The sequence below is a fragment of the Strongylocentrotus purpuratus genome, unplaced genomic scaffold (genome assembly GCF_000002235.5).
Source record: "Strongylocentrotus purpuratus isolate Spur 01 unplaced genomic scaffold, Spur_5.0 spur5_scaffold_11, whole genome shotgun sequence".
Classification (NCBI taxonomy): Eukaryota; Metazoa; Echinodermata; class Echinoidea; order Camarodonta; family Strongylocentrotidae; genus Strongylocentrotus; species Strongylocentrotus purpuratus.
This window is the reverse complement of record NW_022145596.1, coordinates 28,119,566-28,178,355: the sequence shown is the minus strand read 5'-3', so window position 1 is coordinate 28,178,355 and position 58,790 is coordinate 28,119,566. Positions and strand designations below refer to the sequence as shown.

The 58,790-nt window shown below is 37.7% G+C and overlaps 4 protein-coding genes and 1 non-coding gene across 8 annotated transcripts; 2 read left to right on the top strand and 3 right to left on the bottom strand.

Annotated features, from left to right (window-relative positions):
- Positions 1–1,503: 1,503 nt before the first annotated feature.
- LOC590876 (sterol regulatory element-binding protein 1) lies at positions 1,504–17,535 on the bottom strand. Of its 2 annotated transcripts, none has more exons than XM_790463.5 (17): positions 17,318–17,535; positions 15,594–16,030; positions 14,049–14,318; positions 13,517–13,696; positions 13,013–13,297; positions 12,155–12,284; positions 11,289–11,654; positions 10,667–10,875; positions 9,832–10,102; positions 9,317–9,483; positions 7,396–7,561; positions 5,852–5,969; positions 5,342–5,454; positions 4,767–4,899; positions 4,196–4,355; positions 2,334–2,622; positions 1,504–1,903 (listed from the first exon to the last, which is right to left on the bottom strand). In XM_790463.5, the coding sequence occupies exons 1-17, from the start codon at positions 17,439–17,441 to the stop codon at positions 1,653–1,655; spliced, it is 3,669 nt and encodes a 1,222-aa protein (XP_795556.3). In that variant the 5' UTR covers positions 17,442–17,535; the 3' UTR covers positions 1,504–1,652. The 2 variants fall into 2 exon arrangements, with proteins under 2 accessions (XP_795556.3, XP_011664188.2); XM_011665886.2 differs by having other exon boundaries at positions 14,049–14,321; positions 15,600–16,030.
- On the bottom strand, positions 3,174–3,274 carry Mir33 (microRNA mir-33). The gene has a single exon (NR_036397.1). It is a non-coding gene; the product is annotated as a microRNA mir-33 (primary transcript).
- Positions 17,536–19,213: 1,678 nt separating the features above from the next.
- LOC590854 (sequestosome-1) lies at positions 19,214–28,278 on the top strand. 3 transcript variants are annotated; one of them, XM_030981089.1, is made up of 9 exons: positions 19,215–19,462; positions 20,951–21,142; positions 21,775–21,870; positions 22,505–22,764; positions 23,104–23,292; positions 23,323–23,416; positions 23,860–24,179; positions 24,887–25,016; positions 25,740–28,278. In XM_030981089.1, exons 2-9 carry the CDS (start codon positions 20,971–20,973, stop codon positions 25,907–25,909), a joined length of 1,431 nt encoding a protein of 476 aa, XP_030836949.1. In that variant the 5' UTR covers positions 19,215–19,462; positions 20,951–20,970; the 3' UTR covers positions 25,910–28,278. The 3 variants fall into 3 exon arrangements, with proteins under 3 accessions (XP_030836948.1, XP_030836949.1, XP_003725043.2); XM_030981088.1 differs by having other exon boundaries at positions 19,214–19,483; positions 23,104–23,416; XM_003724995.3 differs by having other exon boundaries at positions 23,104–23,416.
- Positions 28,279–28,744: 466 nt separating this feature from the next.
- LOC590830 (tetratricopeptide repeat protein 29) lies at positions 28,745–37,448 on the bottom strand. Its single transcript, XM_790418.5, has 10 exons — positions 37,289–37,448; positions 36,328–36,604; positions 35,590–35,813; positions 34,948–35,133; positions 33,978–34,196; positions 33,246–33,331; positions 32,421–32,512; positions 31,736–31,859; positions 31,002–31,242; positions 28,745–30,472 (listed from the first exon to the last, which is right to left on the bottom strand). The coding sequence occupies exons 2-10, from the start codon at positions 36,552–36,554 to the stop codon at positions 30,459–30,461; spliced, it is 1,413 nt and encodes a 470-aa protein (XP_795511.2). The 5' UTR covers positions 36,555–36,604; positions 37,289–37,448; the 3' UTR covers positions 28,745–30,458.
- Positions 37,449–44,400: 6,952 nt separating this feature from the next.
- On the top strand, positions 44,401–53,843 carry LOC587948 (4-hydroxybenzoate polyprenyltransferase, mitochondrial). Its single transcript, XM_030981087.1, has 8 exons — positions 44,401–44,499; positions 47,342–47,980; positions 48,419–48,585; positions 49,250–49,371; positions 50,439–50,524; positions 51,661–51,794; positions 52,386–52,574; positions 53,204–53,843. The coding sequence occupies exons 2-8, from the start codon at positions 47,353–47,355 to the stop codon at positions 53,375–53,377; spliced, it is 1,500 nt and encodes a 499-aa protein (XP_030836947.1). The 5' UTR covers positions 44,401–44,499; positions 47,342–47,352; the 3' UTR covers positions 53,378–53,843.
- The last annotated feature ends 4,947 nt before the right edge of the window (positions 53,844–58,790 follow it).

Sequence of the window (58,790 nt, the reverse complement as noted above, 5' to 3'; positions counted from 1 at the left end):
AACTTCCCCTAGAAAAATCTGGAAATTGTAAAGACATGAAAGAGAGACGTTTATTGATTTTCATCTTTTTACAGATTATTTTATTCATAAGAAGAAAATCATAGTTATGGGAGACATTCACCCAAATAGAACTTGATTAAATAATACAAATCACTTTTTACACAGCAATGACAAAATATGAACTCCTATATGAAGGACACCTTCTCCTATGTGGTTTATCTGAATCTCATTCTGGACCATGAACATGAATGCTTTATGAATATACAGCTGAAAAGAATGTAACTGTGAAGCAACTTCAATTGTAACATTGCGACAACGGTAGAATGTGACCCCCCACACCACGGTGTACATGGGCCTACTATTTATTATAAGGTTATCTTCCTTGCTCCTGAATATGTATCTATTTACATTCTCCTACCCAGAATCTTGCATCACTTTTCATTGGCAAGATTCATTTTCTTTTAAAGTGAAAATACACTTCTTCTCTTTCTGTCATGTCTAATTGCTTACATAAACATTTCAATTTAGCCACAAGAAATGCACATTGTTTAAGGCAAATGAACTTCTTGATGCTCTTCCAAAAAGAAGAAAAAATAATGTTATCAGTCAAACCGTAACTTGTGAACATTTTTAAATTTCAGATGAGTATATAAGTCAAATTAGACTTAAAGAAATAAAATCTACTATTTACAATTAAATATTGTACATTAGGCTTTCTTAATGAAAATGTCACATTTCATATTTTGGTGGATAAACATACTGACTAATGAATACCATAACAACTCCAGGAAATCACTTGACGTTGAATGTCACAAAATAAATCACTCTACGAACTTCATGTATCCATTTTTTGGTCAAATTATGCTTTATTTCCAATCAAAGCATATTAAAAGCATGCTCGTCATTCCAGATTAAACCATTTATCTTTGAATGTCTCATGATCTCACATTTAGGGTTGCCTTGCAATCTCCTCCCCATGTAATTAATCTCATGATCATTCAAACCATTAGGTGACGATTTAGAGGAACATTTGACCCCTCCCCAAAAATTGAAACAGATTAAATCTACTTTATCAATAAATATGTACATCAATCATTTTTGAGGATTTAGAGAAACATCTGACCCCTCCAAAAAAATTGAAACGGATTAACTTTACTTGATCAATAAATATCTACATCAATCATTGCTGAGAGATAATTTTTGTACGATAGCGCACCACCCCTACCGGAAGAAATATATGTACAAAGTAACCAGTCAAACCTGTCTACAGTGGTCACTTAAATTGTCTTCCTAAATGAAGAAATGTGTGCTGAAGTATCTCTGTCTAAAGACCACCTGTCTACTACAGTGGTCAACCATGTTTTCTTCCTGATGGGAAGAAATGTGTGAGATAGAACCTGTCTAGAAAGGCCATCTGTCTATAAAAGTCCCCTGTATTACCCCCCCCCCCCCCCCTCTCTTTCTCCTCTCTCTCCCTCTCTATTCTTTTCTGCTTCTCTCTTTCTCTCTCTCTCTCTCTCTCTCTGATGTGTGAAATGAAGAACTTGTTTAGAAAGACCACTTCTCTACAGTGATCACTATTCCGTTTCCTTTGAGTAGACATAGACAAGTTTGACTGTATATGTCAATACACCCTCCTCCTCCTCCTTAAACTAACAACATGCTGTTGTGACGGTAGTGTTGGTGGACTGCGTTGATCCGGACTTCTGTAATGACTGCAGCATCTGTTGACAGCTCTGCATGCCGCGACGATCGCCCACCTTCTCCAGCGAGCGGACCGCATCGTTGAGGAGGTTCTTACGCTCAAGCGTATCAGAGGGCATGGTGGAGTAGAGGTAGCAGCTCTTCACGAGAAGGGACTGGGCGCGGTCATGCTCCGCGGTGCTGCTCTCAATCTCGGAATCTGGAAAGAAAGGGGGGAAAACGATAAGATCAAAGAAAGGTTGACTTCAGCTCAGAGGTGAGATGCAAAATAGGAAAGCCTCATACATTTATTTTTGATTCATACATTTTTACATTTATAAATTGTTTATTAGCGGACACAAAAAAATAACAGAAAATCTTCGTCTATTTTCTCCTAGTACAAATGTAATAAATTGGGACTTTACAAACATTAAGTACCCTATAACTTTTCCTATTGGGCTAAAAAGCCTTCTCGAACACTGTTTTGCTTTTGGGCAATAACCAGAATCATATAAATTTGGATTTCACATTTGCGACATTTCATTGAAGAACACAACATAGAAAATGGGAATTGGAATCAATCAATCAATTTTTTAAAATTTAGACTAGTACAGGAAACTTTACCAAGCCAACAAGTCAGTTTTTCTCACCTTTTTGTTTGGGATCAGCGTTTCTCTTTCTGAGGTTACGATCCAGGAGGACCTGCGTTCGGACGGGGTTCGCACCGGCCATCAGACGACCCACGGCCTCGTAGAGCGTGACCTTTGACCCGACATGGGGAAGCTCACTGGCCAGCTTTCTGAGGGTGGTGAGATCCTGATGGAAGGCAGAGAGTTCGTTCTTGGTAGCTGGTACGGTGGATGGGGAACCCTGTTGACGGCGCTGCCAGACGGCTGAGCGGGTCGACAAGAGCCAATCAACAACCAGGAGCTGGACAAGCTACATAGGAGAGAGATTCAAGAGCTTTGTTACACATACCATCAAAAATGTAATTAAAGCTAAATACTTGGAAATTCTTGGAGATAACTGCTCCAGGTTTGTTTTTTTATCTACGATTTCTTTCCTTTTTGTTCAAACGACTTGATTATACATCTATCTTTTCTTACATTCAAAGAGAGATTTTTTTTTTAAATCCAAGCTTTCAAGAGTATTTCAGAAGGCTGATTTAGAACCTTAAAGGCCGGCTGTCTTAGTTCAGCCAGAAGGGATTAGACCACACAGCGAGGTCACTGACAGGTGGCTATCTCATTAACTCAGCTCTCAATTAACATAAGAAAAAGAGGATCATGGGGAACAACAGGCACTGATTGGGGAAGTTTTCTATACAGAGGGAGCAAGTAGCTACAAGTAGGACAGTGTGGCTTTAAAACATGTCGTAAAACTGCCTTTCCTACAAATTTTATATGATGTATAAAGGGGGAAAAAGAGCAGCGAGCTTGTCATTATTGTTGCAGGGTCGCTATTGTTGATGCAATCATTTCACTTCAGGCGCTGCTTATCTTGCCTCCATATTGCACTGTTCTTGCACTACATAGGGGTATAGAGACACATGCAATGCAACGACAATGCACCATGGCTACAAGAAAGAGATCCTTGTTCAGGGGGTTGCCTCCACTGGATGACTCCCTAATCCTAACCTTTCTCTTAATCCTAACCCTAACCACAATACTAATCCTAACCGTGGCTAAAAGAAAGAGATCCTCGTCCAGTCATTTGCCTTGGAGCCTTCATGGTGGCTTATTGACGAATCAAGGCTCTCTTGATGACTCCCTAACCCTGACCTTAAACCTAATCCTAATCCAAACCTAATCTGTATCCTAATTTTAACACTACTCCTAATTTTAATCCTTATCCTAACTATTCATATTCCTATTCTAATAGAGTTTAAATTTCCCAGATCATAATTAGAATACACTTGGTCATGTGGAATTCACAATGCACACTGTTGACCCTTTTAAAAAGAAGTAAAATCCTGATTGGTTAGTGTAAATAAATATTAACAACATTATTTTGAATCTGTCCTGTCTACCCCATGCATTAGTGTTAAAGGTAAAGACCAGTTATGGTCATGCGATTGCATTGTGAAAGAAACGTTGTGGAATTGATCAGAAAAGGTTGATCATCTAGCATCTAGCATCTGCAAGATTTTGGAATCATCAAAATGATAAGAAATTTGGCCCATTCTTTGTAAAGTTACAAGCACTATACACAGAAAGATGTATATGGGACTACCCTATATCTCTCACAGACCATGAGAGAAACAAATTTACCAAACATATAAATTAGTAGGCGGTTTCCCGGCAAATTTTTTATCATGTATTAGTCAAAACATATTCTTTCACATGATTGGTAATGAGAGCTTCCATTTCATTTTTTGAAATTGGGGCGTTTCCAATACTGGTCTTTACCTTTAACTTTCTGTTTAAAGAAAATCAACCACTATTGTTGAAAATGTGATATCCTGGATCAACCAGAAAAAAAAAATTCCCATTTGTGATTGAATGATTCTTACCATGATAGAGTTTTCCCCAGAGTAGCCGGCTTCCATACTGCGCACCAGATTGTTGCTTGCTAGGTCAGACATCCTGAGGCAATCATCCGGGATGTCATTCTGAGCAGCTGACAGAAGGGCAAGCCGGGCCTTGCAGGCTTGGAGGGCTGCTAGAGGGAAGCTGTATGACACAACCACAAAACATTCTCATGAAAACACAAGTTTTACCAAACAAATATTCAGAAGGCTACTGATTTTGTACACCACATTCTAAACATTTAAAAGTTTCCACTTATTTCAAATTGCAAAATCCCTTGGTATATAACATTGTTAACACAATTACAGATATTTGTATAGTTGAATTATCTTTTAAAATCATGTTGCTCAGAATTGTACTTGTCAATTTTTATTTTTCTATTCCGAATTGTCACTGTAAAGTGAAAATCAGATCGAAATAAGAACTCTAAAGGAATAATTAGAAAAATAAGTGGAATGTATTTTCAGCTTATTTCATTCTAATTTAAGCAGTGATATTACAAATGATGTTTTTTTCCTAGAAAAACTAAACAAGGATCTTGCAACAAGTATTTACCTTTCTTTCTGGAGCTCAGCTGGCAATGAATCAATGCAGCTGATGTATGCCTCAGCCTTCTCTTCCTCTCCAATCTGCCAGTATGCAGCCACAAAGAGAAGATTGACCCACCAAAGTGCAACAGGATCATACTCTGTTAAAGGGAGATGAAGACGAATACAGTGAAGACTCCAAATGCTTGTAGTTTGCAACATCAAAAATATTCATCTTTTCCAACAGCTCTTCCTAATTTTGTATTTCTTGAAGAGCTCTTCACTGCCATATTTCAGGAGAGAGAGATTGCCAGATGTTTTCATGTGTTATGCTAACACAAAGAAGTGCAGCATATCTTGAATGAAGCAGAAGAAGTCTTCAAAATGCCCCCCAATCATCACACTAACATACACATTTGGGAGGGGACGAACACTAAAGAAATACTGCTAGATCCCTGTGTTAGTGTACATACCATTCATGTACAAAACGGGAAATGACATTTCAAAACCATGGCTGATGATTATAACCTGTTCACTATCTTGCAAATTACTACTTTCAAGTTGTCTGCATTCACAAAAACCTTGGCAACAGTATATACTTACCATTCCTGGCTTGGAAGTTTGAAGTGACATCCATATTTTGCTGATAGAAGGTAGATGCTTCATCCAGAGAGATGCTCAGTCCATTGAGCTGCATCATGAAATCTTGATCCACACTGTCAACAAAACAAAAGGTTATTAGGTTGATGTCTTACCCATCTGGTGATATAAATTGCTGTAAACGTGGTAATCTTCGCGGATTTCGCGCTATAAGTCCGTGAAATTTTTTAACGATCATTGGTTGCATATGCATGATTTCGTCATGAGTGGTGTGTCCGATGAACTAATGAACATCCCCAAATTGCCTATGTGAGATGCTTGTAGGATACTTTACAGGACAGAATTGCCATTTTACTATTGAAAATGACAATAACACACACAAAATATCATATATATTTAAAAATCGTATTGGAAATTGTATTTTCTTGAGAAAAATCATACTGTCGTATTTGCTTCTAAAAATCATACGAAATACGACTAATTAATACTGGTTGGCAGGTCTGATGAACATACCTTCTCTTGCTCTTCTGTGAGTCCTGGTTATCATCTGGTCGTAGGGTCAGGATACCTTTGAGGACGTTGTGGATCATATGCTCTCTCAGATGCTGGGATACTACCACCAATGGGTTGCCTGGAGGAAGGACAAATATTGGCTTTAATAATGCACTTTTACAAATGGAAATGCCATCAATATTCATATCACATTAAAACAAGATATAGAGCGGCATAAAATTTGGTTTAAAACTAGATGGAACTTCGACTGCGCGCAGTCGAAATGATGCCTCCGTCATAGAGCAATTTTACAAACCAAAACAGAAGAAATTGTTCAAATTCAAGTTCAATTGTAATCCATTAACAGGTTCTCAGAATATCGTGATTACAAGTAATTTCTCATATACATATATGACCCTTTGATCTTTGACCACATGACCCTAACATCTACTCAGTTCATTGGCTCTGCAAGATGTCCCGAGTTAAATAGTAATCCATCTGTCAGTTCTAATGAGAATGCGTTCACAAGCTATTTTTGCATACATAATGAGCCCATGACCTATGACCTTCGACCTTTGACCTCATGACCCAAGAATCTACTCAGTTCATTGGCTCTGCAAGATACATACATGATCTAAGTTTGGGAGGAATCCATCAATCTGTTCTAATGATAATGCGATCACAAGCTATTTTTGCATGCATAATGAGCCGCATGACCTTTGACCTTGACCTCATGACCCCAAAATTTAATCAGTTCATCGGCTCTGCAAGTAACATACATGACCTAAGTTTGGCAGGAATCCATCAATCGGTTCTTGAGATAACGCGATCACGAGCTGTTTCAGCATACATAATGAGCCCTGTGACCTTTGACCTTTGACCTCGTGACCCCAAAATCTAATCAGTTCATCGTCTCTGCAAGATACATACATGACCTAAGTTTGGCAGGAATCCATCAATCGGTTCTTCAGATAACGCGATCACGAGCTGTTTTTGCATACATAATGAGCCCTGTGACCTTTGACCTTTGACCTCGTGACCCCAAAATCTAATCAGTTCATCGGCTCTGCAAGATACATACATGACCAAAGTTTGGCAGGAATCCATCAATCGGTTCTTCAGATAACGCGATCACGAGAACGGGACGTACGGACGGACGGACAACCCGAAAACATAATGCCTCCGGCTACTTCGTAACGGAGGCATAAAAATAGAGTAATACATTATTGAAAACTGAAAAAAAGAAGATAAGGGAACATTAAAACCAAAAATATGGTGTATATGTACTTACACAATTTATGAAATAGCTTCTTCTGAAAGCCGTCAACCCGCTTGAGTTAAATAGAATGAATTTATTCCTTTCTTGCTCTCACTGATGATACATTAAAAAAAAAAAAAATCTCACTTAACTGTTTATATGTCAATTTACAAATTCTGCCCTATATACAGAATTAAGGTGACTGGTAGATAGGCAAGCACATTTTTTCTACATTACGAGTTTTTCCGCCTCTGGTTCACTTGTTCATTTGTTTATATTTCTTGTGGTTATGTCTGAATTCTCTTACGTTTCTCTGTGATGGAGGTGAAATAGCTTGGTCCCTGCCAGGAGGTGGGGACGATGTCATTCTGCCTGAAGTAGTGAGAGAAGGCAGCCAGCGTCCAACTCAGAATAGGAGGTGTGGGACTCTTGGATCGGTTCAGGATGTACCTCACTCGATAGAACACCAGGCTCTGTCACGGTAAGAAAGAGTGTGGAATACATTGATGAACTTACTGATTATTAAATAAAATTGGTAATTGTCAGAATTAATAATGTCCATAAGTGCAGAGTGGACCTTTTTGTATCTATAATATCTTACTCAATATTATTACTGTCAGGCCTAAAAAAAAAGATGTTTGAATGCCCTTTACAGAGATGCTAACCCTATAGGATGGCTGTCAGTAACATTTACCACATTTGTCCGTAACAAATGGGGGTCTTTCCGTAACGCAAGACACCGCAGCATAATTTTCGCGCAAAACGTACACAAACACCCAATCACTCTTACTGCATTTCGAACCTACCATTTTTAAGTCCAAAATAAAGATGTGCATAAAAACGCTTTTAAAAATCTGTTTGCAGTCAAAGGATCTCCACCTCTGGTACTCGCTCTTTTGAGGGAATCCATGATAATATTCAGGAAGAAAACACCTTGTTCAAGCGTCGAACGGCAAATTCGAATCCACACTCAAATTGCAGAACTCGTATCCTACACACGCACATGTACATGTACACTCACCAGTACCACAGACACACCAGCCCAGGCCGCTAGGCCCGGCGTTCATGAACAACAACACACCGTATACCGCACTTGCAATGCGCCCGCTGAATCACCAAAGTCTTCCCTACTATACTTTGAATGGGTATTGCGCGCACGATCATTCACCACCATGCTCCCTCCAAAATGCACGACCGCACGTAGTATACTAGTATCAAAACAGTAATGACGGCGGCCATGTTGTTTCGGAATTAAACAAGATAGCGGCGGACGGACCATGTGCGTGAAAGTGCCTATCCAGTGTAGTCAAATTCAGTGAACTTATGAGTAAATGCGTGCGACATGCAGCGCTGTGTACGGAGGCTATGTGATAATATAAGGCGGCATTCGCTATAATGTACTCTTATTTATTGTTTACCCGTAACCTTTTGATTGTTTACCGTAACGCCGTAATAAGAGCATTAAAACCGTAACAAATACAGCAAAAACGTAACGGTTGGCATCTTTGCCTTTAGGTGCTAAAACATGGGTCGGTCGGTCAGAAATCTTCTTTTTTTCCTTCTTTCTTTGGGCTGATATGTCTCAGTTCTGAATGCTTTTTAAAAAGCCCACCGTAGATTTCAAGATTTTGGGGTCGGTCGCAAAGGGCAATACAACATCTTTCTTTTTTTACGCCTCACTGCTAACAACTCATAAACTTTGAACTGCTTTCTGATACTGAATCTGGATTAAGTTGCAATATCTGGGGTCAAATTCCTTATCACTCTTTCTGTTTGCATACTTAGCTCAATCAGAAACACCTTTTATTTTTATAGGCTTTGGCATTTGTTGTCCAAGTACACTTCAAAGCCAAATAAATGCTGTTCCAACATGGAAACATGGGTCCTATGGTTTGAATTCTCTTGAGGATTTCTGCCTCAACCTAGTGCAATGGTACATTTACTTGGATACTCTGGATGTGTCCATCCACTTTCTTTTTTAGACTGAGGCAACAGAATCTTTAATAAAATTATGAATATGTACATAAATAAAATAAACCTAGTACACACATAAAAAGGTGAATACATGTTATCAGGGCCACGCTACAAGAGTCCTATCTCGCACCCCGGGGCAATGTGTCTGACACGGCCGGTTGTAGCAACTACTCTGAAGATCTAAGGAGACACAAACGAATGATCTGAAACATAAAACTAAATGACCAATGGGAATGAAGGTTTGGGACACCTACCGCAAGCCACTGGAGTGATTTTGAGAACCTAGTCCTGATGAGTACCCCTACAGTCGCGTAGATCTCTGCTCGTTCAGTTGGACTCATGGCGTCTCTAGCTCTCTCAGCGTGGTTGATGCTGCATATACCCATGTAGAAGGCTCGCGGTACACCAAGAGAGAAATTGGCTGCATATGGGGAGAAAATGACAATCTTTTAAAGAAAATCAAGGTCATTCGTACCCAAATTGTAAAACCATGGAGACAAATACTCGGATCGTGCTCCTGAAAGTTATTATTAAAGTGATTATTCTAAAATGCAGACGTGGGAAGTATCCATCGTGTCTACGACCTGTGGATATTTTGGGGTCATGCGTTCCAGAGCTATTTACGAGCTCACTTATTTGATTTGATAATAGGAAAACATGTTCCAAGGTTGAATGACTTTAAGAAGAGTAAGAGAGGACTGCTTTCCACTGGCTGAGTTGGCCTTTTGAGGATGCCAATGCTTACATCATCACAGGGGTTCATACACACCTGTCAAGAAGAGCTGCACAATGTGGTGATAGGTCTTGGCGATATCCCTTGCAGTGGTCTGAGCAACGGGGTACTTGCCATCCTTCTGCTTGTCCCCTTTGGGTCGGGATAGCCACGCTCCTATGCCACGCCCCTTGAAGAAGACGTTGAGGGGGAGGCAGAAGAGGTTCCAGAAGAAGGAGGCATAGTATTCCAGGTTACCCAGAGGATGGTTGCGACCGAGAGCAGCGAAGCAATGGAACAGCTGATTGAGGGCCTGAGCAATGTTACCCTGAGGTCAAAACAAAGTAAACATCTGAAATGACTCATTTCTCAAAAATAATATCATACGCTGTTATCGACCTGAAGAAGAATTTGAATTCAGATCCAGCTGTGTAGTAGTGGAACCATGTATCTGGTTGTGTTTTTCTTTTTAGATTTCTTTTAAAGACTATCTGGGATTATATGACCTATCCTCATAATGTGCACTGTTGAAGTCGGTAGGTGACTGTATCAACACTTCGGCTGCTACACCATAAGCTACATTATGCAGTGCCTTGTTCAGTTGTTTCCCCTCTAAACAAACAACACCCATCTCTCCATAACAACCTCAATCCTATACAATTTTCTAATGGTTGTACCATGTGAGAGAGAGAGGGGGAGGATTGGGGAGTCCTAAAAGGGACTGTCTGTAAACTTTCTTTCTCGGTGCAACCGTAAGCTTACTGTATATCTACATCACCATGCAAACCGATACTTATAAGTAGCATCTAATCTCAATCTTAGTCTCCTCTGAATTGAGCTAGTCATTGTGGCTCCATCAAGGAGAGGCCAAAGTCCTACGCTCGATTCCTACCTTCATGATCTCCTGCTCAGCCTGAGTCCTGTAACGCCAGTAGGCCGTCACATTGATGGCGGAACTCTTTCCTGTCTTGTCTCCATACAGCATCGTCACCAGGACCGTAGCTATGATGGTTCCATTCATCAACCAGACAAGGAGGGTTGGTATGACCTGCCAAATCAGTGAAAGGACCGTCGTCTCCATGCCTCCTTCTCCTCCTACTTCTGCAAACATCAAAGGTCAAAGCAATTGTTAGGTAGGATGATGGAAGGGAGTTTATAAGTAGTTTAAAAAGGGTCAATATGGTGCCAACGATGAAAATTGGACTGCAAATTTTAACCAGCTCTACAGAAAATATAAGAGGTGGGATGAAAAGACAAGTGGTCACTTCCATGCCTTCATGTCGGTCATGGGGTATTCATCAATTAGAAAAGTAAAAGATTTTTTAACTGGCCTTGCTACGCTATATGTCAGCCTAATAAAAGAGTTATAATTGAATCAACATTCTTTGAAGTGTAACTTGTTGTACAGCAGATTGAAAATGTTATTTATTAATGATTAGAATGCATATAAAGTGTCTTAATGTACATATTTCATATTACACTGATATCAATTAAAGAGGGATAAATGATCGTACCTCCCATGAGCTTCCTGCCTCCAGCACTCATGGTCTCCGAGTCACCGCTGAATCCAGTCCCTGAGCCCACCATAAAGCTCTCAAAGCCCTTATTGATGAGGAACCCAAACGGATTGAAGGCCAGGATAGAGAACATGAAGACACACAGGACCAGTCTGGTCCTATCAAGTAGACCCCCGGATAGACCAGCATTGGTCCGGACTGGGCTGGGTGGTGCTGACATCTCCATGTCGTCGTCCAGGGGAGAGTCTGGGCAGGAATCAGGACCGGAGTATGGAGAGTCTGGCTCACTGCCTAGTTCGTAGCAGCGGTCAGGGGAGCCGGTGAAGGAAGAGGGCGGTGTCATAGGGTCTTTCACATCAGGTACTGCTCGTTTTAAGATGACAATGAGAGATTTAGAGAGATAGAAAGATAACATATAATTTGAGTTACAAATACAGGACTTAAGGTTATTCTGAACAGACTGAACTCATCTCATTTCACTCTGAAACATGTCCTTTTTCTCTGCAACACATTTTGCTACATTCACTTCTCTTACTGATTACCAAGGTTAATCAATTACCAAAAAGAATATTCGTTGTTTCTGCACACAAAATGCTTCATACTGTAATATTTCTAATGTCCACAGTTTGAGTTACCAGACAGAGACATTCTTATTGTAATTTCTCACCAAAAGAATTATCATTTTCTACTCAAACAATCCAAATATTTAGTTCTAGTTTTATAATAAATGGGTGCTGTTGCTTTGGTCTTTTAAAACAACCCTTTTAACCCATTGCAGTTAATCACTACAGTCTCTAAATTGGCAATGTGGTGTAAAATTTATATTCATTATTTTGTGTACAAATTGGAAATCTTTGTGTTACCTGTTGTAGTTCCTTTGTACTTGTCGAGCTCAGCTTTAAGACCGAGGTTCTCCTGCTTGAGAGTTTGACACATCTTCCTCAGACCAACCAGATGATCTATGCACTTCTGCAGTGTATGAGACTTAGATACCTAAGAGCAGAAAGACACAAGTCATGTCAATGAGAAATGCAAAACTGGTCAGATTGCATTATCTTTAACATATGGACTAATGAGAGTCAGAGGGCTTTTAATGTATATCCTTTAACACAGACATCATAGAGTTAATGCTTTTCTAGTTTTTAACAGATAATATATGATGCCAAAGATAGGACCTTTTGCAAAATCAAATAGCTTTGTTTCAAATTCAAATGAAGCAGTAATTGAAGAAAAAAAAAATTTGTAATATCCTGCATCATTTCGTTTTGTACCAGTTTTCAAACTATGATTATCATCTTAATTAGAAAGTGATATGTCACTTTATTTTCTTGTTAATAATAATAATAATAATAATAATATTGGGCGCTTGCATAGCGCTCATATCTGTCAGACTTGACACTCCTGGTGCTCCCGATTATTAACCTGGCTTTAGCATGGCTTCCGTAGGGGGCTCTAGCATTTCAAGGAATTAAATCCTACCAGGTACCCATTTACATCACCTGGGTTGAGTGTGGCAAATATCTTGCCAAAGGACATAAGTGCCGCAGCGGGACTCGAACCACGGACCTTATGATCCACAGTCCGATGACGTACCCACTTGACCACAACAACTCTACATACTCCTAACTAATCTGATACAAAATCTACATACTACAAACTCTTGTACTTAATGTTGAAATTCAATACCCATTATATCTGGTTTGTTACTACAGTTGTCTCACCTTTTTGTTCTCTTTGAAGAGCATGATCTTGAGGTCTTCGATCCTGCCGTTGATGCTCTTCCGGTAGCGTTGCTCAATGGCATTGTGGGATTTGCGTTTCTCTGGCTTCTTGCCCATGTGCATGCCGACCCCGTTGGGAGAAGAGGAGAGGGGTGGTATAGCTATCTTGGACATGGAGGAGGTGGTGGTAGTAGACACAGGGGATTTCACCATGGGACTGGAGACGGTTGCCATGGTGGATCCAACGATTGCCACGTTGCCATTTTGAGAAGACTGGATCACCAGCTGAAGAAAAAAAATTAAGAAAGAGGAGCTGTTAAGGGGGATGAATTTATTCTGTATAACATAGAGGTACATGTACAGCATACACCAGTGTAAAATCACTTACTAATTTTTAAAGAACCAACTTGAGAACTGTTATGACCATTCTCCCATGTATTATAATCATAGTGTTAACATGTATTTTCATTCTTGGGTGTTGACGCATCTGACATATTTCCTTACCTGTGGGACTGTAGTGACAACTGGTTTAGAAGTCTCTTGCTTGATGACCTGGACACGTGGGAGAGAAGTCTTCTGAACTGACAGTGGAATGACCTTCTGCTGCACAGGTTGTTGCTGCTGTTGCACAGTTGTGACCTTCTGTGGTTGCAGTTGGGTTGTGATCTGTGGTTGTGCTGTGGCCTGCATTAGACATGACATAAAAGGGTATAATTTCATAATGGCAAAAGTTTATTCAAATGAATATTTGCTGATTTTAACAAACTGTTTAACTTGATAATTTGGAGTTTCGCACATCACTCAAACTCACTTGAAAGAACAAATAGTACAATCACATTCTCTGTTGAAAATCAAAGGGTTTTGTCTTTCTTTTTTTTCCCCTTTTTTTCATGGAAACAAAATGTATCTTTCATATTTCACTAGTCTCTTCTACAATATATCATTCATGGTTTAACCGATAGATCAGGTCTTTCATTCAATCAGGTTGCAATGTTACTTATGAGATCTTTCTTAAGGCTGATGAATGAAAAAGTACCTGAAGAGTTGACATCAACAGAGGCTGCTGCTGAACCTGCTGCTGCTGCTGCTGCTGTTGTTGCTGCAACTGTAAGATGAGTGCCAGCTGAGCAATGGTCTTGTTCTGCATCTGTTTCTGTTGTTCCTTCTGGACCAGCTGTTGAATGACCTCACTGGCCGTAGCTGGCCGGACAGTGGTGGCCGCTGAGGCCACTGTGACTGGTGCACTGACCAGCTGAGGGACCGAAACTTGGGCTGGAGCCGGAGTCGCAACAGTGTTGACAGTAGTCTGCCACAAAATAACAAAAATAACAAATTTGTAAAAGAACAAGTCACTGTCATGATGCCATCATCAGATTCTTTAACTAGGAACTTTGTCATTTAGTCCTGATGCAGCAATAATGTCCTTGGGCGAGACATTAATCTACATTTGCCACTCTCCACCAAGGTGGTAAATGGGTAGGCTTACCTGTAGAAAGTAAATCATTGTATGCTGTGAGCACTGAAATCTGAAGCCTAAAAGAGTCGGGATAATATTGGAGCACCTTGTGTGCGGGTAGAAAATGTGTGCTGTAAAAATATCAAATTTCTATTTTAGTTCCAAAAAAATCCCAGAAGTAGGTTTCTGGATTCTCTTTTTATTTCATATAGCCTGAAACTTGAAAATTTTCAGCAATAAAAAAATCTGATACTGATCAAAGCCCAAACTTACAGGATTATATGGAGACGTAAAGAGTGAACAAACCGAACTGAACCATTCCTTCCACACAGACTGGTGTAGCCTTGTTCGACCAGCTAGCAAAGACCAAATGATCTAACTAGCCCAGGTACCAGACCTAGACTCTTGTGATATTTCATGCATTCCCATTGGCCCGAATTCACAAAGGAGGTTTGTCGACAAACCAAGGTTTATGTTCGTCATACGACGCGTTTTGACGCGTTTTTACAAACCTTGGTTTGTAAAAAACAAAAGGAGGTTTGTCGACAAACCATGGTTGACAAACCTCCTTTGTGAATTCGGGCCAATGAGTGTGACGCTGACAGGAAAGGAAACAACCATGGGACTGCCCCTAAGCAGTCATGTGATTCACATGTGAGATCCCAGATGAACCAACCCATAACTTACAGAGGCCCTTCATATTGTTTCTTATGCACCACACTAAGCCAAGAAGCATGTGCACACGCACCACTGAACATGCAACATATTTTGTATGTAAACATGCACATCTGTTAGTCTTAACTTTCACACCCTGAAATGACCCACATTATGTAATCGTTTTTATTAAAGTGGTTAAAGTGTTTTAAATACCAGTCTAGATTCCGTCTGTGCAATTCACGAAAATGTTGAAAAAGGGTACGCATGGTACAGAAGGTACTTAGCTATGAATAACCAATCTTGCTCAATCGTTTATTTTTAGTCTCTATTGTAAAATGTATTAGCATAAGTCTACAGGTACAATCAAATTATAATTTATAATTTCATATCAAGAGCAGTACATATAATTTAATTAGGGCTTATAGATTGATTTTTTATTGTCATCGTTTGTTTTTTATATGAGCTTACCTGTTGTTGTTGTTGTTGTTGGTTGTTGAGAAGTAAGGCAACCAGATTGGTCAGCTCGGAAGACACATTCACACTACCAGTGTTGACTGTTTCCATTGACTTGGGTGCCACAATAACCTGTTGCGGTTGCTCCTGCTGAACAATGTGCAAATCGGGTACTTGCTGCAGAGTCTGTTGCTGCTGCTGCTGCTGCTGTTGCAAGAGCTGCTGCTGTTGTTGCGCTTGCAGTAACTGTTGCGCCTGCTGCTGTTGTTGTTGCTGTAGTACCTTGAGTTGCAGGGTTTGTTGCGCTTGTGGTTGGACTAGCTGCGGCATATCTTGATTTCCGAACATGCCGGTCAACTCTTCCTCACTCATCCCTAGGAGGCGCTCTTCCGAGACGTCCGAGTACTCCGTCATGTTCATGTTGAATGATAAGTCAGAGAAACTCATGTCCTCTGCAAAGAAAAATAAACATCACAAATGAAATGACTTTCTTTCCAAGATGACAGATATTATCTTTTTTCCATCCCTCCCCCATTTTATTTCCCCTACAGCAGCTACAATTTCAGGCCAGATTCCTATTTGGGTTGACTGGAATATTCTGATTTTAGCTTTGCATTTCAGGCAGAACTAACATCACAAACTTTAGTTGAATCTCCTAAGACTACGAGGTTAGCATTTTTATACATGTAATGTTCATTTTTGCAGACTAACTTAAAGTTGCCTTGTTGCATTCTAAAAAAGATATGACTGGTTTGGAGCTGCAAAGAATAGTCGAATGCTCGAGTACCTGCACGGTTGACAACTACTCGAGTACGATTACTTGTACTCAAATATTCGGCCGCAAAAATTGTTGCGGAAGCCATCACGGAAGTTGTCGCTCATCTTATTCTTGGCAGAAAGTTTTGTAAAACACTTGACTTAGCAGTAGGGGCACTGGTCCGAGAATAAGGATCGTCCGCATAAACAAGGATATCCTTGTATAAGAGGACGAAATAAGTCCTTAACAAAAAAAGAATCGTCCACTTTCTCGCGGATGTTTTTTTTTCCAGCAGTCTGTGCGTTTCTGGTTCCCGATCCGCGCGCTCGCGCTCGCGATGCGAAAATGGATTACGCGTTATAAAATAGCACCAGTTCATCGTCTACTTTTATGGGTTGTCAGTCTTTCTGAGGATTTATCGCTCAACGTGGAAGTCTCTGCACAAAGTCAGTGTAAAATATATCAAGAAAATTAATGCGTAATCTGTTTTTTGCATCGCCAATGCGCGGATCGGAAATCAGAATCGTCAGTGAAAAATGCGGACGATCTTATTCTCGGACAAGTGCCCCTACTGATTAATCGATAAGTCGAGTGACAGCGTTGAGATGTCGTCGATCTTGTAGTTGTAAAGGTTCTGAGAAACAACCTCCTGGTCACTTTCGCTCTCACACTCTCAGTCTCAGACTCATTTGCATTTTGACCGACAAGACTGATGATGTGCAATGCAAGAGAAAAAATCATTTCTTTACTATTTACAGTCTAAAACTATAATTTCCTTTAAGATGACATATCTACAAATATCAAAGAGCATCTTGAAAACACTCTACAGAATTTCTACTACATCAAACGTCATTTGTTGAAGAAAAGTGGTGACAACGGAAAAAGAAAAAAAAACGTTGCAGTATACCAACACAGTTAATATCATATGGGACTGAAGTCATATTTTCAACATTTTTCGCTGTTAATATTATTGGAAACTTACCATCTTGCAGATCAAGGTCATCAAGAAAAGCATCTTCATCCTCCTCTTTTTTCACAGAATTTAGATGTGGATCCGAATTCATTACCGAATCCGGTGAAAATAACCAATGTGATTGATCACCCATTTTGATTTCATTTCGTGTTTTCGTCCACAATTACACGTAAATTCTCTTTGCAAAACTCGCAATATATATTGCACGTATTTCGCTATAGGATCCGATGTATCTTGTGATGATAAAGTGAACTGTGATTGGTCGGAAATACATCGTGCCATGCTTTTCGTAGTCTTTTTCCGAGCATAATAAAATCAATCATCAACAAATATGCAAAAATGTATTTCATATATCAAGATTCAATCAATAATAAATTGAGTTTAAATTTTTTTTTGTAACCTTTATCATCAATGTCAATTTATCTATCCTTTTTTTTGTAGAAAAATACATGATGAAAATATTAGAAAGTTATTTGAGTCTGACAATTGAAACTATTCTTATCCACTCGTAGTGATGAAACACAAGCTTGCGATACGTGAGGGTGAAACTATAAAATACAGCTCTAGGGGACAAAACACTTCCAAATATCTCAGCAAATTCACATTTACAATCACATTCAAATTCAAATTTATTGATTATAATCCAAACGTGTAGAATTATTCTCATTTTTCTTTTAAAAGAATACATAACAACAACAAAAAAACACCCTATTTAAACAATAACAGATCGCAAAGACAGATTAATATATACCCCCAATATTCCTCATCAGAAATATAATACAGCGATGATGATAATTAGGTACCGGTACAATCCTCATAATACTTTTAATTACAATCTTCTAATTGGCATTTTATTGTTAACAACAAGTATACAAAACAGATATATTAGGCCTATAAAATAGAATGATATGCACATATACAAAATCAAAAAGTATGATCATTCTATATCTGTTTATATATATATATATATATATATATATATAACGAAAATCAAATTAATTTATAACGAAGGATAATAAAAGTATAACAATAGAATAACAATTAGAATGATCACATAGCTCATTTAATTACGCACATTCGTCTTTTTATTTTGATTTGTAAAAACTGTGTTCAATTAATTTGCAAGCAAGCAAATAGCTACCGGCCTAGCAAGATTTGGGCCACAATTCGTTTGAATTTCATTATACAGTATAATGTCTAGTAAGGCCAGATCTATAGATTTTCGACTTTTTCAATTAATTTTCTATTACTAGATGTATCTGTTATTGATCAATTCGTATTTAATTAGGTGGGGGCAGGTTGCTATAGGTCTATAGGTCTATAGGTATATGAGAAGGGGGAAAACAGACATTCATTCATTTTTGCATTTTCTTTCCTATACAAATGTACACGATTCTGATAATGTGTTCCCTAATATTTTGAAGCGCCTTGAGCATTTAATTAAAATGGATAATGGCGCTATATAAATCTCATGTATTATTATTTTTATTATTAAAAAATTGTCACACGCCAAAGTATTCATTCTTCGCCTCTGAAAGTATTTTTTGACAACTTTTATTGTCTATCCAAATCAATATGGGACAAATTATGTAACATATCAACCCAGTATATTTATTCTGATCTATTTTACTAAACCGATTCTCGGAATGAATCATAATGGAAATTGCATAATACTTAATATTATATGCAATTCTACAGGTACACTGAGTCAGCGTTTTTGATAGCAGATGAAACGTTCCAGAACGGATTATTTTGTGAACCGTGTGCAAAATCTATCTCGGAACACCAGGCATTGATACGTCATCGCCTCTTTTAGCTCACGACGATGATGTAATGTGCTATTTTAGACGCAGATCGTAAACAAACCTTGCGGGTGCCTGTTGTTGTGAAACAATTTGCACACGCTCGCTAGCGAACCGTTCTGGAATACGTAATGTCGCCGTTCAATTTCGCTGAGTAAGTCCGGTTTTGTGCGTTCCAGAAACGTCTTGCACTCGGGTATATAAACCAGCCACTCCCTTAGGTAGCCATCATTGCTTTTGGTTTCGCATACAGCTTTGACAACCAGTTTCAACGAGCACCCTGCACCAGAATCCAGAATCTACGATACGCGATACTGAAAAAAATCAGCTAGCTTGCTGCAATTCGCAAAGGGTGAATATATTCTTTTAAAATGTAATATTATGCATTTGTTCTGCATTTGTCTATCGCAAGTTGAACATCCACTCCAGCTGCCTTCTTTTCTTAACTGTTTATATAGTATACTTTTGTTATATAGGAATAGGGTTCGGAGGGGGCAGGGGAAAAAAAGACATGATATTGCAGAGATTATGGGGGTATGATATTGGGGCCAGCTGGAGCCTAGTGATCCGGAGAGGTTCATGAGTTTTGGTTTGGATGTTTCAAGTTTTGTGGAGGGGAGGGCAATTAGTAGCTGAGACAGATTTTATTTAAATCCAAGGAACTTAATTATGTCTTGCAATTAAAAGCCAGGCAGCCTTCAGGCTTCGATCAATCTCTTACTCATGCAGCTAGTAATAGTGCATGGCATTAATTGGTGAGGCTTGACATGTTTCTTTATTATTCTTTTTCACAAATCTGGTTATATTCCTCCCTGGTACGCTGCAAACCCAATCATGCAGGGGGATATCGAGGGCTATAGTGCTTGTCGATGCAATTTTCCCCTAATGTGGTATTACTTTTTGATCAAAGATCAGGAACTAATAATTTCTTTGTCCCTCAGATCGAGGCTCTTCAATATAATTTTTTTTTTTTTTTTTTTTTGGGGGGGGGGGGGGCTGCATGGTCATGGCCCTAATTCATTTGGCATGATATTGCTTATAACATTAACTCATGCAGTACCCTAAATTTAGGGGGTTGTGATAGGTCACATTGAGGTAATTTCATGCAGCTAGGACAGAGACAGAAGGGGGGATTTTCCCACGTCGCCCGTGCCCCCCCCCCCCTACAGAGATTACCACAGAGGAAATGATGCTCTACATGTTTTACAGTTATCATGATTTAAATTAGCATATTCCAATAATTATATGACTTGTGTCTCAAAAAATCTAAGCCTGACATACACTGTTGCTCATAACGGTGGAATATTTTTTTTTATCCCAATTTATGGAATTATTTTAAAAATAATTTAAAAATACTAGATCTAGATAATAGTATACAGTCTCAGATTTTATTGAATAATAATTTGCCAATATGTGTTTTGCGTGACTGCTAAAGCATGTATATTATGCTACTATGTTTATTAACTAGGGGACCTATGCCCTTAAGTCATAAAGGACAGTAATGAGGATTAATGCCTCACAAAAGGGCACTAATATAGCACATCGACACGGTGTTGATCCTGGGGCCTCACAGTTACGAGGCCATTGCTTTGTCACTGAACCATGACTGTACGCAGCGGGGGCTATGGTAGGGGGCAGTTTCCATAAATTTAAAAAAAAACAGAAAATGCAATAAATTTTCAATAATTTATTGCATTCTACCCCGGTCCCCAACATAAAAAATCTTCTGTGTGCCCATGCCTTGAGCCATAATGCCCATATTCTCAGGAACTATTAAGGTCTTTCGTATTCTCGGTAACTTAAATTAACGTGTGTATTTTGTCTTTTTTTCCCTCACTAGATACATAATAAATAGCCAAGATGTCTATGACCGTGAAAGCATACCTGAAGCGTGGAGAGAATGCCAACGCAGAGATCCGTCGTTTTGTTATCGACGTTGCCGTATCTTCAAACTACGAGTACCTTTCTAAGAAGGTAGCCCAAGTATTCCCATCACTGGGTGATCCTGACTACTTCAGTCTCTCATGGAAAGGTAGGATTACAATTTATAATAATAATAATATTAGAAATTTATATGTATGTGGTGCTTATTTGTATGATGTATGTAGCAAAGCTTATACATTTATACTGACTCTGAATGTAATTATATATATATATATATATATATATAGGGCTGTATATAATACACAAAGGATATGAGAAATATTGTATACAACTTTATTCTAACTAGAATATAAACCAAAAAAAATATTTTTTTAAAGTTTTTTTTATTTTTTAAATCCCACTGCTGCCACCATGCACATAAACTTGTCAGAGTAAAATTCTTTCAGACATAAATATTTAAGAGGAACCTGTGACTGAAATTCCCCCAAAAGGCAAAAAGGGGCTATTTTTGTACTCTGCTAAGGATCATGCTTTACCACTGCAATGATTGCAACCCTCACAGAGATTATTTTTTATTTATTTTATTACTTTGAAACTTTTTATCTCAAATTATTTGTCATCACATAACATTGAAAAATTCAATGAAAATAAACTGTAGCAAAGACAATGCAATGATAAAAACTTTTTATCAGACACACCTTTTTTAAGCTTAGAAAACTAAATACTAAAAAGCAATATTACTATATGAAATATAACTCTTTCATTGTTTTCAAATTTTAGATTCTGAGGGGGACAACATCACATTCTCCAGTGACGATGAGTTGGTAGAGGCTCTTGGTCAGATCAATGATGACACCTTCCGCATCTATGTCAAAGGTCAGTTGATAGTCCATAGCTCTTACGATAATACAAAATAAGAACCCAAAGTGCTAAAAGGTAGCATGTATGAAACATAAGTGTTATGTACAATGGTTTTGCCGCATGATTTATGGTTGTTCTTTTCTCTGGTCTCTTGTTCCAAGACCCATGTATGGGCCATGTATGAATCAGTCTACTTGTTTCCATATCCTCCGATATTTGCGCGTCTCTCCTGTCTTTAGAATAGCAGTTCAACATCAGTTTATAGGAAACAGACATCGATGAAGGCATATAGCCACTGTCTGATATGGGGGGGGGGGCACAATGAGCCTGCACCCTTTTTTGAAACCCAAGTTGCTTATATCTACACAAAAGGAAATTGTGGCAAACTTGAAAGTTTTGATACCAGATTACTTGAACCCTTGTCAGAGATGAGATTTTCAGGTTTTTGTCCCTTCTCTGTCACAGCTTACATAATTAGCATTGTGTTTGATCAAAATTGATCAATATTCTGTTGATTGATTTCCAAGATAAATTAAAGTATGAACATACATGCTTTCACACTTCTACCACTGGAGAGGAGATGGATTAACATGATATCACATCTTCATATATAAATAATTACATCATTTGTTCTTTCTTGATGAAACAGAGAAGAAGAGGTGTCGCCGTGAGAACCGTGACGCTCCATCTCCTGGTACTTCTACCGATGATGGAGCTGGTCAAGAGGAGCAAGCATATCATCCAGGTGTGATCTGTGATGGCTGCGAGAGTCGCATCCGTGGCCCACGCTTCAAGTGCATCACATGCCCCGACTATGACCTGTGTAAGCAGTGTGAGTCTAGAGGTATCCACCCTGAGCACAGCTTCGTCAAGTTCCGCAAGCCCCAAGTTGGACGTAGCCACCATGGTGTAAGTTTAATAGGGATCTTTGCCAATATGATAAATCGTAAAATAATGATGTAAACATATGTTATTGTATTTACTGCTTTTTAGGAAACTCTCTATCTGTTTGGAGCTAGACAGGAATTTACTCATATATTTTACGCAGAGTTAGAGTTAATGCCCTAGTTTGTGTCAACAAGCAGACAATTAATACAATTGATTCTTCTCTTCAAAAAAATAAAATCAGGCATCTTATTATTTCTAAAGCACAGTTCAATGTTCATACCGGTACCTAATAATAATGAACTATCTTACCCTTTTGTAGTGAGACAGTGTTAATAACGTTATTTTCTTAATGCAACACAGGGATTCTTCAACAGACCAGGGATGTTCCGTCCATTTGGTCATCCCGGTTGGCGTCACTGGTGGCGTCACCAGCAGCAGCAGCAGCAAGGTGGTGATGCGTCAACTACCCAAAATGAGCAGACCCAGGGAACCCAGGGTCCTCAGATAAACGTAGGCTGCACCATGGGGCCAGGTCTCTTCGGCGGCCCTCCCCCACCCCCACACGGGCCTCACATGCCACCCCCACCCCCACACGGGCCTAACATGCCACCCCCACCCCATGAGTTCCTGAGGGACATCGGACAGACTGTGGCACAGATGCTTGATCCTCTTGGTAAGATTTCATATTTCTACTCCTGGGGTTAACTATACTTTGCAAAGTTGGATTCATTTTATTTTGCTTCAGAATTAAATATAGGATTTTTCTTTTCTTTTCATTAAATTATTTGTTTTGACTATATTATTTAACACTTTGGGATCCTGCCCTTCTGGCTCTCTCTATATATTATTTTTCAAGATTTTATACTTCTTTATGTAATTCTACTTACATGTAAGCATTATACAATATATATCTCAGCCTAAAGTCACCAAGGTTCTCTTGTACTTTTATGTCGCAAATTCATATCATCTGTGCCAGAAGAGTGTTGACTCTGTGTTAATGTATATGAATTAATGCCCTTCTGGCACCAAACACACAAAATGTTGTTATTTGAAACTAATCTAGAAAGTTGGGTATGTTTGATATAAAACTGACTTGACTTTATGCTTTTATTTTAGGTATTGATGTTGACATCGACATTGACAACCAGGGCAATCGTACACATTGCGCCGGCGAACCAAACTTCTGTGGCGGTGGCGGCAACGGACATGGACGTGGCAAACACGGCCGTCGTCATGGGGGCAAAGGTCATCGTGGATGCCGCAAGACGTGGGCTGGATGTGAGCAGGGATCATCCATGGATGTAGGCCAGGAGGCGGAGCCAGCTCCATCAGGAGCCGCAAGGAGCCAGGAGAAGAGTGGAGAGGCTGGAGGAAACACACAGAACAAAGAGCAAGATGCCACTCAGAAACAACCAGAAGGAACTGCAGAGCCAATGGTGGGTGTTTGTTTCCAATTTTTTGTCTCTTTTTAAGAGTTTAGTTGGAAAGACTTGAATAGTTACCTTGAATATGTATTCAAAACATTCACAGTAGTTACACTTGATAATAAATACACACTCCAATCAAAATCTGGACGGATGCAATACAGTTTTTATTACCTCCAGAGTTTACTTATATGATTTCTTAGGAAAATTAAATTAATGTGATAATTTAATTTAAATGATTAAATCTTTTCAAGGGGTGTGGATGCATATGAGTATAAATAAAATGTGAATAACACTTCCACTTTTAAAAATATAAAGAATAATATATGCCTTAAAAGTGTTGTAGACAGAGAAATGTCAGTATATCACTTTATAAAACAGGCAATGTGGATTACTGACATTGTCTTGATACATCGCCTTGAATGCATGCAGGAGCTCGAAGGAGCTTTATCCTAATCCATAGTATACCCATGTCCTCCTGTCTAATGGCCAATAAGATGCTTATGAATATTTGCCCATATTTATGCTTATATTAGTCCAGAGTGGAGGTTCAAACCATTAAGACCACGATTGAAATAAACCTCCTTTGTGAATTCATGACAATATGTGTTCGATATAAAGAATATTCATACAAACCTTTATGTTTTGCATGGGTATCATGCATGGAACTCATCGTGAATGCATCTGTCTAATATATTTCCTCTCTTCATGATATAAAGGAGACAACTGTGAAAGATGGATCAGCCGCAGCGCCCAATCAAAGTCCATCTGGGAGCGATGATGCTGACTGGACCTTGCTGGAGAATGCAGGAGGAAAACCTAGCGCACCCTCGCAGAATCCCCAGGAAGGTATGTTAAAAGCTTGGTTTGCAGGACTAGGAGTATAGGCCCTTTCGATGTTTGATCAAATACCAGACAAATCATAATAAGTATGTTGTTACAGAAGTAAGAATCTGAAGGGCAAGTACTAGATAGACTAATTAGAACTGCATGCAGTTTTATTATTCTGAAAATGTTGGGTACCGTAAGGTGATTACTTTGCTCTGATTAATTGATTCTGAAGGGAGAGGGAGTTCTTGAGATCATAGCATAGCTAGTAGAGGAAAAATAGTTGTAATAGCTCTCAGGTCTGTTTGTGGAGCCCCAAATAGTTCCACTCCCACATTCAATCTCTATATAGAGAGAAATTTTCTTTGCATCATGAATTGACCATTGATGAATAAGGGTGCAAGCATGTACGGTACTTGTCATAGCTATGTCTTATCTACCAGTTTTGTATAACAGGATCATGGGTAGGTCAACAGAGTAACATCATATCACATGGTGTAATAATTCATAGTGACTCATCGGTGAAAGAATCTCCATTTAATGTTTCATCAAAGGTTATAATGATAATAATAGTGTAAACTTATAGAGCGCACACACCGTCCAGGGACGCTACTGGCGCTAGCTTAGCAACAGTTCCCTTTGATACAAGTATAGTAAATAATTTTGCAATATTTTTATTTGTATATCGCTCAGGTTGAGAGATGAATGCTTAGTGATTATTTGTTTCTGTCTCTCTTTCTTCAGATCCATCCTACCAGTACCAGACTGCTCTGAATCAGATGGGAGCCATGGGTTTCGACAACGAGGGCGGTTGGCTGACCAGTCTCCTGGATGCCAAGGGTGGTGACATTGTCCGTGTCCTCGATGCCATCAAGATCGGCAACCAGCCGTCGTTCAGTGGCAACTCCAAGTAAAGCGGTTGCTAGCTCCTCCAGAAAGAGTTGATTGTACCATTAATGTAGTCGGCTTAAAAATGTTTAGTCCTGTATATCTTTGACCTGTTTCTTCGAGATCTCTTTATAGCTCCCAATACTGATGTATATTCTAGGCCGTATCAATTCATATTCAAAGGTGTATATAGCACAAAAATGATCCTTTAAAAAGACCCCCGATGTTTCACACTTTCAAGAACATTTTCTACAAAATATGACCACTTTCTGCATGAAATCGTGTACAAGATAGCTTTGAATATAACATAATTGTTTGGCTTATCAAGTTCACACTGGTTAGAAAGTGTCATATTATTGCAAAATATATGTACACATTCCTCCTTTGCAAATATTGTGAAAATATTTATGACCCCTTTATCATGAAATTTCTTACTATTTAATAAAATTTGCCCTTTTTCATATCCAATCCAAATAAAATAAAGAAAGTATTTTCAATTGCAAGAATAGTTATATTTTTGCAAATCTCCCCCCCCCCCCAATTACCCCTTATATCACAACATTTCTAACTAAAGTCGGTTTGAAGTGATACATCTAGGTACACATTAAACTATTATGGAAGGCCTCTCCAATTTATTATCAGCCATCAGATCTCATTTGAAGTTTATTCACATTTTGGAAATCAAGTGTTTGATTATTTTTCTGGAACCAAGAAATTAAGAAAAAGAGTTTAACATAATGTAAAATTAATACTTCTGTTCGATTGCTTCATTAGTCAATTTAGTATTCTGATAAAGATAATTTAAGTTTCCTTTTTTGTGAACATTTTTGGATAACAGGGTTTTTTAGGCCCAAAGTCTCATCAAAGATGATACAATTTGTGAAGTGCTATTGCTTTTGAAGGAACAGGTCATATATGCTTAATGTGTATGGTATGATATATATATAAATATTTGTGATATCAATTAAAGTTATACATTTGTTGCAATATAAATTCCTCTTTATCTTTGATATTCAAGCAGATTTTATACAATAATTCTATTCAAAGTAACTTATATTTTTATGACAGTGATATATCAGATCAGTGGAATACACCATCTTTTATGAAGGCCAGTGAAGTGTTACACGATCAAAGATAATATAAACTTTAACCTGTCCTGTGTCTACAGGGTTTTAAACAATTCTCATTTGTGAAATTCTTCAGATGTTCGAATTCTGAAATGTTGGATATTTCACTGTAATTTTTTTTCTAAGAATGTAATCAATGGCACTTAAGTTCACCAAAGGCTACCATTTTTGTTTCAGGGGGAATTAAATTCAAAGGGTGGGATTTGCCACCCACTGTATAAGTTTTCCATCCACAACTGAAGTTGGTAAAAAGTGTAAACTTCACGTCAAAGCAATGCTACGAGTATATACAGATATCTCTGTTCCATCTCTCACCATACTCTCGTAATCTGAGATATATTGAAATAACCACTGGAATAGAGGTGAAGATTGGAACAAATGCATAACTTTTTTGATGATCTGAAACAGCCCTCTTTCTTGACAATGCCTTAGCTGGTCTGGGCTTTGTCGTAGCATGCATGCCAACATTTGTAATACCCCCTTGGGCCATTTCTCCAGGCCCCTTTTCATAATGATTTCTTCATCCCCCCCCCCCCCCATTCCATATTTCTTGAGATGTGTAATCTCCTATCTATGTCAAGTTAGTCCATGAATTTATCACTTTCATTAATTGTAAGAAGAACAGGCATATAGAAAAATAAGTTCAGTGACAACCAAACTTTATTACAAGTTAATTTGATGATTATTATCGAATGAGGAGGGTAAATTGAAGTGTATTAATGTGCGCATGCATATTGTATACACACTACGCGGCATGTGTTATTGCTTTCAAATGTTGGCATGTATTCTTCTAGAATAAGTGCTCATGGTGTTTGTATGCGTATATATCCTTTGACCCCAGTTATATATATTTTTGTGTGAAACTTTGTTTTCTTGCACGATTGGTATATACACTTGTGTAAAGACAATTCCTGTATCTACCATTCTTAGAGGGCTAATTGTACTGCACTAACTTTATTTTAATGAATTCATATATGTATAAATCATGCAGAAATAAAAAGCTTGTGGTATCATAATGACCAACATTTTAACCTACATGGTAGATACAACTATGAAAATAACTTTTTAGTGGTTACTTTACTAATTTCTATGTTAAGTGCATAGTTTCTTCATCACATGCTATAGCTGGTACAGTTAGAATTAATTACCATCTCGTAATTTACAGATACATTTTATAAAAGATACCAAATGCATTCATTTCATAAAGATATTACAATTTTAAAGTCGACTTGTCCTGCAATAAATACCTATGTCTTGTGTAAAATCAATACCAATTTCTGATTTTGAGTATTTATGTTGTGAAGCAGTGTTTCCAGAATTTGATTCGTAAATAAGGAGGCGTTTAGAAAAAGATGAAGCTAGAGAGTGTATTTGCCAGGAATAGGAGAGAAAGGGTTGGGCAGAGAGATAAATATAGAGCTGAAGGAAGGAAAGATGACAGAAGAAAAATTAGGGGATTAACAGATAGAAGCCAGATGAGAGGAAAAACAGGAAGAGCAAATATAATGAAAAGTTGGTGTAAAGGAATGAGAAAGAGAGAGAGAGAGAGAGAGAGAAAGGAAAGAAAAAGAGAGAATGAGTGGATAAACAATGAAGAAAGAAAAAGCCAGAACAGAGTAATTGCCAGCTGCATAATTAATCTCAACAACTTATAATATAAAACTTGCAAATTAAACTACTTACACCATAAGGGAACAAAAATACATGCTTAGGTAATACACAATACAACGCAAATTTCTTACATGTTTCTTTCAGAGTTTATTCACATTTATAAAATATATACAAATACATATATTATTTGAAATAATTTCTCACATTTGAAGTTATGTTTTACATATTTTTTTTCAGCATGAATTTAGTGTTTTGGAATGAATAATAATAGCTAGTTTTTATATAGCGCTTTTCAGGACCAAAGGCCCTCTCAAAGCGCTTTACAGAAATATATATATTATTACCCCGGTCATCAGATTCAGGCTTACCTGCACACAATGTATGCACATTCTCCACTCGACCCTGAAAATATCTTTTAGATTAGATTTTACAATAATTAAGACAATTACAATTTTTGTCATACTACTGAAATTCAAATTGAAATAAAGTCGAGCATATATAGCTGTCAACTGGGGTGGTAATATGAAATAAAATAATTTATCTTTTTATTTCACTAAAAAGGTTTATTCAAATCTTAATTAATCTTGTGTATTTTCACTGGCATTCATGAAACTAGCTTCCACATACAAAGCCAACTGTATGCAAAAGTTCATTATTTGATTTGGTACGACAATATATATTCCTACAATAAATATTCAACTAATTTTCAGAATAACACCCCTATATGTAAAGGCTACATGTCAACAGTGGACATAGTTTTCTTTCTTCTCTAGAGAAAATATGCACTGAAAATATGTAAAGAAAGGCCATTTGGCTACAAAAGTCTGTTTTGTGATAGAAGCACAACTTTTAATCAACTGCTTGTTGGATTTTGGATGTTGTTAATCTTCAAGAAGTTTTGAATGGAATCATACAAATTCTACAAAAGGGAAAACATCAAAATGTGATATAGCCTCAGAAAACAATTAGATGTACGCCTGACACAGTAACATTCCACCTACCTCTGCCTTCAACACCCAATGTACATTTACGTTTAACATTTTGCAATTCACATTGATAAATGTGAAAAATGTACAACTTACAGTATGTGTTGTTCCCATTCAGAAAGGTTACAGTGGCAGTACATGTGACCAAACCTCCCCAATTCTTTTACTTCAAAAGCATGTTACGTTTTTTCAAAATGTAATCATATGGACTTAATTTGGTACTAAATTAAGTAATATGCTGATGGCGATACCACAATAACAACATATTAATAATAAGACGGGGGGGGGGGGGGGTCTGTTTGCCACATCCCTCGCTGATTCAAATGTATAAAGTTTTGGCATTCATGTGCCTGTTAGTGTTTGTTTGTTTTTATTTTTGCATTTTCAAAATGCAGAAAGTCCTGATTAAAGAATTTTTTCCAATTAAATGATTAATAATTTGTACCCAAGATCTCTCCCTGGGAAAAAAGGAAAGAAAATATCTGACATAAAAAACAGTGAATTTACCTCTTCAGAGGGAGTATTTTATCAAAGGAAACTCATTTTATGTCACACTTCCAAATATATACCTTCTTTCATTCTCATTTTAAACATGTCTTAATTCACTTTTCCTTTTCAAACAGTCTTGTTGCAGGTATCTTGAATTTGTTCCAAGTGAATGGTGTCCTGTATAGACATTGAAATAGTAAAAAATATTCCAACTGTATTTACAATATTCTTTATTTACACCTGTTATGTATACATGGACGGCAGATCCCCTGTGAAAGCATGTCTTCCAGTCTGGCACTTGTATGATGATTCACTGAAGGAAAGCAGAGATTCTACTAGCTTCATTTGAGCATTAGTTACTGTCAGTGTGCATCATCTGAAATAAGAGAATATAGACAAGAGTTGAAAAAAATGAATGCTGGGGATATAATAAAAACAATGCCTGCATTCTATTCAATATACCTCATCTAAAACAACATACACTGTTGACTAGTCGACTACATAATGATTTGGGGTCTAAAAAATATTAAAGATTTGTAAAAGGTAACAACTATAAATATTCAACCTTTTTCTCCAAGCCTTCCGGTCTTCAGCATCCCCTTCAAACATATTTAAAGGCATTGTTTTTACAATGTTAAATCTGAGATATCTGGCCCTACGTGTCAGGAGTGTCTGTGATATGGTGTAATATTGAAGCCCTACAAAAATTGTGCTTCAAAATGATCATGAAGTGCCTCAAAAAAGTAAAAATCTTTGAGTGACCAGTTTTGCAATACTCATTTTCCCCAATATTGTTAGAAAAAACATTAGGAAAACAAAAAAATTTTGATTTCCAATCATAAATATCTTGATAATCAGACAGGCTTGTAAAAGTCATGGGATTCCTGAAATTTTTTTCGACTAACCTTCTTCTGATGAAGCAAGGGCAACAACGAAGGCATCATTCCTCACGTCCTTCCAATTCATCAGCTGAGCCATGATCTTCCTGGAAGGATTCTCAACCACGGATACAAAGGATGTCAATGCTTTGTGCGCGCTGGAAATCCCAAACTGGGTTCTTGCTTCTTCCACCGTTTCAGGATCACCCAGGCTACGGGCCATAGTATAGGCTTTCCCAAAGTAATGAGATGCTTTCTCGTATTCACCCTGGTAGGCAGCAAGAAGAAAGACATAGAGATGATTTTAGAAGCTGTAATTTGGAACACTGTCATGTAAACATAAATGAGTAACTTGAAAAATGTTAACCAAGGCTTCTGCCTTATTACAATAAAACAACTTAAATGAGTACCTCCAAACAATACAATCTCTGTTTGTATTTTTTTTAATAAGCTTTAGCAAAGTTTAATGGGTTCACTGAGGTTTCCTTGGGACACTATTTATTGAAATCCTATCAATTTCAAGTTATGGATCTACTTAAGAAATTTGACAATGCTTGGGTTCTTACAACATTCCATGACCTTTGAAATTCAGCTTTTTATTCTGAAATATATCAGTTTATACATTTATGCAAACAAGAACCAAATTAGATGAAATCTCTTGAACATCTCACCTACATAATTTATAGCCTTTACAAAAAATAAATGCACTACATTATTAGAATGTTACTCAATGACCCTCAGAAAACAAAGGAATGTCTTACCAGTGAGTTATAGATGGCACCTAGACAGCTACAAGCTTGACTTAGAGCCTTCTCCTCATTATTCTTCTCAGCAATCTCCACAAACATCTCTAGATATGTCACTGCCTCATCCCGCTTTCCTTGTCTGTCAAAACAAGATAAATCACAAGTAGTTATTTCACTAAAATTTGTTTATAATTATTTGTATAATACAGATCTGTCATGACAACCAATAATCAGAAAGAGGCTTTTTTCAAATATGCCATTTTAAAATATCAAGGCAATGATTCAACGTTTTCCCAGACAATATTTACTCTGGGCTGTATTTGATCAAATATAAAGAAATAGAGCTTGGGTGGTTAGATTCTAAGATAGGTTCAAGGAAAGTTTAATATAGTGTTTCATCCAGGGATGAAGTTAGGAATTAAACAACTAAGATTGGCAGCAGAGCAATTGTCATTGGAGCATACATCATTTAAAGAAGCATCAAAACAAACAATATCCAAGCATAATCCATGGAAATAAAACTTATTCTTAATGACAATAATTAAAACTTTTTTCACCAGAACAAAGGGTTTTTTAAATCAATAATTATTTCAATAATACAACACTGATCTGTCATTAGAACCGATACCCAGAAAGAGGATTTTTTTACTTAATTAAATTAATATTTGAGACTGGGTTTAGGCTGACTGGATTGACTTACCTCTCATATGATTTAGCAATAGCCTCACATGCTTTTCCCATTCCAGGTTGGTCATTAAATCTCTTGCAGATGTCCATGAAGCCTTGTAAGTACTACAAAGAGAATAAAATATTACAAAACATGTCTCTTTTGTCTCATTCATACATCAAAACAAAAACACAATATATATATATATATATATATATATATATATATGTTGACCACCCGTCTAATATGAAGAATGTATATGCCATAATCTACAATCCCTGAAGCATATGAAAGAAGATATTTCACAAGTTTTGCATTTTGTCATGTCCTTGCTGATTGAATTCAAATAATATTATCATTTAAACAATAAATATGCAATTATTTTATCAATCTAACATTAAATGTTGTGTTTCTCCATATATGATATCCATTTCAATTCATTTACCTCATATATCTGCATAGATCAAGATATTCATTAATTTAGATTCAACACTATTCATACCCTACTCAAACCCAAGAACAGGGATGCCAGTTAGAATTGATCAGAGGGCCTGAAAATCACCTAGAATGAGCTAGTTTGTACACAAAAAATCCTCAACTATATGGTATGAAAATAATTACCAGGACCTGAATTCAATATTGCCTGAAAACTGGCATCACTGCAACAAGACTGACACCAGACAGGGAATAGACCTACCAAAAATTACATCATTCTGAATGGACAAATTGTCTTCATTATGGTGGACAGAACGAGTAACTGTACTATAATATAGAGTTTTTCTTTATTCTATAAAAGTGGATCTTTGGGGGCGTGGTTAAAACAGTTCAATATTTATCAAGAGATCCTTATATATTTACCATCAAAGCAGTCTCACTGTCACCTGACGTCTCATATGCTTGTCCTAACCTGTAGCTAGCCTCTCCCTCTTTCCGCCCATCTTTACCTGGAAAAAAAGAGATAGCAGCATTTATAGATTTAGCTATTTGGGATAAAATCCACCTCATGTTGGTACGAGATGATAGATTTTTTCTCCATCCTTTTATCACAAAACAGAAGAAAAAAGACAAAATCTTGTGTTTATGCCTTTCTGTCTGATACATAATAGAATAATAGCAAGTTTTTACCTCACTAATGAATTGCACATTCCTTGTCAATGAATTGATTGGGGATTTTAGATATTACAATGAAGTTGACCTATCACTGTGTATTCCTAAAATACCTAAAATGAGTTTAATACCATGCCACATGTATGTGGGCATTTCAGATACCAGGTAATAAGTTCTACTTCATTTACACAGTTAACGACGCTTATCTACCTATTATTTGTTCTCTCTTTAAATTCTTAAACTAGGTATTTTAAGATTCCAAATTAACACAATTTGTTAGTGAGACTATGAAATCAGAGTCACATGAACAAGAGGCCAACTAGTCTCACAAAAAACATAATCTCGGTGACATTAAAACAAACGTTACGTCAATTTTTCACAAACTTTCTCTGAAAGCTTTCGGTTTTTGTTCCTTCCTAGCTTCCAGATATTAACAAAAGCAACATTTGATTAGACTAGACTCCCCCTTAAAGTATTTCTTACTTTCTTTGGCCATTTCATAGGCCTTCAATAGATAGTTGATGGCTTCTTTGTTGTCAGTATTGTATTCGCTCTGGAAGCTCTCTGCCGTGGCTGTGTAGAGGCGTCGCAGATGTTCACAGGCCTCCGAGTGAAGCAGTTGGTTCTCCTTGGTCATCCAATCCTTGGATGAAGTCAATGCGTAGAAATCCTCAAAATGATCAGCAGCTGTCGAGAACTCTCCTGAAACACATCACGAGACAAGATAATAACATTCCATTCTTGTTCAGAGCATATCAGATTACAACATAATATCCCTATGCGCATCCATAGAACAATGGAAAAGTATTATTTCTGGCGACAGTTTGCAGTGCAGTGCATTTCTAGGAATAACCCTACAATAAGTGCACAATGTACATGCCTTATAAAGCAACTGGATGAACTAAGAATTTACTTGATATATAGAATACAGGTACTTTCTCATCTATGATCTTATCTATTTTCACACTCTAGAACAACCAACAAAGTTGCAACTGTGATATTTGTTTTATTTTTTATTTTTTTACTAAAGAATATTGAGGAATGGTTCAATAAAATGCAAATTTGTAAAATATCTGAATCTGAATTTGAATTCTCATGTCAATGAACTTTAAAGTATAGGAAGAGATTTGTCATCCTTATAACTAAATAAATAATGAAAAATCTCTCTCAGAAAATATCATCAGTCATCAGTTCAAACGTACATCTCTACATGAACTACGGATAACTCTGCATAACTTGAAGTTGCACAAGTCAAATTTTCCCTATGTCGAATATTTTTTTGGGACCAAATTATGTATTGATATAGGTAATTTACACTTTCTAAGTCAAATTTTGTATTTAATAAGTCCAACATTTTTGTGGTTCAAACAGATTCAACTTATACAGAGTTATAACTATATATTACTGGATTAAAAATATGATAAAAAACACTGTTCTTTGCAACCAAACTTACTCCTCCTTTCGAAGCCTAGACCTATGTTACAGTGTGCCTCTGCCTCTTTTCTATCTCCACCCTCGACAACCCTTGTGGCAGTCTCGAGACAAGATTGAAAGAAATGATCTGCTAGCCACAGGTCGTTCTCATCCAAGAAATACTTCGCTAATTTTTCCCTCTCTTCAAAGACTTTGGACATATTATCTGCAAGATGATGAGAGGAGGGAAAATAATTGTTAGCAAGTTATGTCAATATTACATGTATATCATCGAATTTCAATCATAATGAATTATTCCATGGACTTCAAGTCTTATGAGACTCTACATTTCATTTGTAAATGACTATTATAGAAATTAATCTTATGATAAAACAAAAACAAATCAGGAAGGTCCAACATGTTCTTTGACACTACAAATTCGTAGATCACATTGGAAATAAAAGCCAAATTCTTTAGATGTAAACAAACAAATCTTTTAATATATCTTCCTTACTTTTGCAACAAGACTTCATCTTCAAGATTCTCCAAGGAAGGGGTAGGTAGTAATCATTTATAATTCATTTTAGTGATTTATTTTTTTCCAGAGATAAAAAGAAAAGGCCAAATTTCATGGGGTGGTGGAGGGGGCAGTTTGTAACGCCAAGTGTGAATGAGGCCTTACCTTGTCTTAAGGCAAGTTCAGACTCGGTGAGATGGTGTTTCATTTGCCTGAGCTTCTCATGTTGGTCGGCCAGGATAGAACGATCCTGGAGCAAAGAGTCAGCTCCTGCATCCTCCACAATCTTCTGCTGGTGCTTGATAAGGTAGAAGATTTCTGAGAAGGAGCGATGGAAACCCTGCTGAAGCACCTCTAAGCACAGGTTGTGAAAGAATGTATTGCGATATCTGTAAGACAGAGAACAAATGAATCGTATCATTATACAGTATTTGCAAGCAATATATATACCCACCTATAAAAAGTAAAGAACATTAAAACAATTATCTTTTCTGTAAAATGAAATAAAAATTGTTTAACATGGCAGATCTTTTAGATCATTTAATCTTAGGGGGGAGTAATGTTCTCACATTTCAACAAATAAAGTCAAGACAACTTTTAAGTTCAATACATTTAGATATTAACAACATTTGAAAGCTTTAAAAGTCTTTTTTCAATGACAATACCTTAACTTCAATCTTAATTGTTGAAAATATTATGTAACAATGCAGGCCTTGGATAACTTTATAAAGGGAAATTTCAAGGACATTATCATACTTATACTCTTAACCCAGACACTTCTGTGAATTGTAAATGATGTCCATTAATGTGGCAAGACACTTTTTCAAATGTGGACATTTCAGGCATGTGCAAGCTTCTGGTTTTCGAGTATTTAGGAATTGTAGTGGACACTCAAATACTCACTTTTGGGCCTCAATTTTGCTCATCTGTGGACTTTTGTTTCTGCCCGATCCATTTTTTAACGAGTGCTGCCTGTCCCTTCTGCCTTGCATTCTGTACTTTGGCTTTGTGTACTGCTCCGATGGCCTCATCTTATTGGGTGGACTAGGGATCCTGTGCTGCATGACTGGGTCAATGATAGGTGAGTGCCCCCTTGTGTTGTGGATGGCTGGTAGAGGGGCAGCCATCATGATGCTCTCTTTGTCACGGGTCGGGGAAGTAAGTGAACAATACCGGTATGCTGGGAAGAGAAAATTAAAAGGTTGGACTAAATATTAATAGTAATTATAGAGGAAAAATATATTGATCTTTTAATATGATCATAGACATCGATTAAACTTACGAACAAAAATCAAAACCAAAATATAAATTTTTATCAGTAGACAATACACTCCATCAAATGATCAATGTCACAAAACTCAGTCACAATCGTGATTCAATCAATCAATGCAATTCATTCAAGTTTCAACAAATAATTTTAAAATCAAATTTCAATTCTTCATTCAATTCATTACATTCACGTCATCATCAGACTTCAGTCTCAGTCAGAGTTCAGACAGAACTTCACTCTTCCACTCAGAATCAAATATGGACTAATCCCCCCCCCCCCCCCCCAACACACCAGACCGCGCCACTCCCTCGCAGATAATTATTTCTGTCACCTCTACATCAACAGCTATGGCGCTAGTTCTTCTGAACTAACGCCACTTATATTATAGATCTAAACACTATCATTCACAATCCAGTCTCGGAGTCAAACCAGCCGACACGATCACGACTGCACTGGCAGCCGCACCAGGCCGCGGCCCCCACTTCACAGTCTTCGACTCGGTGACCTCGCACACGAATATTCAGTCTCAAGTCGACGTCATCAAATTTGACGGAAGAATGTGGCCCAATTTAGTATATAAAGGCCCATATTTACCTTTATAAAACAGTCTAGCCTACATAATGATTCTTCCTGAAAAGTACCACAATCTCTGCAAAATAAAAACTTGACGGGAATACGGCAAAAATAAGAGAAATAAAATTGCTTCGCTGGATTTTGGTACATTCGCGTTTCTGTTGTTATGGGAACTTTTTTAGGCTCGATCAATAACATGTTGACTTGTGGACTGCACTGGCACATGCACTGTTCTGATCTTGCGCTCATTTTAAAATAATATTGAAGATAAAGAATATACATACTTATATAAATAATACAAATTTTAATAGATTATAATATTTTAACAAGTAATAATAGTTTAACAAATAAAAATTGTCATTAATGTTAAATCCTCCCTAAATCCTTTTGCTTGCAGTCTTGTCTATTTCATTTCGCCCCATGTAAAATCGGCCAACAGAAACATATGAGGTTCGCAATCGAATTCCAATTTTTTTTTTTTTCTTCTTCCTATTATGTTATGTATTTTTATATTCATTGGTGGATATTGGGAGGCACGTAACCATGGGGGGCACGGGGGGGGGGCACGTGCCTCCAAAAAAATTCCAAGATCGGTTGAGGCTTTTTTAGACCCCTTTTTTTTTACCTCGATCGATTACATGTAGGCTATGTGCCCCCCAAACATCAAACTCTGCATCGGCCATAGAGATATATACTACTAACACAATGGCATCGGCCTGCCTGGATATTTGATCTAGGAAATCGGACAATGTCCAAATAGTACGAATAAACTTTGAAGGAAAGTGGCACCCAACAAACATTAGCTGATAATCTTATATATTTAAAACTTCAAGTTCGGCCAGTTGAAATATCTTTAAATTATTATACCAAGGAAAAAACCGGCTCCAATATGTTTGCAGTTTCCTTGCTGGTCATTCTCTCATGGGAGCATGGGAGCTGCTATTTTATTAAAAAACTGATGTCAGAGTAGAACAAGTACATTGACCTGCATAAGATAGATAGTACACGCTGCTAAGGACTACGGTATGTACACAATCCCCCCCCCCCCCTCGCCCCACGCGGGGGGGGGGGGAGAAATCAGATTTGGTTTGGACGGGGTGCAATCAATGTTACTCCTGTTTTATATAACTATGTACATCTTTGTCACTCTTTTGAATACTTGGTGGAGCTTGAACAATTACTTATAATATGCATACCAAATATTTCTAAACACAAGTCAACTCTTGTCCTGTACATCAGTGGCGGATCCAGGGGGGGGGCCGAAACGGCCGCGGCCCCCCCCCCCCTATAGGCGGCGCAAAAAAAAGAGAAAAAAAAGAAAGGAGAAGAGAAGAAAAAAAGGAGAAGAGAAAAGAAAGGAGAAGAGAAAAGAAAAGAGAAGAGAAAAGAAAGAAGAGAGAGAGAGAGAGAAAAAAAAGAAGAAGATCCTCCCCCCCCCCCCCCCCCCCCACCTCACTCCCACTTCGGGGTCGGAGGGACCGATTTTGTGTTCCCAAAATTTCCGATGAAGGGTTACTTTTCACGCAACAAAGTCCGGCCCGTAATACACACAAATCCGGCCCGCACTGACTCTACACACCGAAGATAAAGGGGTGCTTTCAAACTAAGAGAGGGAACATACATGCGCATACCCTAGATAACACTGAGTGGGTGGGGGGGGGGGGGTGGGAAGGGGAAGAGAAAAGTCGGGTGAGAAAGGGGGAAAGACAAGGAAATGGCGCTAAGTGACAGTAACGACGAATAAGGGAAAAACTGTAATCGGGAGATTTGGGGTCATTCAAGAAGGCTTGGGAAACATTATTGAATAGAGGGGGCCGGGCCGGCCGCATAAAATCTCGAGCCACGGATTCAAAGTTAAACGTTACAAACAGCCCCTGCTTTTTGAAAAAAAAATTGAAAAGGGCACAATGTTTTGGATGTCTTTCAAATAGAAGCTATATACTTCACAGTCAAATTTCAAATTAACGGTAGGGCCGCTTCGTAATTCTTATTTTGCCCTTCATTTGGATTCAGCTCATACCAACATGTAGGTAGTGATAATGAACAGCGGCGGCGATCCTGGGCCCGATAGAAAGAATAGCTAGAAAGAAATATACATGTAACGGAAAGAACGTACATATTGGACTAAAGGATTTTCTAGAATGCATAATTTCAGCATTCTACATTGCAAAATCTCGCTTGGTCGCTCCGCTCCGGCCCTCGCCCGGTAACACAAAACTAAGATATATGACGCTCCCGGTCGCGATTATTTCATGGTTGGTGTATACATAGATCTTTTTTCCCCTTTCATTTCTACTGACCTAATTGTATGCTATCACAATCATGATTGTTTCATTTTCCCTTTAAAGCATGCATAGCTAGGGGCGGTAGGGGCAGTAAGAGGACATAGGACGAAAAAAGGAGCAGACAAAGAAACATTTTTGACAAGTCTAAAACGGGACAACAAATCTTCTTCATATTTAATGAATAAATTTAATGAATAATTTAATGAAACGTTAAGCTTCTGCGCTTTGCGCTGGAGGGGAAAACTGAATTCAGAGAAGGATTAAGAGTCGGGAATGGAACAACGAATTATCTTCTTTCTCTAATAATTTCATTAAACTATGAAAGGTCAGAGCTTCCGCGCCTCGCGCGGAAGGTGGAAAATGAATTCAAACAAGGATTGAGAATCGAGAATGAGACAAAGATTCATCTTCTTTCTCTCATAATTTAATGAAGCGTCAGAAGCTTACGCGCTATACGCGCGGGAGGAGGAAAACTGAATTCAGACAAGGATTTAGAGTCGAGAATGAAACAACGAATCATCTTCTTTCTCTAATAATTCAATGAAACGTCAAAGCTTCCGCGCTTCGCGCGGGAGAGGGGGGGGGGAACTCAATTTAGACAAGGATTAAGAGTCGAGAACGGTACTCTTTCTCTAATGATTTAATGAAACGTCAAAGCTTCCGCGCTTCGCGCGGGAGGGGGTATGGAAACTGAATTCAGACAATGATTAAGAATCGAGAACGGTACAACGAATCGTCTTCTTTCTCTAATAATTTAATGTAACGTTAAGCTTCTGCGCTTTGCGCTGGAGGGGGTAATCTGAATTCAGAGAAGGATTGAGGGTCGAGAATGGAACAACGAATTATCTTCTTTCTCTAATAATTTCATTAAACTATGAAAGGTCAAAGCTTCCGCGCTTTGCGCGGGAGGGGGAAAACTGAATTCAGACAAGGAATAAGAGTCGAGAATGGTACAACAAATCATCTTCTTTCTCTAATAATTCAATGAAAAGGAAAAGGAGGGGGAAACTGAATTCAGACAATGATTAAGAACCAAGAACGGAACAACGAATCGTCTTCTTTCTCTAATAATTTAATGAAACGTCAAAGCTTCTGCGCTTCGCGCGAGAGAGAGAGAGAGAGAGAGAGAGAGGGTGGGAACTCAATTCAGACAAGGATTAAGAGTCGAGAACGGTACTCTTTCTCTAATGATTTAATGAAACGTCAAAGCTTCCGCGCTTTGCGCGGGAGTGGGTATGGAAACTGAATTCAGAGAACGGTACAACGAATCGTCTTCTTTCTCTAATAATTTAATGAAACGTTAAGCTTTTGCGCTTCACGCGGGAGAGGGGGGGGGAACTCAATTCAGACAAGGATTAAGAGTCGAGAACGGTACTCTTCTTTAATGATTTAATGAAACGTCAAAGCTTCCGCGCTTCGCGCGGGAGGGGGTATGGAAACTGAATTCAGACAATGATTAACAACTGAGAACGGTACAACGAATCGTCTTCTTTCTCTCATAATTTAATGAAACGTCAAAGCTTCCGCGCTTCGCGCGGGAGAGGGAAAGGGGGGGGGGGACTCAATTCATACAAGGATTAAGAGTCGAGAACGGTACTCTTTCTCTAATGATTTAATGAAACGTCAAAGCTTCCGCGCTTCGATCGCGCGGGAGGGGTATGGAAACTGAATTCAGACAATGATTAACAACCGAGAACGGTACAACGAATCCTCTTCTTTCTCTATAATAATTTAATGAAACGTCAAAGCTTCCGCGCTTCGCGCGGGAGGGGGAGTGGAAACTGAATTCAGACAATGATTAAGAACCAAGAACGGAACAACGAATCCTCTTCTTTCTCTAATAATTTCATGAACATTAAAGCTTCTGCGCTTCGCGCGTTGTGGGGGGGGGGGGGGGGGGGGGGGGCGAGCTGCCCGAATATGAATATGAATTTGTTATATCTTTTCTCGTGTATTTTGGTGATAAATAACACTTTCACAAAATACATATTATCCTCAAATTTTTGCTCGCTCGCTTCGCTCACAAGCCGAATTGTGAAACCAGAAAATTACTTTTTCGGGCAAGAGGCTTCAGCCCCCCCCCCCCCCCCCGATGAAAATGTCAAAAAAACAATTACCGGTATGGTGCTTCTAATATGACCTTGTCAGTATTGGTATGTTGAGTTGAAAAACTGTCTGCGCAATTTTCAAATTTCTGGCCCCCCCCCCCCTATTGGAAAATCCTGGATCCGCGCCTGTACATTGCTACTAAAAATACAGGTCAGTGGGACAGTGGGTAGCCTATCTCATGTGTAATAGTTTGACATCACGTCAAGTTTAACCAACAACAAAAATGCGAATTTCGTGGGAGAATGGCTAGCACTGAGGAAACCATAAACTTTGGCCAGATAGTTTCCCGTACTAAGTAATGATAAGAGTAATTTCAAGACATTTGTAACTGGCTCAGAATTATCCAAGAGGTTATCAGCTATAGTTTGTTGGAGTTAACTTTTTTTTTTTAAATGACTGGATTGGGCAAGGCCAGTGTCCCTCACCCTTTTATTAGTACATTTCCACATTTTGCCAAGTTCAGTGGACTAAATGATGGAAACTGGATCTGACTTCTGAATAATTCTGAATTTAGAGCAAGAGTCAATATTTCACAATGCAGAGAAAGTAATGAATGTAGCCTTATTTTACTTTCGGGCTTGACATCATGAGAACCTGCAAGGGCTCGGCTATATAGGTGCTTGAATTTGCTGCCGCCTTGATCAATATAGGCCTACAAGCCATTTACATTTTTCTCGATGTAATTGAAATTATTCAGTGAAGAATTAAAATTCCTCATCAAACTATATATGCCTTTATTTTGTGACCGCGCAGAGAAATGGTGTTAATATATTCGACATATAAAAAATCCCTTTAGTAATATACTAATGTAAAACTTCATCATAATACTCTCTCTATCATGTTTATGGCCATAAAAAAAGGCCAAAAACGTCATTGTCTTAACCCTTACTGTACTGGGCTATTTCGAGCACCTCCTGACTGGGGGGGGGGGGGGGGGGGCCTGGAGGCCCCCCCCCCTATGATCACTCGGCCGTCGGATGTCCGATGAACACGAAAATTTGCATGTTTGTAGATATTTACGTAACGAACAAGATGGTGTAATTAGTTTTTTTGCGAATATGCAAATTTTTGTCGTTATAGCCTAATTAATTATGCAAAATGCTAATTTTATGCATTTTACAGAAAATGTGTCAAACTCCACTTTGAATGTTGAAACTCATTATTCATATGAAACTTCTTTTCTAACACAAAATATTTATTTTGATGTAATTAATAATGATAATTTATGCAAATTTAATGCGATTTTTAAATATTTATTTTCTTATGTACTTTATTGTTTTTTTATTTCTTATTATATCTATTGTTTTTATTTCTTATGTATTCTTTTGTTCTGGAATACATCAAGTTACTTTGAGAAACATATAAAAGCAATTCGATATCAATTCATATCACCCACTTAGGAAGGAATCTAAACCTGTATTCACATTTCTGCTTGTACATGAATATATGCAATTATAGCATATTTTTGATGACATGCGCATACTAATTGTTATGTAACACCTCACAGGTATATCCGATTGCGACGAAAATGGTATCAAAACGTGCGTAAGATTTGAGGGAAAAAAGTATGAAACGACAATTCAAAATTTCAAGCGGTTGCGGCGCAATCTCCGAAAATGTCGAGGGGGGCCTCCCAGGCCCCCCCCCCCAGTACAGTAAGGGTTAATCAACTATTTCCCCAGCTTTGTGAGTAATAACCACGGTTTAATCATCTTTTAGGCTTTCTGTTTTTCAAGAAAATGACGATGCATCATTGCCAATACTTTTCGTTAGCGTGTCATCTTTTCAGATATGAATTCAATCATTTTATTTGATAAATTATAGCATGATACTCATATCAAATCTGCTGTGGTGTTTTTTCTGAGGTAAAGTTTCGGTAAAATTAGTTTTATGTAGTTCCACTTTCATCCCATTTTTTTCGTTTTGATGTTATAATCCTCTGGACTTCAAGGAAACGGCTTCAGGATATATATGAACATGGCTCGTTCTGATGACAGCTAGATACCGGTATTATAGGAGGCCAATATAGCATATACCCTAACCTCCTCCCCCCCCCCCCCCCCACACACACACCCTATCCCCGCCAGTCTCAATTCGGGACTATATAAATTATATACCCCATCTGCAAAAGTCTGCATATTTGTTTCATTCTCTAATCTCCGAATATAAACCGATCTAAATCATATTGGCAATAGAATAATTATCACACGCACCGGCCGTCTCTCTTCTCTCTCTCTCTCTCTCTCTCTCCTTCTCTCCCTCTCTCTCTCTCCTCCCATCTCTCTCGCTCCTTCTCTCTCCTCGATCCTACCTCTCTCTCTCTCTCTCTCTCTCTCTCTTATACTGCATGATGGATGCATTTGACACATAATTACTTCTCTAGAAACTTTAATCTCTTGTGTATCTTTTGAAAGTGGGGGGGGGGGGGGGGGGGGGGGGTTGGAACAAAAAGGGCACTTTCTTGAAGAAAAAAAGCGACATTGGGAAAATATAGGTCAAGTGGGTTCAAGGGGCAATTACATCAAAAGTAATAAAGGATACTTATTTTGATAATTACATATAATTATAAGCTTGACTTTTATTATCGCACTTCTCGAATCTCATCTATTTTTGACACCCGCATACTATGTCGCATATAGCAAGCACTGTTTCGGACCCGTACTCATGTCAAGTCGACGGAAGTTCCTTTGATGATTGGGCGAGGATGGTTTTCTCCACGATTCCGTAAAATATACACATGTTGTATCATTGCGTAATCAATGTTTCGAGCTCGAATCAGCTGTTCCGATTTACCCAGAGCTGTTCAAACGAGCTTCCAGCTGTATCCTGTCATTAATTGTAAGCTTATTTCTTATATTTTCTTTATCGTGAACATACTGATGATTATTTTGATTAAACTAGCCTTCTTACAATAGCTAGTCTAGGGAGCATTAATAATTAATAGCTCCCGCTAACAATCAGCAGAAAATGATCTCGCTCTCCGCCATAACTCTTGCGTGCTGATTTTTTCAGAGCGTGGTAGAATTTATGTAGTCCCTGCCCGCACCTGTGCTGTGCTGAGCTGCTGTGGACATGCTGTTCAATGACAGTGTTTTACACCGACTAGTAGGAGGCCAATTGAAGTGAGACCTAAAACACCAGCATGAGTATGAATTATGGACAAATTGATTGATATAATTATAATCAAAGATAAAGACCAGTTATGGTAGGCACATTCATGGGGCAGTAGAGGGCGCTTTGCGCGCGTACGTGAATGGCCTTGCTGCGGTGGGTCGGCAATAATCAGCCCAAAACTTGGATATGGGAGGGTGGGAGGATATATCTTTTTTATAATGTTATCTGGTCTTACCCTTAACCATCCTATGTTTAATCTATGTAGAATAACATGCGAGTACGATAAGAGAAACATCGGGCCCATTACTGATGCAACTTTTAAAATATTAGCCTAGAAATGACCACCAAACGGAAAAAATTGACATTTTTTCCCGACAAATCTTCATAAAATCTGATTTATAAACAAGTCACATCTAGGTACACTAATACAAATACGATTTTCTGAAAATTCAGGTATTATTTTTTAAGTTTCTTTCAAGTATATTTCTGCGCATTGCAGCGCCAATGTTCTTCACTGCTTCAAAATCACCCTTGAAATTTTTTTTTGCAACGAATTTGTTGCGAGGTCCGCGAGTGTTCCCCGTTCCTTGCGTGTTGAAAGTTTGGTAATACATAGTTTACATTGACTCGCGCACGAAAAAATGGTCGAAAACAAAATGTCAAATGAAGAAATAAACAAGCTTTTGTATAGAGTTATAAGAGTTCTATCGAGGTTTCTTTGTCGATTTAATTTATTATATAGTCTCAATTAGAATTCAGAATTATCTCACTGAAAAGTTAAGAAACCGACGATGTTCTCGATCGTAGTTATTTTCATTTTGCCAGCAGCCGATCTAGCGTTGTTTGGGCAAAAAGCTAGGCCGCTGCCTTCCCATCGCAAACCTTTCCGAGTCCCGCTAAAATGGCGCGCTGCGGAGCTCCGAAGCTGCGTTGGTATCGCTGCAAACTCTCAGCCGGCTAGCTCCCCAAGACGGACCATTCGCGGTATGGCGAGATTGTGTGTGTGAGGTACGATTTTGGATTCGAGAACGCACGTAATGCAACTGTGCGCGTCATATTCAGCTGTCGAATATCTACGACCAATTTTACATGTACGATTTTTAGTACAGATACTTGGTCAGTTTTCTTCTTATATCTTTGGTTTTACAACATTTAAAAATATAATTTCTTCAAATTTGCTCCTGACTCAGTTCAGACTAATTGTGTGATGTGTTTTCAAGTCAATTTTTTGAATATATTTTTTTGCATGAATTTGCCTAGTTATGGTCATGCGATTGCATTGTGAAAGAAACGTTGTGGAATCGATCAGAAAAGGTTGATCATCTAGCATCTAGCATATGTAAGGTTCTGGAATCATCAAAATGATAAGAAATTTGGCCCATTCTTCGTAAAGTTACAAGCACTATACACAGAAAGATGTATATGGGACTACCCTATATCTCTCACAGACCATGAGAGAAACAAATTTTACCAAATATATGAATTAGTAGGCGGTTTCCCGGCAAATTTTTTATCATCATGTATTAGTCAAAACATTTTCTTTCACATGATTGGTAATGAGAGCTTCCATTTCATTTTTTGAAATTGGGGCGTTTCCAATACTGGTCTTAACGATGCCATGGCATGGGAACATTCAAATTGTTGTCTATTTTACATAATGATGTTGTAATTTGTATTGTAAATCACCAATTGTATTTTCGTTCTATTTTAAATTCTAGTTTCTACGAAACCAGTTAAAACTTGTGGTCGAAATAGCCTAAGTTAAGGGCTAGGTGGTAATATGAAATATGATATTAATATAACCTAGCCTTAATTGGCACCATACCCCTGCTTAAACTTAGAGAGTGATATAAACAAATCCTAACTTGCATAAAATCGCCCCAACGAACCTTGCACACTGGCTTCTTAGTTCCCTAGCCTAGTTGGTCCTTCTTTCTTCTCATACCAAGCACTTTGAAATTGATCAAGAATCTAACAAAAAAAATTCAAAATCTGTATATCCGAGTCAGTGATGGCAATTTGTTAACCTGCCACATGTTCCTGATGATAATGAGCTAATGGCAATTTACTTTACAAAAACTTTGACCTCTCACAAGAGTTTGCTATGTTATTTCTGCCAGAAATACAGATATAGCGGTGTACACGAAAAAGGCAACTTTCTGCGTTTCTTTAAGCACTTCTTCAAGTGTACTAAGGTGCATGCGTGTTGTACGTTAAATTTAGTGTAATCCCTGCGCATGCCTAATTACACTAATAAAACTCAAGATCAAATGCTGATCGGGCTATGAAAATTACAATGTAATTGGCATTAAGTGTAAAAAATATCAACAAAATTATGGCCCAAATAATGATGGACGACGAAAAATAAATTGGAAGCACTGAGAATGACATTGATTTGCCTTTCAATCATTCTAAAAAATATATGTATCACAGCCAAGCTAAAGTTGGAAGTCAAGTCAACTAATTTTAAGAGTAAAAAGTTACTCTCCTTAAAAGCCTGTCCATAGTATTAATTATTAAAGAAGAATATGTAAATGCATAACAAGTCCTTCATTTTGTTTGTCAGGAGGTGTGGAAATGGCAGCTGTCTCTACTGTATCTAGCTGCAAGTGGAGGTTGTCCTGTAGGGCATTCTTGTACTTCAACGGATCAAGGAGCGCTTCATTGACTCAAGCTAGACATCATGCACATTGTCAGATGATACATGGATCCAGCCTAAATCATAGCCTTCAAGTGTATGAAAGGCACAGAGGTATAACAAGATTAAACTTTCTACAAAGATACAGTGGGGCTTCACAAAGCTGTATTGCAAGGCATCCAACAGCATTGCAAACTTTGCATCATCACTGTCGGCCATCTTGTAATGCATCAGCAGACTCAATGAACCATCATCACAATGCCTTTGCTGCAAATCCATCTCAAGCATTGCACTGTCACAGTTTTACAAGATGCCATGGTCCGCAACAGTTGGATCTGAAGGCGATGGCATGTGCTTGTAGGACTACTCAGTCGTCAAACTTTGACCTACTACACGGTAGGAGATGGTTACATTGCACTGGATCACATCAGTTGGATCATAAACATTCTAGACCTGGTCTAATAGAACCAAAGCGACATCTAAGCCTTAGTCCAGCTGTTATCGTCAATGCTGCCCCATCCAAGATGCAGCCTTATCTTCGTCTCATCAGGCTGGACAAACCAATAGGTAACTTAATCATACTATGTATATTATTTCAAAGGATGCACTATTCAGTTCTATTGCAAATAGACAAATTAGAGCATCTTGCCTCATAGTTAGAAGAGCAAATTGAATGTTATCAACAATAATAGCTTTCAAAGTAGATAAATTGCTGCCATATCCTTTGTTTCTACTAGCAATAAAACTGCTGATTTGTTGCCTGTACATTCACAGACAGAGAGAGTGAGAGAGAGAGAGAGAGAGAGATACATGGTATTTCAAGTAAAATTTGATAGTCAAGCTTCAATCTGCTTTCATTGATATCTCAGAGAGTTGCTAGTAAGAACAATTATGAAATAGAATTCTCTTACAAATGTGTTCATTCTTTTCGACTGTTGGCATTTTACCCAGAATTTATAGTCTTTCTACAACCTATTTTTCTTCTTTTTCGATTGGGCACTTCAGGCACTTGGCTATTGTACCTACCCTGCACATGGAGTATTGCAATGGCCGCTTCACCAGGTCACTTTCCTGATGTCTACATGCTGGGTATCTTTGGTCTAGGAGCATTGCTGATGAGAGGAGCAGGCTGTACCATTAATGACATGTGGGACAAGGATTTTGATAAATCAGTAAGTAACGTCCCTAGTAGAAACAAAGGTCGTCGGATGACTGAGTTTTGTCGTTGGAAGAAAAATGTGATATCTTTTGGTCATCCAACAATATTGATGTGCCAAAGAGTCATCAGGAAAGGCAGCAATAGGAAAACTCCTAGAAAATAAAACAAGCAAGAGGGTGATAAAAAAGAGTAGATATTAAAAAGTCATATACTGTTTTCACACTGGCAAAATTTTGCTTAACCCCGTACTATAGGTGGGGTTAAGGGGGGGGGGGGGTCTTAGCCCCACATATAGTCCGGGTTAAGCTTATTCCACTTTCTGTTCAGACTCGTATTTACCAAAGTGTGCTAGCCCCACCTATGGGGTTAGCTGACCCTGCAAAACAGCAGGGCTAACCCCGCAATTGTGGTGCCAAGCAAATGAATGAGAACAGAAAGGAAAAAATAGTACGGTACTACACAATGGAGCGTATCGCAGCTGGCCAGATGCGAAGTAAGGAACCCACTGTCCAATCAGAGACGACTTATTCATGAATATGCATTTCCCATAAAGCACTACTGGTCTGAAAGGTCTCTCTCTCTCTCTCTCTCTCTCTCTCGGTTCCTGTCTCCCTCTCTCTCTCTCGGTTCCTGTCTCTCTCTCTCTCTCTCTCTATCTCTCTGTCTGATTTACTTAGGTTGAAAGGACTAAAGTTCGGCCGTTGGCTGCAGGTGAGATCACTCAGTTCCAAGCACTGTGCTTCCTGGCGTGTCAACTCTCAGCATCTCTAGCCATTCTCCTCTCATTCAATTGGTACAGGTATGTCTTGAGCACTCTAAAGCACCTAGTTAACATACCTTTTAAAGTAACTCGGTAACATTGGGGAAGGTTGATGAAAAAACTGTGTAATGTTTGTATGATTGAAATGTTACTTATTATATTCCTTCTACTGTACTAACCCTCTAACATGCAAAACTCCCGAAAATTTCTCAAACCACAAAGATATTTATGGTTTTCTTTGAAAGCGCCACTGTGCATCACCCTCTAACAGTAAATTTTCTTTCCACACTTAAATGTTTGGAATGGTATATAGAGCCAATTCATTGCTTTGTGATGATTTACATCCACCTAAAATTTAATTAAGTTATGATATTATACAACTGTAGTTGGGATAATTAAGGAATCGATCGGATCAGTTTTTCCAAATTTTTATCATTAATAACGGTCTGTTTTCACTCAAACTTTCAGATTATCCTGAATTGCACATCTAGCATTGAAGTCACTACCTTAGCAACATTTTCTCTCATCTGAACAAAGTTACCAAGTTCCTTTAAGGCATTTAATATATATCTTCAATTTGCTATCATATAAAACATATTTTAGAATGATCTCTTTCTGTCTCTCCAGGTTATGCCTCTAAAACCATTTCTCCAGGACTATCTAGTGAGAAAATATCAGCTGTCATTCATATTTCTTATGTTACTTACATATCAAATCATTCTTATACTCTATTGTTTCAGTTATGTTTGAACACACTTTCAGTTCTAACAAAGTTTTCCAAGAAAAAGCACATGACATTACTTAGTGGTATGTAGACATTGTGCATATTTCTTCAAATGCGGGTACTATACGTAACATAATAAAAATCTAACTAAAGACAAAAATTCTTAAATTTTGTATGAAAATAGATCCATGTATGGTATAGCATTACATATTTAAGGTTTTCAATTTATTACAAACCAGAGAATGAGAAAATTTGATGGATATTTGTTATTGTAAGATTACTGCATGCTTTTAATTTATGCAAATACATCACAGCCTACACTCTGTATGATGGTGATGAATTGAGATTATATTGTTTTATCTCTTCTTCATGGTGTATACAGTGTAGCACTAGGTGCATCATCAATGCTTCTTGTTGTCAGCTATCCACTGATGAAGAGGATAACATACTGGCCTCAAGCTGTGTTAGGTATGTCAGACATCATCTTCACTTGTATTCTCTCTCTTTATTGCTCTCTGTCTCTGTCGCTCTCTCTCTCTGTTTCTCTATCTTTCTCTTTCTCTATCTCTCTGTCTCTCTCTCTCTATGCCTCTCTCTCTCTCTCTCTCTCTCTCTCTCTATCTCTCTCTCTCTCTCTATGCCTCTCTCTCTCTCTATCTCTTTATTTCTCTCTCTCTGTTTCTCTTTATTTCTCTCTCTCTGTCTCTCTTTATTTCTCTCTCTCTGTCTCTCTCTTTCTCTATTTCTATATCTGTCTGTCTGTCTCTCTCTCTTTCTCTCTCTGTCCCTTTGTCTCTCTCTCTCTCTCTCTCTCTATTTCTCTCTCGTTCATACTTCCTCTCTCTTCATATCTCTTTCTGTTTTTTTGCCTCGACCCTTTCTCAGTTTTTATTTATGTCCTCCTTTCTCATCTACCTCTTTGTCTGTCTGTCTCCCTCTCTTTCCCTTTCTATATTTGTCAGTATTTCTCTCCATGATTTTTCTTGACCGATATGCCATCAGATTATAGGTATATCTTTGTAGTAAGAGTTGTATACTATTTTTCAATGATTATAAAAGTAATTTTTTGTATATACATGTAGCACTTTCCCAATTAAATATACTGAACTTATCACAGTATTTTACATTGTATTATTTCACTGGTCACTAAATTTATTTACAATTCCGTATTTGCAGTGAATAATCGTCATTCCTCTGGGAAGCTTAACTTTTCAGTTAATTCCTCTTTACTGGTGTGCACATGCTAATCTAGCACAGTCACTATAACATCCTACTGGGCATCCACTTGTACTCCTGGATGCAGAAAGCAATTCTTATAGTGAAACTCTATTTCTGAGGGAAATGCTTACTTTGCTGGGGCTTGTATCAACACTTTGTGCATCTGCTCTCAAGTTTTGGAAGAAAAGACTGACGGGTTATAGAAATTTCACATTCCTTTTTTCTTCCAGGCAACTTCGAGAGGCACAGCATGGGAAGCCAATTTTAGTCTTTCATACTTTATATCCTATGTGCCATTCTATTGTACCTTCTATTGTATGTTTGAAATGCCAAATAAATAGTAACAATAATAATAATAATCTTGTCTTGTCATCATTCTGATCTAGGTATGGCCTTCAACTGGGGAGCTATATTGGGTTGGGCAGCAATCCATGGCTCGTGTGACTGGAGTGTTGTCCTCCCTCTCTACGTAGCTGGTATCTCCTGGACGTTGGTGTACGACACCATCTACGGCCATCAGGTACGAGATAAAGCAATTATTAGCAATTATTTGGCATCACATGTGCCTGGGAGGCAAAAAGTAAATCGAATCACTGTAACCCTTGGGTCCATCTCCTGGCATAACGGGTTGGGGATGTGCTGGTTGACCACTACACCCGGTTTTTACCTACTCTAACATGAATCGTGCAGTGGGTTTTTAGCATACAAAGCTGGTGACTCTCCTCTCCACGGAATGATGAAAATGACTTGCATCCTCCATTTAACGTCCTATCCGAGGGAGGGAGTGTATTCAACTGTAAATTAGCCTGCATGTATGAAACGGGCAAATACATTTTGCAGGTTGAACATGTACATTGTCATATTCAGAGGTGTATTATGCTTGTTGGATACAGAAGTTACAAAGGATTTATGATTGATTACGATATTGTTTTCTAAAGTACCCTAGACTTGCTATAAGCGCCAAATGTATTGCACTGGCATAAACGCTGACCTAAAAAAAAAGCTTAACAATATGAGAGGGAGAATATTTTAGCAGGTGGAATTTCGGGTCTGATGTCCTCTGATTGACCCGACATCATTGAAATAAAGTGCATTCCAATCTTTTCTGCAGGACAAGAACGATGACATGCTGCTAGGGCTGAAATCCACCTCAATCTTCATGGGAGACAGGACGAAGCAGTGGCTGAGTGGCTTCGGAAGCTTGATGATTGGTGGCTTGGTTCTATCAGGGTACAATGCAGAGCAGACTATACCATACTACCTAGCTATATCACTGGCTGGAGCACAACTGGCAAACCAGGTCAGTCAAATATAATGCTGCTACTCTCTCTCAGCAGCAACAATTATTGACTTATTGATAATAAATCCTAAGGATAATTCAGCACCAATACACAAACCTTGCTTTGAGAATTGTGTTTAGATCATGCTTTTAGTTGGCCCATGTCATTAATGATTTGTTAGGGATATCTAGTTGTTATATCTTTTATGGATATATATCTATATCTAGAATCTGGTTGCTTACACATGCTTTCTTAGCAGTGGGGTAAAATAAACAAACATACAAAAAAATGCCCATAAAGTTTAGCCATTGACAGTATCAAGTGCAATTCATATATGTGCTTATTTCCTGGTGATCTGACATTCACCCAGGCAACATAATTATGCTCTTGGTTTCTCTTTTGAAAGGTATAGGAATAATTTTGTGGGTTTTTTTAATCAGGTTTTAGGTTAAGCTTAGGATTGGGATTAGGGCCAGATAAAGTGTTGGGTTCAGGGTGGAAGTTAAGAAAACTTGCGGAGCAGTTGACATAGGAACCCATGTGGTTAATGCGGATTCCTTTCATGAATACCAGCGGCGAAAGGAACGCTTGTCCTACCTGTTTAGAAATAAAATGCATTCTTTGCTTTATTGTATTTCCCCATACCCAGATATGGACAGTTGACATCAACAAGCCTGAGGATTGTTGGAATAAATTCCATTCTAACAAGCGTCTCGGACTTATCATCTTTGCTGGCATTGTAGCTGGGACTCTAGCAAAGGCTCTCCCTGATTCGGATGAGATGAAAGACTATCCTGAGAAGGATATATCAAGGAAAGGCTAATAATCAAACAGGTCTCTCTCTCTCTCTCTTCACACTTGATTTGGATTGCTAGCCAGGCACCCCAGACAAATAATATGTAGCCGATTCAACTTTTGGGATTCAAATACAGTAGAGTGCTGAAATGCACCTAAAACGATATGAACTTGTCATTCTATAGTTGCCAAATTGGCAACAAAAGCAGGACTTCAGGTTGCCTTGGAGGACTTTAGGTAGTCTATGTCACCCTAATTTTTACCGGTCATAATATAGCGGGGACGCTATGCACTTGCCCTTTGGCCCAAGGTGGTCACTGCAGAAGAAGAAGAACCACCGTGGCAAAATGGAATGAGGGAAGAGTAGTGTGCCTTGCTTTTCCCTGCTACAGCACGACCTTTGATAAGACATGAATCTAAATTTGCCATACTCATGCAATGCTACGGTCACCAAGGTTTGTACGAATCTCCGTTTTTCCATAGTTTTTCCATTGTTTTTCCATAGTTTTTCCATTGTTTTTCCATTGTTTTTCTATTGTTTTTCCATTGTTTTTCCATTGTGTTTCTGAATTTCCATTGTCTAAAAATCGTTCGTACGGCGTTCGTAATGGCATTTGTGACCGAGGCTTTAGGTAAATTGGTACCTGGTAGGAATTAATTCCTTAAAATGCCCAATTGTAATTGAAATCTGCGGGACAGATTGTTGAAATCATTTCTAAAAACTCTACATAACTTAAGTTTTTTAGTTACAAGGAAATATATGTGTTTGTATCATTATTTTGCAGATGAGACATTTGATTTTTTTTAATTAATCCAATTGCATTTCTTAGTATGACTCTGAAGATATATAAGAAGTTAAATAAGAAAGTTATCTTATACATGTAAGGATATTAGAGGCTACAATATGCATTTGTTGTATTTTAAAGTTAAACATAATGAAAAGTATTCCCCTTCTAAAAACAACAAATGATATCTCTTTCTATTGCATAAATTTACCTTTGTGGGGAAAATCAAATCATTTATACAATACAAAATGTGTGTAATTATGTATCGTTTATGAGGAATTAAGGTCTTACATTATATGATATAGTTTATTATGCTGTAAGTACTATCATGGTGTATTTGAATCTTAATTTTTCTTCAGTGAGAAACTCTGCTTTAAAAGCTGCAAAGTAGTGCCTTTATTATGAATATTACACACATCATGAAGGTATTTTCTGTTAATGTAAATAAATATCTATGTATAGATTTTGATGAAATGCAATAAATAGAGTATAAAATACAACTGTTATCTCAGTACACCTTGTATTCATGGATAAACAGTATGACTGGAAAAACTTTATGGAATTAAAACAACCTCTTTGCTGATGAGAAGAAATTAGAATTCTGTTGAAGTGTCAAATTGTATAGTGTCCTATGAGTGAATTGGCATTGTATGTACGTTTAAAGTATATCAAAATTGCAGCAAAACATACAAAATGACTAATGCTTTAACAAAATAAAGACATCATACAAAAATTCTGTTTACATGTATTATGTTTATTTTGCATACATTCATTATCATTATTAGTACATTCAATAATTATGAGAATACATAGCAATTTTTCATACTCAATAAAAAATATACGCAACGAAAATCTGTCAATGTTCATCACTCATCACAAACATGAAATAATACATTTTCGATTACAAATGTTCGGTTTACAAAAAAGAAGGATATATATCTTCTTGTTCATTGTGTTTCACCCTAACACAAACTCCAATCAATCATCATTTGCCAGCTCAATACAAAAAATTGTTAAAAAAGCAATTCAATGAAAACTAGATGGAATTTTGACTGCGCGCAGTCGAAAATGATGCCTCCGCCATAGAGCAATTTAAACAAGTTTGGAGTTTAAATCTCCAGTGGTTCTTGAGATATCATGATAACAATCTCAATGTATGGAATTTCATAAGTTGACCTCTGTGACCCTTGACCTTTGACCTACGTGCTCCAAAATCTAATCAGATTGTCTTCCTATGGTGATACACACTATCATTAAGTTTGAAGTTTAAATCTCCAGTGGTTCTTGAGATATTATGATATGGTGATACACACTATCATTAAGTTTGAAGTTTAAATCTCCAGTGGTTCTTGAGATATTATGATATGGTGATACATACTATCATTAAGTTTGAAGTGAAAATTCTCCAGTGGTTCTTGAGATATCGCGATAACGATCTCAATGTATGGAATTTCATAAGTTGACCTCTGTGACCCTTGACCTTTGACCTACGTGCTCCAAAATCTAATCAGATTGTCTTCCTATGGTGATACACACTATCATTAAGTTTGAAGTTTAAATCTCCAGTGGTTCTTGAGATATTATGATAACAATCTCAATGTATGGAATTTCATAAGTTGACCTCTGTGACCCTTGACCTTTGACCTACGTGCTCCAAAATCTAATTAGATCGTCTTCCTATGGTGATACATACTATCCTTAAGTTTGAAGTTTTTACATCTCCAGTGGTTCTTGAGATATCATGATAACAATCTCAATGTATGGAATTTCATAAGTTGACCTCTATGACCCTTGACCTTTGACCTACGTGCTCCAAAATGTAATCAGATTGTTTTCCTATAGTGATACACACTATCACTAAGTTTGAAGTTTAAATCTCCAGTGGTTCTTGAGATATCATGATAACAATCTCAATGTATGGAATTTCATAAGTTGACCTCTGTGACCCTTGACCTTTGACATACGTGCTCCAAAATCTAATCAGATAGTCTTCCTATGGTGATACATACTATCCCTAAGTTTGAAGTTTAAATCTCAAATGGTTCTTGAGATATCGCGCTAACAAACTCAATACAAGGAATTTCATAAGTTGACCTCTGTGACCTGTGACCTTTGACCTACGTACTCCAAAATCTAATCAGATCGTCTTCCTATGGTGATAAATACTATTCCCGAGTCTTAAGTTTAAATCTTAAATGGTTCTTGAGATATTGTGATAACGGTCAAACGGGACGGACGTACGGACGTACGGACGGACGTACGGACGTACGGACGGACGTACAGACGTACGGACGTACGGACGGACAACCCGAAAACATGATGCCTCCGGCACCACCTTCGGTGGCGGAGGCATAAAAAGTATGAAATATCAAATTTCCATTCATTACAGGTCAATCTAACAATTAACAATATCTTCTACAGGACTATGTGGGAAATAAGTAAAGTGTGATATGAAATGTAATTTCTTACATTGTATACATACAGGCAGAGACTCCATTTAGGCACGTTCACACAAGGTAAACTGCAACAATTTAAAAACATAATAATAATAAGATGACGTTTGCGTAATACCCTTCATGTTTCTGTACTCAATAATAGATAGACGGTGAGTATGTGTATGACCTTTCTGTTTGTTGCACAGCTATTCATTTTACACATTCAAAATGCTGCAGTTTCTGGCATGTGTGAACAAGCAAATCTATATTCAGTGACAGCAGTGCCACTTAATCTGATATTTGTCAGAATTAAATAATATTGATCAGATTTAATTCTTGATGCATGAATTTTCATCTTTGAAGGATTGACTAGAGAAGTTCTTTACTTTTTCAGTCTGTCCGAGGATGATTCTGTGAAACATTGGGATATTTCTAGCCTGTACATACATGTATTTGATGAATTTTTGCTGTTATCATTCTCATGCCAGAGTGTCAATGGGTGACTTGAAGAAAAAGAAATCTAGATAGAAATAAAAAATGTTCGAGACACATATAAGGAATTCTCCATACTCTCTCAAATCTGAATACCATCAAACTGACTTACAAATGTTTTGAAGTGATTTTCACTTTAAGACAGCACAAGACACACAATGCAGCAAGCACATATACACATAACATCTTATGTAATATTATAAACACAAGACAAAAGTACCTTCGTTCACAAAATCAAAACAATATTTCTGTGTACCTTTATATAAATTCTTTTTCTAAAATTAGAAATTAAGAATGAAAAGAAACATAATATGCACCTTGAACAATACCTTGATACAATACCTTGAAAATGTGTCCCCCCCCCCCCCCCCCCCCCCCCCCCCCCCCCCCCCCCCCCCCCCCCCCACCCTCTCTCTCTCTCTCTGTCCCTCTTAAGAAAAATCCAAAGAAATCCTACGATACAATAAAAGCTTTCGTTTTCTAGCAGGTAAAACCTGCACATAATCACATGTTAAAAGGAATAGAAACTTAAAAATAAACAAAACTCACACGGTTACATGTGAATAACAGAATACCTAACAAAATATAATCAAAAGGAGTTGGAACATATACATATTTCTTCATCAATTCCTGAAGGCACTCTTAGAAAAAAATCAACAATAACAAAGAACATCAACATGTGCCAGAGTAAAAGTATGTCTTATTGTTTAAAAACTACTCAAAAAAGCAAAATAATACCTGTCTAAAATACTCCTCTTCACATCAGCCAATTCTGAGGTAAATTCAAAGGAAACCAAAATGCCATCTAAAAATTTAGTAATTTTTGTGTAATATAACCCTGAATCGGGAAAGAGAAAAGCCCTGTATCTATTATGTATCATTCACTTTTGACTTACTTTTTTTCTTCAGTTTTAAGATTAAGATTAGGGAATACTTTCAAAATTATGGAGCACCGCATATAATCTTCAAGTTTCAGTAAAACATCATAAAAGATTGTTGAATGTACCGTGACTGCTGTTGTTACACTTGCATGAAACACAACATTTGGGGTGAAAAGAATTTGGCTTGATCGATTGATTCGCAGGTCAGTGATTATTTCACCAATTTCCTCTTTCAAATCTTATTTCAATTCACTTTCACTGGTTATAAATCTGACATTATATACATGTATATGAAATCGACATAATTTTCTACTCATTTCTGGAATAGATTACCGTTATAAAATGATGATTTATAGAATACTATTATTTATGAACTATATTATTTAGCTTAGAAATAGACATGATATTAAGTTAAATATATTAGACAACCAAAGGTTACAATCAAGGGATAACCAGTCAAACACTCATTTTCTAGTCTAAAAAGACTCAGCTACAGTCATTTTCTACAAGTCATAATGAACTTCTTCCAAATGAAAATGTTCCATCTGTCTTGGCAAAAGAGATAGAGACTGGACAAGTAATATTCTAATCAGGATTGGTATAAAATGTTGTTCACACACGTACAACAAGTAACATACAATTATAGAGGCATGAAGTGTGCTATCTCAGGTAGTCTAATATGCAAGTCCGTACATAATTTGATCTTGTTCTCTCACAGGAATATATTGTCTGTTCAGAGCCAGAAAGGCATTAACTCTGTGTTCAAATTATGAGTTAATGCCCTTCTGGCTCCAAACAGACAATATCACTTATAAGCAGAAATGAAGACATTAAACACAATCAGAGAT

Coding starts and splice junctions, on each gene's coding strand:
- LOC587948 (XM_030981087.1), top strand. CDS start 47,353: ATGGCAGCTGTCTCTACTGTATCTAGCTGCAAGTGGAGGTTGTCCTGT. Junction 47,981..48,418: donor CAGGCTGGACAAACCAATAG/GTAACTTAATCA, acceptor TGGGCACTTCAG/GCACTTGGCTATTGTACCTA. Junction 52,575..53,203: donor GAGCACAACTGGCAAACCAG/GTCAGTCAAATA, acceptor CCCCATACCCAG/ATATGGACAGTTGACATCAA.
- LOC590854 (XM_030981088.1), top strand. CDS start 20,971: ATGTCTATGACCGTGAAAGCATACCTGAAGCGTGGAGAGAATGCCAAC. Junction 21,871..22,504: donor CTTCCGCATCTATGTCAAAG/GTCAGTTGATAG, acceptor TTGATGAAACAG/AGAAGAAGAGGTGTCGCCGT. Junction 23,417..23,859: donor ACAGATGCTTGATCCTCTTG/GTAAGATTTCAT, acceptor CTTTTATTTTAG/GTATTGATGTTGACATCGAC.
- LOC590876 (XM_790463.5), bottom strand. CDS start 17,441: ATGGGTGATCAATCACATTGGTTATTTTCACCGGATTCGGTAATGAAT. Junction 13,697..14,048: donor TGTTGATGTCAACTCTTCAG/GTACTTTTTCAT, acceptor TGTCTAATGCAG/GCCACAGCACAACCACAGAT. Junction 10,103..10,666: donor CTGAGCAGGAGATCATGAAG/GTAGGAATCGAG, acceptor TTTTGACCTCAG/GGTAACATTGCTCAGGCCCT.
- LOC590830 (XM_790418.5), bottom strand. CDS start 36,554: ATGATGGCTGCCCCTCTACCAGCCATCCACAACACAAGGGGGCACTCA. Junction 34,197..34,947: donor TCTAGGCTTCGAAAGGAGGA/GTAAGTTTGGTT, acceptor GATGTGTTTCAG/GAGAGTTCTCGACAGCTGCT. Junction 31,860..32,420: donor ATTGCTAAATCATATGAGAG/GTAAGTCAATCC, acceptor TTGTTTTGACAG/ACAAGGAAAGCGGGATGAGG.